At 45.1% G+C, this 61,951-nt stretch overlaps 2 protein-coding genes across 2 annotated transcripts; both read right to left on the bottom strand.

Annotated features, from left to right (window-relative positions):
• Nucleotides 1–3,167: 3,167 nt before the first annotated feature.
• MEI1 (meiotic double-stranded break formation protein 1) lies at nucleotides 3,168–50,016 on the bottom strand. Its single transcript, XM_028491471.1, has 22 exons — nucleotides 49,846–50,016; nucleotides 46,402–46,525; nucleotides 45,512–45,562; nucleotides 43,161–43,234; nucleotides 41,765–41,870; nucleotides 41,037–41,240; nucleotides 39,701–39,831; nucleotides 38,743–38,857; nucleotides 37,805–37,921; nucleotides 36,721–36,820; nucleotides 36,459–36,593; nucleotides 32,166–32,280; nucleotides 30,988–31,079; nucleotides 30,044–30,185; nucleotides 28,341–28,452; nucleotides 24,087–24,147; nucleotides 22,674–22,771; nucleotides 19,946–20,114; nucleotides 14,956–15,103; nucleotides 8,865–9,140; nucleotides 4,417–4,582; nucleotides 3,168–3,301 (listed from the first exon to the last, which is right to left on the bottom strand). The coding sequence occupies exons 1-22, from the start codon at nucleotides 50,014–50,016 to the stop codon at nucleotides 3,168–3,170; spliced, it is 2,841 nt and encodes a 946-aa protein (XP_028347272.1).
• Nucleotides 50,017–53,799: 3,783 nt separating this feature from the next.
• On the bottom strand, nucleotides 53,800–57,671 carry LOC114486442 (uncharacterized). The gene has a single exon (XM_028490685.1). It carries the CDS (start codon nucleotides 57,618–57,620, stop codon nucleotides 53,826–53,828), a length of 3,795 nt encoding a protein of 1,264 aa, XP_028346486.1. The 5' UTR covers nucleotides 57,621–57,671; the 3' UTR covers nucleotides 53,800–53,825.
• Nucleotides 57,672–61,951: the final 4,280 nt, after the last annotated feature.

Genomic DNA, 61,951 nt, shown 5'->3' with positions numbered 1-61,951 from the left:
ATCCTGGACTTTATGGTATGAACGTAAAAAAGGAGATGGCCTTTGGCCAGATCGCTCCAGGGACCTGCTCAGATACTGAGAGTCCCTGGTTGTTCCCTAAAGCTAGGATAAGCAACCCTGGAGGGGAAGTTGGTGCCTTTGTGGAATAAGCAATAAACCCCGTTCCGCGCAGGCGAGCAGCAGGATGTTCGCGGCGCTGCGCCCCCCGGGCGGGCGCTGAGACCAAGCGGAGCCCGAGAGACAGTGGCATTCCTTTCTTTTAGGGCACAATGACTATGCAAAGTCCCTGCAGATATGGTGGCGACTAAGCCGAGATAAAAGACCAGTTCTACAGAACAATGTTTATACAAGGTTTCTGCTTTAGGGCGCAATGGCTGTTAAGAGTCCCTGCTTTAGGGGTATATATATGACTATGCTTTGTTATTAAACTTGCCTTGCAACCATCAGTTGTTTGTGCCCTTCTGATCCCATACCTTGGTGCTCTCAGTTCCCTTCCCCCTCTCGTCGATTGTTGCTGCACTTTGAGGACCCACCGCGGCTGGCGGCATCCACTTCATTTAGTTGTTTTTCTGGGGTTTTATCTTGTTCCTTCATCTGGTACATAGCCCTCTGCCTTTTCATCTTGTCTATCTTTCTGTGAATGTGGTTTTTGATCCACAGGCTGCAGGACTGTAGTTCTTGCTTCTGCTGTCTGCCCCACCATTCACTTTTTTGGCAGCCACAGCACACTTGACTTTACTTGGCTTGTGGTCAACCAGACAAGCAGGCCCCCCAACCATACCCTCACCCGTGAACTACAGTCCTCTACCCTCAATGCTCTCAAATAAAAGTACTCAAGGGTTATACGTAAATGTATATTCATTTCACGTGTATGTTTCAGCCTGTTTTTTCTCCCTGTTAGAGGCCCTTTCTATTTATTTATTTATTTATTTGGCTACACTGTATGGCTTGTGGGATCTTAGTTCCCCAAGCAGGGATCAAACCCATGCCCCCTGCAGTGGAAGTGTGGAGCCCTAACCACTGGACAACCAGGGAATTCCCTAGAGGCCCTTTTTTTTTTTTTAGTAGATTACTGCCTTTTTTTTTTTTAACATCTTTACTGGAGTATAATTCTCTTTTTTTTTTTTTTTTTTTTGCGGTACATGGGTCTCTCTCTGTTTGTTTGTTCTTTAATTCTTCTAGGTCTTTGTTAAACATTTCTTGCATCTTCTCTACCTTTGCCTCCTTTCTTTTTCTGAGGTCCTGGATCATCTTCACTCTCATTATTATGAATTCTTTTTCTGGAAGGTTGCCGATCTCCACTTCCTTTAGTTGTTTTTCTGGGGTTTTATCTTGTTCCTTCATCTGGTACATAGCCCTCTGCCTTTTCATCTTGTCTAGCTTTCTGTGAATGTGGTTTTTGATCCACAGGCTGCAGGACTGTAGTTCTTGCTTCTGCTGTCTGCCCCACCATTCACTTTTTTGGCAGCCACAGCACACTTGACTTTACTTGGCTTGTGGTCAACCAGACAAGCAGGCCCCCCAACCATACCCTCACCCGTGAACTACAGTCCTCTACCCTCAATGCTCTCAAATAAAAGTACTCAAGGGTTATACGTAAATGTATATTCATTTCACGTGTATGTTTCAGCCTGTTTTTTCTCCCTGTTAGAGGCCCTTTCTATTTATTTATTTATTTATTTGGCTACACTGTATGGCTTGTGGGATCTTAGTTCCCCAAGCAGGGATCAAACCCATGCCCCCTGCAGTGGAAGTGTGGAGCCCTAACCACTGGACAACCAGGGAATTCCCTAGAGGCCCTTTTTTTTTTTTTTAGTAGATTACTGCCTTTTCTGGAGTATAATTCTTTACAATGGTGTGTTAGTTTCTGCTTTATAACAAAGTGAATCAGCTATACGTATACATATATCCCCATATCTCCTCCCTCTTGCGTCTTCCTCCCACCCTCCCTATCCCACCCCTCTAGGTGGTCACAAAGCACCGAGTTGATCTCCCTGTGCTATGTGGCTGCTTCCCACTAGCTATCTATTTTACATTTGGTAGTGTATGTATGTCCATGCCACTCTCTCACTTCGTTCCAGCTTACCCTTCCACCTCCTCGTGTCCTCAAGTCCATTCCCTAGAGGCCCTTTTGATGGCTGTTTTTGTCACACACAGACCTCCCTCCCAGCTGAGCATCACCCTTAACCTGATAAGATAGGCAGGCGATGACCAGCTCCAGGTCAGGCCTGGAGGCTCTTTTTGAGCTGGACACTGATCTCGTGAGAAGCCTTGGGCTCCAGGCAGGGAAAAAAACCATCCTCACCTGTGGCCAGAGGACCTGACAGTACACAGGTACTGAATACACACCATTTCTCCTATTAATTTCAACCTTGCCTCAACAAATCTTCCTGAGGGTACTGCCTATGAACTAGTGACCACATTAATGAGCAATAAAAGGTCCTGAGAGGTTTGAAGTATGGGTAGAAAAGAGGCCTAGAGAACTGTGACTGGATCATCAGATCCTGCGTCAGCTGTGGGGTGAGGTGGAAAACTGAGCTTGTGCCAGGAAAAATGAAGATACATGGATTGTACTCAATGAAGGCCTACTCTGTGCCAAGCATCCTGTGGCATTCTACATCTACGGTTATTTTTGTATCAACCCTAAATCAAGTACGCACTATTATTTTACCTATGAGGAACCAAAGGCTCATAGAGGCTAGGTGACTGCCCAAGGTTGCATAATTAGTGACTAAGCTGAGAACAAACCCAGGCATTCCTGATACTGGAGCTTGTCACAATAATTTTTTTTTTTTGATTTTCCAAACATTCCCAGAGAATGAGCAGAGAAAGATCTGGAAGGTCCTTTATCAAGAAGCCCACAGGAGATCAACCAATCAGGGAACTGTGCACGAGCTGACTGCATACCCTGCAACCTTCCTCCCTCACCCTGCCTTTAAAAATGCTTTGCTGAAACCCTTCGGGGAGTTCGGGGTTTGGGGCATGAGTCCCCGTTCTCCTTGCACGGCCCTGCAATAAACCTCTCTCTCCTCCAAAAAGAAAAAAAAAAAGAAGCCCACAGGAGTAGATTGACCCACTAGCTTCTTCCAAAAAGATGAAAGGGTGGAAGAAAGGAACAAGGCCAGCACTACTGAGAGCACACCCACAGCACGCCCAGCCCCAGGCCCTCAGGCACCGTCCCAAGCAGCCAGAGCACCTTGGTGAAGGAGCTTCATGGCCATGCTGTCCAGTTCTTGCTCTGACTCGTTCCTCAGCTGCACTAAGGAAAGGAGGCTCAGCAGCAAAGGCAGGTTCCCTGAGGCTGTGAGAAACAAGGAGAGCTGGTAAGGGGGATTGACCATCAGATCACCCTAAGGTCAGACAGGCACCCACGACCCACCAGCGGTAAATAGTTTGTTGGTATTTACCCCTATTTCCTGTCTTTTTCCTTCCTCATTTAGAAGAGGGGCAACTGACGTACTGAGTGCCAGCTCTGGGTTGGGTACCAGGAATTCATTATTTCACTTAATCATCTTAAAAATCATGTGAAGTAGGGAATGTTATTCCTATTTTGCAGTTAAGAAAACTGAGGCCCAGAGAGGCTGGGTGACATCTCCAAGGCCCCACAGCGGCAGGGCCAGGGCCAGGACTTGAACCCAAATCTCAATCCAGTGCTCACAGTCATTCTACTATGTGTTTCCAAGAAATCTCATGGCTCTTAAACACTATTATCAGTTAGTTGTGGCTTGTCCTTCCCTGAAAAAGAAGGACTCAGCTCTTCTAGATACCCTTAAACATACCTCCAAACCACCGTCCTCAATCAGAACTGGACCAAGTGAGCCACAGCTCTCTACCTACTTTCTCTTAATTGCTTTGAAATTTAAAAATTCAACTTTCTAAGAGTAAACAGACCAATTCCAGCCTTTCAGTGTCTTCATACTGTACCAAATATCAAGCTTCCTTGACTCCAGGGAGTCCCATTCCAGATTTAGAAACCATCCTTTTGGATCTCACCAGGAGCTTCCAATACATCACAGATCCACCCCCTCCCCAGCCCCTGCTGACTGCTGCTGCCTCCCTGACCTCCCCAATATTTACCCCTTTTTTCTTCCCAACTGGAGGCTGCCACTCCTGTGACAAACAGCTCTGAGCACATGCTGGGCAGGGTGGGGACATGCATGCATACCTCAAACACTCTCATCCATGCAGACATTAAACATAAGCACACTCAAACCACACACACAAACCAAATATGTTGAGCACCCACTCTCCAATGAGAGGAAGGAGATAAAGTTTAGTTTGATGCCCCACTGGTCTGACTTTTCTTTTGCATGGAAAACTCTGATTCTCTCTCCTAGAGCAGGCCTCATCAGGGCAGAGATGCCACTTCTGTCTGACCTTCAGGTCAATACATGCCCCCAGCAGCTACAGACTGACCTTCTGATGGGGAGGACCCATGTTCCACCAGCAGATGCTGTAGGATCAGCAGGAAGTGGCCTCGGATGAGACCGCCCACTTGGACATCCTCATTCCTCCTCAAAAAGGTCCTCAGGACGATCAGTACCTTGCGGGCTGTGTCCACTGGACTGGAATAGATGAGGTCCTGAGCAGGAGAGAAGGAAGCCAGAGCTCAGAGGGCATTATGGTTAGGGACAGGTTAACAGTGAATAAGAGAGGAGCTGGGGAAGGGCCCCAAATAATGGTGTCACAGAACCTGGGGAAAGAAGCACTCACTCAGCACCTACCATGCATCATCCTGTCAAATAAGTCTATCCTAAATAGGAGAAAATGGAGGCCCAGAGAGATTATGTGATGTGCCAAAGTTCATGTAAGCTAGTAAGTGGCACAATTAGGAATTGAATACGGGTCTCCTAACTCCAAGCCCAAAGCTCTTTCTACTTTCCAGGATGCCTCTCTTGTAAATGGAATTACAGGGTAAAGAAGAGGTTATTTCAGAACAGGGGACCTGAGTGTGCCTTAAGGGAGAAGGGGGCGGGGGATGGAGATGTCACAGGGCAGGCAGAGAATGGGTTAGGACAGATTCAGGGTACAGGAAGGGAAGCAAGGACCAGATCAGGCCCTGTCTCTGCCATGGCATCTGGCTATTTCTGCCCCAAGGTGTAAAGGCCTTGGTTTCCGAAGGTGGGAAAGAACATTGCTTTTTATTTGCTTTCAGAGTTATTTTAATGAGCATATGTTAAAGGCAAAGCCAGCAGAAGCCACACCAGAGGGTATCCTACTGATAGCTCCTGGCACCTTCCAGCTCAAACAAGCCAATTCCGTTGGACAGGCCAGTTAGGGCTGGGTGTCATGAAACCAAGGTTACACACAGACTCCCTTTCCAGGGAAGACAGCTTCTGACACACAGAGACACATGATTACAGGGCAACTGGCCAGACAAATCCAGATGGGCTGATCACTGGGTAGCACATGGGTGTCTGGGCTTGGCTCTTTAAAAACCTCCACAGCTGCCAGAGAAACAACTATAATATTGATGAAATAATTCATATTTTATGTCAAGATGAGAAAAATTAACAAAAATTTTTTTCTACTCGTTTGGGCCTCCTCCCTCCCCTTTGGCGTATACTGCGCATCTGCATTAACCAGACCTCCTTAGGAGACAACATTCTTTCTTAATCTCATCAAGGGTCACAACCACAACTCCTTAGGGGATAATTTCCTTCTTAATCTTGTAAGGAGCCACGATGACCTGTGACCCACTACTTGCTTTGTACATGTAGATCTGGATTGTGTAAACTGTCAATAACACATCATTTAACCATTTGTCTCAAAAACTTATATCACTGTTCTTTGACCTCTTACAGGCAGAACAGTCCTCAGAACTTTCCTTTTTCTTTTTGCCACACCACGTGGCTTGCAGGACCTTAGTTCCCCAACTAGGGATCGAACCCTTTGCCCCTGCAGTGGAAGCACAGAGTCCTAACCACTGGACCGCCAGGGAATTTCCCTCAGAGCTTTCTGAAAGACTGTCTCCTGGGTTATAATCCTCAGGTTGGCTCAAATAAAATTTTCTATTTCTTTCTTAGATTGACTATTGATTAATTTTTGTTGACATTATCAATAGCAATCGCTCAATTAGGGCCTGATAATGTCAGGTACTGTGCTGTGTTTAAACTGTAGTTATATGTTTGTTTATACATTATCTGTGTCTTCATGATAACTCTTCCAGGTACGTGCACCCCGATTTTTCAAATGAGCAAAATGGGACAGATTAAGTAGTTTGCCTATCAAGAAAGCAGTGGCATTGTAAATTCTACTACACTATGATTTAATGAAGGGCAGGGATGAGATTGGCTTCATTTTTGTTACCTTGTAGGGATTCAGAAAACATCTCTGGAAGGAGAGAATCTCAGAATGAGAGGGCTAGAGGTTCATTTCCACCAACCTTTTTTACTTTACAGAGTATGAGGCTAAAGCCCAGATGAGGTGTGATTTGCCCAAGGTCACAGGGCCCAAGGCCAAACCAGTTTCCCACTCCTGCTCCTTCACTGGCACATGGCTGCCTGACTGCCAGAGCTGGTCCCTTAGAAACCTGAGTTAGTAAATGTTAACAGTGCAAAAGGAAGGGGGCTACTTAGCATTTGGCAGCCATGGTGAATGCCAGGGGAAGGCGTGCACCCCACCATATGGGTCAGTGGGAAGGCTCTGGGTGGAGCATGGCTCACTCCGAAGTCTCTCCTGTCCAGAGCTGTCCAGAACTCTCTGGGACTGGACCGACCAGAGGGATGTGGCCAAGCAGGGAACAAACAGAGCTGCTGCTTTTTACATATAAGCAACCTACATGAAAGACCACCCGTTGATAAGAGTGGCAATTAACAGCTTTGTTTTCACCTGTTAATTACACATATCAAAAACAGAAATTGGTACCAACACATATTTTTAGACTCTTTCCTCTCCTGCGGCTAGAAGCTGGGGAGAAATGGTAGGAATCATATCTATATGAACAAACAACAAAGCTTTTCCTTGCTATTTTTTCTTACCACTGATGTTTCTAGGATCTAATTTAGTGAAAAACTCATTAATTTAGGCTCCAGTCATGGTCATGATCTTTATTAGCTATATGACCTTGGCAATTCAATAAGCCTCTGTGAGATTAACATTCTTTACCTGGTTCAGAGTCAGTCAATAATCAGTGAATGATAGTCTACCGTGTACAGCATATCACAAGTGTTCCTATATATTCTTTCATTTATCCCCATGTTATCTCATCTCCCTTATGCACGTGAGGAAACAGAAGCTCATAGAAGCCTCCATCTCCAGCTGTTAGCGGTGTGCCGTGTCTGAGCCCCTCGCTGGCCTGCAGGGCAGCGACGAGGTGAGATTCATCCCTATATCCCTAGTGCTCAAACAAACAGCTCTCCCATTAGATGAAACACGGAATTTAGCTGAGTTTACTGGAAAGAACATTAGGGAGTCAAAATCTGGGTTTTAATCTCAGCTCCTGTGACCTTGGACAAATCTCTCTAAACCTATTTCTTCATCTGTTTCAAAGAAAAAAATAAGATATCATGATTAGTATCTTTCTCAGAAGATCTGAATTTTTCTTTTTTGAGACACTTAGATCTGTCCAGACCCCTAACTCAACAGGTCAGCAAAGATTTGTAAGTACCTGTTATGTGTGAGGAATTGACCCTGAATACATTACCTGGCAAAGAAAATCCGGTATCTTAGCTCTGTCCATTGCTACTCTGCCTGGCATCCCATCTTTTCTTCTTTCTCTATGCACTACTGGTTTATTTTTAACCCGTTCCTTCTTCTCTTTTCTTCCTCCTCCAAGGAAGAATTTGAGCCAAAGCATGAATATGGCCCCTATCAAGCCAACACGTGTGTGATTTCACAAGACGACAGATCTCAGGGAAGAAGGTGAAGATTTAAGTCTGAGTGGGGAGTGTGTACATGAGAATGTGAATACAGACAGATGTAGGTACCTAAGGATGTGAGATATATAATATGCAGGTGTTATTTCCACCACAGTCACTCCAATAAAGTCAGGGAATCATGTTTGTTGATGATAAGAATATCAGAGAAACACCCACTCTTCTCTAAAGGGCTATGTCATTCTTCCAGAACTAAGGGGCGGGGGGCCAAGTACGTGAACTAGCATTGAAGGCAGGGGTTCTAAAAAGAGTGTCTCATATGCTAGTGTGCTCAGTTTGGGACCTAAAACTAGTAACTGGTCACTAAATTGTCAAATGTGTAAATAATTTCCTTTTTAAAAAATATATGTAAATTATAGCAGTCATCTCTATAATAATGAGGAAAAAAAGATGGAATTAAAGTCAGTGTGTTAGAAACTGCAGACAGCAGGCAGCCTACTTATCTAACTGATGTACCTGATAGAAATTACAGGAATGTCTTACTTCATTAAAAAAAGCATTGGAATATGCAATAAACTCATGACAAAAAAATTCTGGATATGGCTAAGGGAGGGTGTTGCACATGTAACATTATCCTGAGAGTTATGGAAGAAAAGAGGCTGAGTCCCTCTGCTATCAGACATCTTTATCTACATGCCCCAGGGGTCCCCTATGACATCAAACCCTTGTTAACAGAATATGCTTAAGAGAAGACAAGGAGGCGAGAGGGAATGGTGACTGAGGTCAGCATTTCATAGGTATATCCCCTGGGGATTAGAGAGGCACATATCTCTCAGTGAGCAGACCTCCATCAGACTTAAGAAAGGGTATAGACTTACAGAAACCAGGCACCTGCCAGCCGAAAGGACCTCCTACTCACATGGAAACAGTGATAAGTCCAGATGCAGGCAGAAGCAGCTGCGGGTGCCTCCTGACCTCAATAAACCAGCTCCCAGAGAGAGAGGGCCCACCATCTCTGAATGTAGAAATGAGCAAGTGGTCACCTACTAGCAAAATGAGCAGGGTGCTGGGGCTGCTTCTGAGCACATGAAACAGGGCTGCTAAGCTGGCGGGAAGGGTGGGCTGCCCAGCAGAGGCGACATCATCCAGCTCCTCACAGATGCTCTCTTCCCAGGAGAACCAAAGTTCCAGGACACGGTGCCCAAACCTACTCATCAGCTCTGGATACAACAGGAATAACCTGAGCAGGAGGGGGTGGTGGGTGTAGACTAGGTGCAGGTCCGGGATGCCCTCTAGTAATTTTCTGATGGCGCCAACCACAGCCTGGAGGCAAAGAAGAAAGGGGCTAAATACACCTTGCAAAGGACTCAAGAGACCCCAATCCCCAACAAACACAGACAGCCAAGACATAACTGGGAAAAATGTACTGGCTTCTCAGTGCTCCAGGATATCTACACTGGCTCATCCCAGCACCCTCTAGTGAAAAGAAAACCTCACTGTGCTTACCTTGTAACAGTGGTCTTCAACTGGGGGTGATTTTTCTCCTCAGGAGACATTTTTAAATGTTTACAGACATTTTTGATTGTCTTGATTGGGAGAGTGCTACTGGCATCTAGTAGGAGAGAGCAGGATCCCACTAAATATCCTTCAATGCTCAGGACAGCCTCCCACAGAAAAGAGTTATACTGTGCAAAATGTTAATAGTGCCATGGCTGAGAAACCCAGCTCTATAATGATACCACAGTGTATCATAATTGTCAGCGTGTACTTGTCCACCTCCCACACTAGACTTGAGATGCTTGAGGGCAGGGACTGCGGCAGATTAATCTGTGCACTTGGCATAGGGCCTGGCACAAAGAAAGCAAAGGGCAGGTGTTTTGAATCATTTATTAACCCTCAAAAACCTATCTCTTCCCATTGTACATATTACAAAGCTCAAATTCCTTAACATGTTATTCTAAGAATTTTATAGTGTATAGTTTTCACTCTTCATTTGGGTCTTTGATCTATTTTGATTTATTTTTTGCGTACGGTATGAGGTAAGGGTCCAACTTCTTTCTGTTGCTTGTGGATATCCAGCTGTCCCAACACCATTTATTAAAAAGACTATTCATTCCCCACTGAATTGTCTTGGCATCCTTTTAAAAATATATGGGTTTATTTTTGGACTCTTAGTTCTATTCCACTGATCTGGTTGTCTATGCTAGACATATACCAGAACCACACTGTCTTGATTACTCTATTTTTGTAGTAAGTTTAAATTAAGAAGTGTGAGTCCTCCAACCTTGTGCTTTTTTTTTTAATTTATTAACTTTTTTGGCTGTGTTGGGTCTTCATGCTCTTCTCATTGCGGTGGCTTCTCTTGTTGCGGAGCACGGCCTCTCGGCGTGCGGGCTTCAGTAGTTCTGGCACGCAGGCTCAGTAGTTGTGGTGCACAGGCTTAGTTGCTCTGTGGCATGTGGGATCTTCCCGGACCAGGGCTCGAACCCGTGTCCCCTGCATTGGCAGGTGGATTCTTAACCACTGCGCCACCAGGAAAGCCCTTGTGCTTCTTTTTCAAGATTGTTTTGGCTATTTTGGGTCCCTTGCATTTCCATATAAATTTTAGGATCAACTTGTCCATTTCTGGACAAAAAAAGAGAAGGCAGGGACTCTCCTGGTGGCGCAGTGGATAAGAATCCGCCTGCCAATGCAAGGGACACGGGTTCGATCCCTGGTCCGGGAAGATCCCACATGCCACAGAGCAACTAAGCCTGTGCACCACAACTACTGAGCCTGCGTGCCAGAACTACTGAAGCCCGCACGCCGAGAGGCCGTGCTCCGCAACAAGAGAAGCCACCGCAATGAGAAGAGCCCCCGCGCACCGTAACAGAGAGTATGCCTGCTGCAACTAGAAAAGTCCTGTGCGCAGCAAAGAAGACCCAAAGCAGCCAAAAATTAATAAAATTAAATCTTAAAAAAAAGAGAAGGAAACAGGGATTCTGATCAAGACTATGTTGAAACTATAGATCAATTTGGGGAGTACTGCCATTTGAACACTATTGTCTTCTTTTTTCCTAATTTTATTGAGATATAATTGATGTATAACATTGTATACGTTTAAGGAGTATAACATAATGATCTGATAAATGTATATATTGTGAAATGATTGCCACAATAAGTTTAGTCAACATCCATCACCTCACATAATTACAAAAGTTTCTTCCTTGTGATGAAAACTTTTAAGATCTACTTTCTTAGCAACTATCAGATATACAAAACAACATTGTTAGCTGTAGTCATCATGCTGTACATTACATCCCCAGCACTTATTTATCTTATAACTGGCTATTAAGTCTTCTGATTCATGAACACAGGTTGTCTTTCTATTTAGTTATGTATTCTTTAAATTCTTTCAATAATGTTTTGTGATTTTCAGTGATCAAGTCCTTGCACTTCTTTTGTTAAATTTATTCCTATATATTTAATTTCTTAATGCTATTGTAAATGGAATTGTTTTCTTAATTTCCTTTTCGAGCCTGTTATTAAAGACTTAGGTCTACCTCCCAGCTTCTTTCCATTCTTTCTCCCACATGACCTAGCCAAGCCACACTAAACTAGGCTTCCTTCCTTGAATGGATAGAGTGGGTAACTCCCCACCTCTGTATCTTAAATCTTGCTCTACTCTCAGCCTGAAAGTTCTCCCTTCACTACCTCCATCTCCTCCACGAAACCTCTCTGATGCCACAATCAGACACAACCTCTTGCCCCTTGTGCTTTCGTAGCTCTCAATGGTCCTCCAGCTCCAGGAAGCACTGCAGCTGTTCCCTGCCTTGTAGGAGATCTTTTTGTCTCTCTTGCCAAACTGGTGCTCCCTGAGGGCAGGGAGTTTGTTTGATTCACCTCAACCCTGACAGGGACCCACATGGCACCTGGCACCTGATAAGTGGTCAATGCACATAAGGGAGTTATTGTTTAATGGGTATAGAGTTTCAGTTTTGCAAGATGAAAAGATTTCTGGAGATAGATGGTGGTGAGATGGTTGCACAACAATATTAATGTACATAATACCATTACTGTACATTAAAAATGGTTAAGATAGTAAATTTTATGTTTGTGTATCTTACCACAATTTTTTTAAAAAACCTGAATAAATAAAAATAGAAAAACAAAAATGAAGTAAAAAAAAACAAGTTGTGACTGTATATTGCCATTTATATATTTATATAAGAATTTTTAAAATGCAAAACAATGTTATATAGCATTTATGGATTCACACCTAAGAGGGGAAATCTGGAGCTCCTCCATAAACTACCCTCTAAGTCTCCACACCCACTGGTAGATGGGAAGAGAGGGCCCCCAAGAACCAATCTTGCCACGATTATTAGTCTTGAAGCCATCAGGACTATTCCTATTGTGTCCTTTTCCCCCGTTTACATCAGTCACCTCAGAAAGCCCAGAAATTTCAGGTCACCCCCATATGGCTCAGGACATGCCCTCCTTAAATCCCGTCTCCCACTCTTACACAGCTCCACAACCCTTCCACGTGCCCTCTAGAACTCACTCACAGTTATCAGCAAATTCCCTATGTCCTGTACCTCTTTGAATATTCCCTTCGCCTTGCTGCTTTGATTCTCTGCCAAAAACCTCTTTTACCTACAGTCTCTCAAGGGAGGCTGTTTTCACTCCACTTCCTTAGTTCGGAAACCTTGGCCTCTAAATTCTCTTACTTCCTCCTTCTAATCTCTACCTGCCTCAGCCATTCAGTCCCACAGTCATGTATCTGTACCTTGTCATTACGAAGAACTGCACCCTCCCAAATAACCCCAATTTCAAGCATCCCATTTTACCACCACCCCTCCTGTCTTTCCAGCTCACTCCCTCTAGTATTTCAATCCAATTCTTTGACCCTCATGAGAACCAAAATCTTTGAAAACATCCTTTTATTTTCTCTTATTCTCATACTTCACACTGGTCCATCAAGAGATCCTATGGCACCAACTTCAAAATATATCCAAAAGCTGACGATTTTCACCACCTACTCCACTATCTCTTGCCTACATTATTGCTGTAGCCTAACTGGTTTCTGCACCCTCACCCTCTGTTATATTGTCCTAGTGGCCAGAGTGATCTTGTTTAATCCAGCCATGAATTAAACCATGAGACTGTATGAGATCATCAAAGCAGTAAGTTTAGAGAAAAAAGAAAAGCAGTCACAGACAGGGCCCTGAGGTACTACAACATTTAGAGGTCAAGGCGATAAAAGAGAATCAGCAAAAGACACTGAGACATAACTGCCAGAGAAGTAGGAGGAAAACTAGGAATACCCGGTATTCTAGATGCCAAGTAAAAGCAGTGTTTCAAAGAAAAGAGATGTTGTTGATAGGTCAAGTAAGATGATGACTAAAATGCTGACTACTGGCTTTAGCCATGTATCTGTTATTGGTGACTTTGACAAGTGCATTTTCAGTGATATGGTAAGAGTGAAAGCCTAACTGGGTAGGATCAAGACAGGATGGGAGAGCAGGAACGCCTGAAGCATCTTGTGATACTAGAAAACTCAAACTCAGGCTTCCCTGGTGATGCAGCGGTTAAGAATCCGCCTGCCAATGCAGGGGACACGGGTTCGAGCCCTGGTCCGGGAAGATCCCACATGCCGTGGAGCAACTAAGCCTGTGAACCACAACTACTGAGCCTGCACTCCAGAGCCCGCGTGCCACAACTACTGAAGCCAGCGCACCTAGAGGCCATGCTTGGCAACAAGAGAAGCACCGCAACGAGAAGCCCGCGCACCGCAACAAGAAGCCCACGAACCGTAACGAAGAGCAGCCCCCGCTCGCCGCAACTAGAGAAAGTCCGCGTGCAGCAGCCAAAAATAAACATAATAAATAAATAAATAAATTTATTTTTAAAAAAAGAAAAGAAAACTCAAACTCTGTCAAAGATTACTAAGGTTGTGTCAAAAGGACTTAGGAGCAACCTTGAATAGGCTCCCACTGGCCAAAGATAGGACGATTTGATCCTCAAAAGGATAATATAGTGGACTGAAACCATCAAATATTTTTAAATCGATGAGCTCATAATGATACTAAAAAAATCTCTTTGGTCACTTTTAGAGTGCTAGGCAACCAACTCATTTTTTTTGAAAACTGGTAATTAAAGGGAAAGAATCAAACATTCACCCTATGCTTCCTATACAATCTACCATTCAGAGTAACTGAATAGTTGGTGAGAGAAGTTTCTTTTCATACAAATAGTCCAGTTAATAAACAAAGAGAGAATGACAGAATTAGGATATTATATTTTGCAATCCCTAATGAATTAAAGGATCTAGGGAATGATCACCAATGGCTGCTAATACCACAAAAAGAGAGACAATGGGACATTATATACCTACATCTGTCTTACTTGAGAACACTTGCACTTCTACTATACCTTCCTGATTCCATTCAAATTAAACCAGGTCTGCTCAAGTCACATTTGCCCCAATAGTAATTTTTAAAAAGGCAAAATTAATAGTCAATGAAGGAAGAGAATCCTTAACTTGAGGTTGAAGAGTCCACATCTAAGGAATGAAATCAATTTTCAGTGGAAAAGGTGACAGATCCAGTGATGAATCAGACATAGTCCTCCACCCCTGACAGTTTATAAAGAAGCTAGAGAGAGAAAACTTGTAACATATAACCACCTTCAAAGCAATCCAAGACCAGCCTGGTTAACAATGATCTGGGTGCTGGCAACACACTTTGTTCGATAAACTGTGACCTGGAGACACCTCACACCTCTTTCCTCCTGCATAAACCAGAGGTGGTACTAAGAAAAGAGCCTTGGGAGTTGGTCAAGTCTGAGCTGGAGTCCTGGTTATGCCATCAATTAACTGTGTGACCTAGCAAAAGTTATCGATACTTTAACCTAAGTCTTGATTTTCTTATCTATAAAATGGAAATAATAATCTCTGCCTCCCAGTACTGTTGAGAGAATTGGCTAAGTTACAAGGGCTATGTATATATCAGCACGCTATCTTCCCCCACTCCCTCAACACACACTCTCTCTCTGCCACCCACCTTCTCTATATATACATCATCATAGTCTCCCAAGGAACCGTGATGTAAAGAGGTGCAGGAGGAGGAAGAAAAGCCCTAGGCACTTTGGTCCATACCTCATCTAGCGCACCGTCTTTGTCCTGGCAGATTGCAAGTAGATAGATGGAAGCTCTGAAGACCACCAGTGGAGGGCATTCACCCTGGTCCTGCAGAGACAAGAGGAAGCTTCGCACAGCCACGAATAACTCCGCCTCTGAGACAAACCTGTCAAGCAAGGAGAGTCTGAGTGAAAAAGGCAGAGATGGCTGTCCTGCCCTGCCATATCCTCCCTCAGCCACTGTCCTTCTGTCCCAGCATGTCCACAATCTAATGACACCTTGCACAAAGAGTGTGCTGTATATATTTAACAAAGCATCGTCACACATGCATAGCACATAGTTCTATGCTTTGTGCAAGGCTCTATTAGAGGCCAGAGACTCCTCACTCACACCTACAAGGTAAAGCATCAGGCAGCTGGACCGGCAGTGTTAAAGAGAAGGATGCTGCTTCTGGGGTTCAGGAGGCCCTGCTTTGGCAGCCAGTTCACCCTTCTCGTATTTATCATTAAACATTTGTGTGTTCAATGGGCTACTTTCTGGGGGAGGGAGACATCTATACTTGTACATGCAAGGGAGATGGGGATGAGGAGGAAACTGACTTCACTATATACCCTTTTATATCTTTTAAATTTTCTACCCGATGTCTCACCTATCAGATTAAGAGCCCCCCAAATTAAACATTTTTAAATAGGTAATACTAAATGCAATGCAGTATCCTGGATTGTGTCCTAGAACAGAAAAGGGACAATAGAGGAAAAATTGGTGAAATCTGAATAAAGCTTAGTTAATAGTATTGTACCTTCACATATATCATCAAATGATTTTCAACAAGGATGCCAAGACCATTCAATGGGGAAAGGACAGTCTTTTGAACAAATGGTGCTGGGAAAACCAGATTTCCACATGCAACAGAATGAAGTTAGACTCTTACCTAACACGATATTAAAAAAAATTAACCCCAAATGGATCCACACTTAAGACCTAAAACTATAAAATTTTTAGAAAAAAACATAAGGCAAAACTTCCTTGACATTGAATTTGGCAATGAATTCTTGGTTATGACAACAACGGCATAGGCAATAAAAGAAAAAATAAACAAACTGGACTTTATGAAAGTTTAAAAATTTTGTGCATCAAAAGACTATCAACAGAGTAAAAAGGCAACCCACAGAATGGGATAAATTATTTGCAAATCATATATCTAATAAGGAATTAATATCCAGAATACATAGAGAACTCCTAAAACTCAACAACAAAAAAGTTCAAACAATCTGATTAAAAAATGGGCAAAAGATTTGAATAGACATTTCTCCCAAGAAGATATACAAATGGCCAATAAGCACATGAAAAGATGCTCAACATCACTAATCATTAGGGAAACACAAATCAAAACTATGAGATAACAACCTCACATCCATTAGTATGGCTACTATCAAAACAAAAACAAAAATAAGTATTGGAGAGGATGTGGAGAAATTAGAACCCTTGTGCACTGCTGGTGGGACTGTAAAATGGTATAGCCACTGTGGAAACCAGTATGACATCTCCTTAAAAAAATTAAAAATAGAACGACCAGATGATCTAGCAATTCCACTTCTGGGTATATACTCAAAATAATCGAAAGCAGGGACTCAGGGAGATATTTGTATACCTATGTTCAAAGCAGCATTATTGACAATATATAATAAAAGGAAGCAACCCAAATCTCTATCGACAGATGAACAGATAAGCAAAATGTGATATATACACATACAATGGAATATTATTCGGTGCAAAAAAGGAGGGAAATTTGAGATATACTACAGCTTGGATGAACCTTAAGACATTATGCTAAGTGAAATAAGCCAGTCACAAAAAGACAAATACTGTTTGATTCCACTATAATTAGTACTTAGCATAGTCAAAATCATAGGAACAGAAAGTAAAATGGTGGTGCAGGGGCTGGGGGCAGGGGGGAATGGACTGTTTAATGAGTATAGTCTCAGTTTTTCAAGATGAAAAGAATGCTGGAGACGGATAGTGGTAATGGTAGCACAACATTATGAATATACTTAATACTACTGAACTGTACAGTAAAAATAGTTAAGATGATAAATTTTATGTTTGTATATTTTACAATTTAAAAAATTGGAAAAAATAGCAATGTGCCAATGTTACTTAGTTTGATAAATGTACCACAGTTATGTATTAGGAGAAAATGGGTGAAGAGTAACTTTTCTGTAAATCTAAAATAACTTCAAAATAAAATGCTTATTTAAAAACTAAAAGGAAAATGGATAATAGCCATAATATAAATATTATGCTACCAAAAAAATAAGGTAGACCTATTAATACATGTAGTAGCATGAAAAGATGTCCAAGATATACTGTTAAGTTAAAAAGCAAGTTGAAGACCTTGTATTATATCCCATTCTGTATATTAAAAAAAAAAGTATATTTGTGTGTTTTTTGTTTTGTTTTGGTTTGTTTTATTATCATTTTTGGCTCCGTTGGGTCTTCAGTGCTTTCTCTAGTTGTGGTGAGCAGGGGCTACTCTTTGTTGCCGTGCGCGGGCTTCTCATTGCGGTGGCTTCTCTTGTTGCAGGGCACGAGCTCTAGGCACGCGGGCTTCAGTAGTTGTGGCTCGCGGGCTCTAGAACACAGGCTCGGTAGCTGTGTGTGGCACACGGGCTCGGTTGTCCGTGGCACACGGGCTCGGTTGTCCGCGGCACGTGGGATCTTCCCAGACCGGGGCTTGAACCCGCGTCCCCTGCACTGGCAGGCGGATTCTTACCACTGCGCCACCAGGGAAGTCCCTATATTTGTGTTTTTTAACACACAGAAGAGTTCATGAAGGGTACCTAATAGTAGTTAACTCTGGCAGGTGTATGGGGAAGTATTTTAACGTTATAGCCAATCATTTTTCTTGAGTTTTTACAATAAGCACGAGTTTTAAAATAAGAAAAAAACTTTTTATATATATATAAATTTATTTATTTATTTTTGGCTGCGTTGGGTCTTCGTTGCTGTGCAGGGGCTTTCTCTAGTCGTGGAGAGTGGAGGTTACTCTTCGTCGCAGTGCATGGGCATCTCATTGCGGTGGCTTCTCTTGTTGCGGAGCAGGGGCTCTAGGTGCACGGGCTTCAGTAGTTGTGGCGCGCAGGCTCAGTAGTTGTGGCTCACGGGCTCTAGAGCGCAGACTCAGTAGTTGTGGCGCATGGGCTTAGTTGCTCTCCGGACCAGGGCTCGAACCCGTGTCCCCTGCATTGGCAGGCAGGTTCTTAACCACTGTGCTACCAGGGAAGTCCAGAAAAAACCTTTTAAACTATCACATGGGTCAAGTGATGTTCAATGAGGGTGTCAAGACAATTCAAAGGGGGAAAAATAATCTTTTCAACAAGTGGCGCTGGAACATCTGTATAAGCCACATGCAAAAAAAAGAAGTTGGACCCCTACCTCACACCATCATAAAAGTTAACTCAAAATGGATCATAAACCTATATGTAAGAGCTAAAATTGTGAAAGAAAATAACTACAGAAGAAAATATAGGAGTAAATCTTCATGACTTTGGGTTAGAAAATGGTTTCTTAGAATCAACACCAAAAGCAGAAATGACAACAGAAAAAACAGACATATTTCACCCCCCCTAAATTTTTTAAATTAGATTTAATAAAAATTTAAAACTCTGTGCTTCAAAGGATACCATCAAGAAAGTTAAAAGACAACAAACAGAACGGGAGAAAAAAATTGCAAATCATACATCTAATAAGGGACTTGTATCTAGAACATATAAAGAACTCTTACAACTCAGTTAAAAAAATGGGTCAAAGGTCTGAATTTCTCCAAAGAAGGCGTACAAATGGCCAAGAAGCACATGAAAAGATGTTCAAAATCATTAGTCATTAGGGAAATGCTCATCAAAACCACAATGCAAAAACCACTTCATAACCGCTAGGATGGCTATAACCAAAAAGATGGACAAGTGTTAACAAGGATATGGAGAAACTGGAACCCTCAAATATTGCTGGTAGGATTGCAGCTACTCTGGAAAACAATTTGGAAGTTCCTCAAAACGTTAAACATTGTATTGCCATATGACTCCTCAATTCTACACCTAGTATATTCAGAAAAGGAAGAGAAAAACAAGTACTCAAACAAATACATGTATACACATATTCACAGCATTACTATTCACAATAGCCAAAAGGTGGAAACAGCCCAAATGTCCAGCCATGGATGAAGGAATAAACAAATTGTGGTATATATATACAACGGTATATTATTCAGCCATAAAAAAAGAATAAAGTACCAATCAATGCATGCTACAAACATTATGCTCACTGGACGAATCTTGAAAACACTGTGCTAAGTGGAAGAAGCCAGGTGCAAAAGGTCACATACTGTATGACCACATCTATAGGAAATGTTCAGAAAAGATAAATCCATAGAGACAGAACACAGACTGTTGGTTGCCAGGAGCTGAGCAGAAAAAGGAATTGGTAGTGACTGCTTAATGGATAAGAGGTTTTACTTTGGAGTGATGGAAATATTTTGGAACTAGATAGAGATGGTGGTTGCACAACACTGTGAATATATTAAATGCCACTGAATTGTTCACTTTAAAATGGTTAATTTAATTATGTAAATTTTACCTCAATAAATTATTTTTTAAAAGCTTAACAGAAAATAGTCTTTTGATTTTAAATTTTAATAAACTGTATAGTAATTTTTAAAACCAAAGTAAGCCACTGACATTTTTTTTGGTGCATGAACAACACCCTCAGGGATATCAAGGAACTCTCATTAGCATTCTAGGCCTCTGTCTCTAGACAGACTACCCACCTGTCTTAACCCCCTCTCCAAAATGTGAGCCCCTGAGGAATATAAGCCATTTCTCACTTATCTCTGTGTCCCCAGTGCGCAGCACCAGGCTTGGAGAGGATGCCTCTGTAAACATTTATTGAACTGAACTTGGCTAAAGATGTAGGTTCCAGAACCAACTGTCAGCCACCAGCTCTGAGCACTGACCTGTCCTCGTGAATGTAGGCCAGGTAGAAGAGGAGCAGGATGCAGTACTGTCTCTGGCGAGTGGCTCCCTCCACATACTGGCGATCCGACAGGAAAGCAAGGCTTTCAGGGCTCCTGCTGCTTATACGGGGCAGCCCATGCTGCAGAAGCTCAGACACTGCAGAGAGTTCTGGGGAGGGAACAAGCAGGAGAAAAATCACACAAAGGACACAGGAGAACAGGTAATGAGCACATGGGTGTCTACTACATACAGAGTACTGCACAGGGTAGCAAGGATACACGCCGGATAAAAGGAAATCAGTCTCTTCTTCCCCTCTACCAGGAGAGACTAAAGGTAGCATGTGGAAGGACATAGATACATTCGTTCACTTGACAATGTCTACTGATTGGCTACTCTAGGCCAGGCTGTGAGACATGGGCCCTACCTCCAGTAGCTGGCAGCTGGTGGGAAAAAACAGATAACGAGACAGTTAATTACAGGACATGTGATCAGTGCCATGTTCAAGAGTGGAAGAGAGAGTGACTCACACCACCTGTGATGGGGAGGGCAAGCTCAAAGAGGAGGGAACTGTGGAGGGTGAAGAGAAAACAGGCAGAGAAAGGAGGGAAGAGACTCCCTGAGCCAGGAAGCAAGGAGTTCAGCAGCCTGGAGGCATAAGAGGAAGTCATGTATAAGGGGCAGCAAGGAGTTCAGTGTGACTGGCCCATCAGTGAATAGATGTGGAGTGTTGGGGTTTGGGACTGTGTGATGTAATTTGTAGCTAGATTGTGAAGGACCTTGAATGATGAGTAGAGAATATGGATTTTATCCTGAGAATAGATTCCTAAATTTCTTATGAAACTTCTGTTTCTTAGAAGAAAGAACATTTGGATACCAAAAGAATATAAAAGAAAAGGACCTCAGAGCTTAAATTTTGAATCAAGTCACCTTTATGGAAAATTCACTACATTACCCTTATTTTCCAAATTTCACCATAGACCAGAGAAAACTCCATCACTGTCGGACAGTGCCCCACAGACTGATGTTTGGAGACAATGGCTGAAGGCCAGGGTAGTTGAGATGTTAAGGATAGATCCTCTAGCAGTCGGTGAAGACTCGTTGGAGGATGAGAGACTGAAAGCAGGGGGCCAAGTTAGAGGTCAAATGAGAGGGTCCAGCCTGCCAGTGCAATGGGCCTACGGCCAAGTGGAAGGTGAGATGGAGAATGTCCCACTGCGATGTGCTAGCAGAGTCAGGTCAGGTTTCCTAATTCTAAGCTTAGGGCTTTTTCCACCAAAGCACACTATGACCATTGTGATAATAACAAAACTAATATCCTTGAGCCTCACACATCCATATATAAAAGAAAGAAGCAGTCTGCATGTAAGTAAGGTCGGCTGCTCTTCCTGGTGCTCTGAGATATGACAAGATCTCAGGGTCTGAGGGGGCAGACATGTGGGGCCCCTCCTATTCCAACAAGAGAGGGAGCTGCCTGCAGCAGGGGCTGGTGCTGGTGAACACTAGAGGCTGTTATGATGCGGCTGCCACCATGGCGGAAGTCATCATGTCATTCTCTGTGCAGGCCAGACCACACCTGAATAGGAGGCAGAGAGCTGGACGCTGAGCAGAGAGGAGTGGCTGGTACAGTGAGAGAACTAGGAGCCAAGCCGTGTTGGAAGGAATGAAAATGCTCACCTGTGCTTCTGTCTCTCTCAGCATAGTGGCTGAGAAAGACAAAGGAAAAAGAGCGGTTTGGGAAGTCTGTAGGGAGAAGACAACATCTTCAAAATGTAAAAAAAGGAAACACAGCCAGCAGCAAATGTCACCCACAAAGAAGGCACGATATTTGCTGAATGAATGAATAAAACAATGATTAAATTGTTTTATGTTATAGCAAGAGGGAGAGGTCTAGGATAGAGGAACTCCTTAAGGCAGAGAACATATCATAATTATCACTGTATCCGCAGCTGCACTTAGGCCTCCCCTGACATGCTGCAGAAGCTCAACTAATACTCAGCAAAAGGGAAAACCTCCAGCTCTCAGCCCTGCATCTGCTGCTCCCCCTCCTAGATGGTGCATGGGACTCCTTGACCTCACTCAGACCTCCGCCAACATGCCACCTCCTCACCTCCTCATGAAAACCCTATCTAACGTGTACCTCCTCCTTCCATCACCCCCTATCCCTTCACCTAGCTTTATTTTTTTTCATAGCACCCATCCACCCCTGACATTCTATCTATGTGTTTATTGTCTGCCTCTCCCACTCCATTAGAACAGGACTTTGTATCCCTATTACCAGCTCCTTGAATAGAGTCTGGCACATAGTAGATACTCAAGAAATATTTCTTGAATGAAGGAACGAAGAAATGAAACAGGCTGCTCAAGATATTTTGAGCAAAGGTCTCTGGAGGTAACAGGCAGAGAGCAAGAGGCATGGTGTGAGGGACGATGCAGAGAAGTTGGTCACGGGGAGGAACTGGACTTGTTGAGCTTTACGGTCCTTCTCAACCCTTACGGGCTAAAGGTCCCAGAGGCTTGGATTCCACTGTTTTCTGATTTATTTATTATCTCACCTCCCTAGGAAGCAGCCTACACTTCCATCATTCCATGATTCCATGGCTCCTCTGGGTAGCTTCAAGCAAAGGTTTCTTATTACTGTACTGACTCACTACCCAGCCAATCAGCAAGGCATCCAGACTCTAAATGACCACCACAGACCTCATGAGTGGTCAAACTACAGCATCTTACCTTCTTGGGAAGGTGGTCCTGTCTTCTCTGGAGCTGAGAGGAGGTTGATGCACACGTAGTAGAGGAAACTGGAACACACCTGGTTTAGGGCTGAGTGACTTCGTGGGAGAAGAGGAAGATAGAACAAGAGAGGACATTGCTACTTTGGCTGGGACAGCATTATCCCTGCAGTGTACTGGGGCACCACTGCTTTGTGCCAGAGCCCAATGAAATTCTAACCATGGCCCTGGTAGAGAAGGTCTGGAGGTAGCTGTGAAAAGTAAATATGGAACCTGCTGCCCACAGATGTAACTTAGGCACTTGGCCCATATAGACATTCACTAAAAATTTCCTGAAAAAAATAAATCAAGGAGGGCTACTAAGCTCCAATTTAATAAAACATATAGGGCTTCCCTGGTGGCACAGTGGTTAAGAATCCGCCTGCCAATGCAGGCGACCAGGTTTGAGTCCTGGTCCGGGAAGATCGCACATGCCATGGAGCAACTAAGCCCATGCGCCACAACTAGTGAAGCCCACGCACCTAGAGCCCGTGCTCCGCAACAAGAGAAGCCACCGCATGTGAAGCCCACGCACCGCAACGAAGAGCAGCCCCCACTCGCCGCAACTAGAGAAAGCCCGTGCGCAGCAACGAAGACCCAATGCAGCCAAAAATAAAATAAATAAATTTATTTTAAAAATAAAATAAAATAAAACATATAAACAAAAAAGTCCTCCTGGGTCAGGAAAGGGCTGAGGAGCACTAGAAAAAGAGGAAGCTGTTGAATCCAAAATGGGTAGCTGAGGAGAACTACAAACATCTAAAATTGTGACTTTGAATCCAGGTGGATCCCTGTATTCCCTCCTGAATGTTGCTGTTCTATTCAGAGATATGGAAGGAGAGCTAGACGCTGCACTGAGGTCACTTTGAGGACTGCAGGCAGTAACAAGTGGAATCTGCTGAGTAAATGCAGACAGGTGGCAAATCAAAAATGGGAAGGCACGGAAGGCTGTCCTAGAAACCTAAAGAGACAGACTGAGGCAGCAACCTCTCTACTTTGAACAAGAGACTCTCTCCTCTGGAATTGCTGGGCTGGCAGCAACTAGAACACGACTCTCTCTTGATGGACACAGCATCGATACCCTGTGAGGGCCTTGGTTTCCTTGTTTGTAAAATGAGGGGTTAGACAAATGATCTCTAAGAGCCCTTCCAGTTTTGATGTTACAGGTGCCCATCCAAGTATCACATGGAATGAAAGTCTTATCAGAACCAGACAAGTAAAAGCTACAGGAGCCCATCCAGCTCATACCATCAGCTGCTGAGCAATTCCCACACTGTGTCAATCCCCCCCAAGGTCCTATGACTAAACCACACCAATCAGAAATTTCCACTTGTCCAGTCAAGAAGGACACTTGTCCCCTTGGGACCATACATACCTCAGGCCGCTGCAGAACCTGGCCTTCAGTTCCAGGGTCAGTGGTATGAAGGATGAGGCAGCTTGCGAGAATTGAGAAGAAAGCAGAGAGCAATTTAAACTAGACTTGTTACAGAGACTCCCAAGTCTGGGTGGTACTAGTTCTGGAGTCACACAGACCCGGGTTTGAAATTTGCTCCATCACTATCTAGAAATGTGACTCTGGAACACTTATTTAACTTCTCTGAGACTCAATTTTGATATCTATACCTCAAAGGTTGTTGTGAAACTAAGTAAAATAAATGAATATAGAAGATCTAACAAATACTTAGCTCAGAGTAGGTACTGAATAAAAGCTCATCTTCCTTTCTGATGAACAGTTTGCATTAGCTGGTGACCCTGGCCCAGGCCCCTGCACTGCCTGACTCTCCTAGTCTCCCTGCTCCCACCCCACCCTGCCATGCAGCTCTCTGTCAAAACTGACCTCTGTCCTGTCCATCCTTGGTCCCTGTAAAAGCAGGATTCTTGACAAGAGCTCCCACTACACCAGCTCCAGGGCTGGGGATAATCTTATTCTATCGCAGGGCTTCTGGTAGGGAATTAATCTCTCAGAGTTTCATAGCAACGTTCCAGGACAGCAGTTTAACCCATGGCTCCCTCAGCAGGGGAACACCCAGTTTGCCTTCTGGAAGGGTTCCTCGTGGTACAGACTCTCAGGGATCCAGAGTTTCTCCACCTCCGACTTCAGGTCTCTGCCCCCTCTTGGCTGGCAGTGACTGCTTCCCTCTTTTCTCTTGCAGTTTGGGCCCTGACCCTGTCCTACCTGGCTTCAGGCTACATAGATCTCCCTGTAATCACACTTTCTCTACATGCCTTGCGCTCTGCACCACTGCCCCGCCGGAGATCTACTTCTGAAGCTGCACCCATTCAGCACCCCAAGACTGGATTCTCTTGGCTCTTGAAGTATGGCAAGCAGAAAGAGCAGATGAAGGGAAGGAAAGGAGTATATGTCCGTTGTCACAATGACTAAGAGGTACACTCATTCAGGAAATCTACATATGTTGACTCATTTCACTCCCATTATTATCACCATGTTCTAGTTGAGGACATTGCAGATAAAAAAATTAATTTGCCCAATGTCAATAAACAAGGGATGTTTATTGCACAACCCATATGTGCTAATCACAAAAGTCCTACTTTTTCCCCTCTTCCACACAGCCTCCTACCCTCTCCTAGAAGCTCCTCCCACTTCCTACATGGAATAGCTTCCTAAGGGTTTCCTGTACTCTGTTCTTTTCCTAGAGAGAACAAAGATACCTCTGAACAGCGACAAGGGACCTCTCCAGGATGACCCAGACCATCAATCAAAAACTCCCTCAAAATCCCACATCAAATATACAGACAACTGCAAAAGGTATGCCCCTCAACTCCCCAGCTCTGGATCCTGGCCCCTCTCCTTTCCAAGGACCTTGCTCTGCTGAGTACCCCTGGATCTCTCTACTGCTCCTTCGTATACACTGCTAACAGAGTAAGTGCTTCCAGTCTTAGGGGGTAGTAAAATCCTTCCTAACTCCATGTCCCCTTCCAATTACACCCCCAGTTCTCACCTCCCCCCTTACACCAAACTTACGGAAAGATTTGCCTATTTTGTCTTTACTGCCTCACCTTGCACTTACTCTTCAACTCACTACAGTCTGGCTTACACCCCAACCACTCACCGCAACTGCTCTGGCCAAGGTCACCAACAGTCTACATGATGCCAAGTCCAATGTACATTTTTCAGTCCTTGTCTTACTTGACCTCTGGGATGCATCTGACACTCATGACCACTCCCTCATCTACAAAACTGTCTTCACTTGGCTTCCCTAATGTCATCCCCTTCTGGGTTTCTTCCTACCTCTCCAACCATTCATTACCAGTGGACTCTGGAGTAATCTGTTCCTCCTGACCACTAAATATTGTACTTTATTTTGTCTTGGTCCTTTGATCATCTCATTTTACACACTCACCATGAGGAATCTCACTTGCTCACCACTAGAGACTCAGCCCCACAAGGACAGGGGTCTGTTTTGTTCACTGCTACATCCTCTGCCCTAGGACAGTGCCTTTCATGTAGTAGGTACCCAATAAATGTGTGCTGAATGATTGAAAGGCTGGATGCTGAAAACTTCTATATTTATTGTAAAGAAAAAAATGCTGCCTGCTATTCCAATTCTACAAGGATCAAGCCATTAGCCAATGCAGTTGCTCAGCCCACCAACAGTGTACCCTAAGAGGAAATCAGGACGGGGAAAAACAGGAAACATTCTATGCTTTGGATATACTGGCCCCTAGATAGTTAAGATGGCTATCTAAGGAAAAATTTCAAATGACCCCAGATTCTTGTATCTTCCCATACACAAAAAAAGGCACTAAAATCATTAACTTGAGATGTCCGTTTTTTGTGACTAGCAGTAATCTTTTTATGATTGACTACGTGTTTTCCAAGCAAAAAAGTTCCTCTATATCGTGGCTTCCCACTTACCTCTTTGGAGCAGGTCCTCAGAGCCGTCTGAGAGGCTGTCTCCCGGGCTATAGTCCTCAGCAAGGTCCCCAAATAAAACTTAACTTACAACTCTTACATTGTACGTTTTTCTTTCAAGTGACACTACATTTAAGACCAGATGTTTCCCATGACCTCAGACATAGTCAATTACCTACCTAAAATTTCCACTGGGACATCTCACAGGCATCTCAGAGGTACCCTGATCCAAACTGATCACATCCTCTACTGCCTTCCCAAACTGATCACATCCTCTACTGCCTTCCCAAACCAGATCCTCCTCTAGGGAGCCTCCTCTCAATAAAAAACACCACCACCCACCTAGACGGCAGCCAGAAGCCAAGGCATTACCCTAAACTATTCCCTCTCCCTCATGCCCTACATCCAATCATTCTACCACAGCCCACCCCCCCACCCACATACTACCTTAGTTCCTAACACCAACCTGAGTTAATGCAAGAGGCTGAACTTCTTGCCTCCAATCTTGCCTCCCTCTAACTAATGGTCCGCACTGTTCCAAGAAGGATCTTTCTGAAACAGCAATCTGAGCCTGTCACTCTCCTTCTTTAAGACTCAATGCTCCCAAGATAAAGTCCAAATTCCCAACAGGGTCAACAAGGCCCATGCATGACTGAGCCCTGGCTACCTCTCCACGGCAGACTTCCCACTGCATGCTATGTGACAGGAATACAAGAAAAGACAGTAAATGACAATGATAAGGGGCAGGCATAGCATAAAGATTAAGAAAGCAGGCTCTAGAGCCAGATTAGATTCCCTGAGTTTGAATCCTGGGCACACCACTTCCCGTGACCTTGGGCAAGTTGTCCAACCTGAGTTTCAATGTGCTCATCAGCAGAATGAGTATAATCACAGTACATACTCCTTAGAGTTTTTCTGAGAATTAAATGAATGAATACATGTAAAGCACTTAAAACAGTATCTAGCACATAGTAAGAGTTTAATATTATAAATGTTAGTTATCATTAGTTATTAATTATTACTACCATTCTCTCTACTCCCTTTTCTGCTTTTGGCTATCTCTCCTTCCCATTCTCACCATCACTACCACTTTCTGAAGAGGATAAAGGAGACTCTGACTCTGATTCCTGGGCTTACTCTGCAAATTGAGGTATTTATAGGATGAAAACTGGAGACGTGGGAAAGGAAGGTTTATATTTTGAAGAGTAAAAATGACTAGTGAGGGAAGAAAATAAATACATGCAAGAAGACCTGGAGAAGGCTGAAGGAGTCAAGAGCCACTTGGGTTCAATTTTAGGAAGGCATTTCAATATAGTATAGTTCGACAGCACTTTGACACAGAGTGCTACCACTCTTCTATAAGGCACTTGCAAGTACATAGGACATTTTTCAGTTGTCACAATGACTGGGGATACTTCTGTCATTCAGTGCTCAGGAGCCAGAGACACTAAACATCTTGTGAGGTCGGAGGGAATGTGGAGTATGAGAGTAATTAGGGGAAGGAGGTCTGTTGTGGGCTCTGAACTGGAACCTTCCTGACATTCTCAGAGAAGTGTTAATTAATTTGAGAGCTGCCTTTAAGGACTTTTGATTGATGGATGATATACTCTTCCACTCAACACTTGGCAGAGTGTGTGTTGATTCTGAATGAATGCGTAAGCCTCCCATCCACAGGTTATGCACTCTTTAAGTACCCTGAGCAGCTGCCTGAGGTGCCTGCCTCCCTCCCAACTCCCACACTTGCCTGCTGCCTACCAAGCTTCTTGGAGAATTTCTCCTTCATATGGGGGACGATGACAAAAAGGCTGTGCAGAACTGAGAGGAAAACCTCCATCAAGGCTGGATGAGTGGCCTGTTCCGAGTACCTCTGCAAAGAACCAAGAGGGAGAGCACAGTCCTCCAGGACTGAGCCTCTGAAGAAGAAACAGCATCAGCAAAAATTGCATCATCTAGCAATGGGAGACTAAATTCATTTCAAGGGCACAAAAAATGCTAGGCGACCTGAAGTCACAAGCCTGCATCCAAGGCTTACATCTTCTGCCACTTAATAAATTGTTCAAGATTCGTTACCTCTCTGGGCCTCTACCAAAGAGTAAAACAGAAATAACAAGTCCTACCTCCCAGAAACAAATGATATCTCATGTGTAAAAGGCACTTTCTAAACTGTAATGCAGAGTGACACTCACGCTTCTAACATATAATAATTTAGTTTACAAACCTCCTTCACGTTTATTTTTCATGTGATCATTGAACAGAATCATGAGGCAGCCTGATTTGGTAGACAGAGCTCTGGATTAAGAGTAGAGAAACTTGAGTTCTATTTCAAGCTCTGTACGAAGTCGCTGTGTGCCCTTGGGTCAGTCACTCCCTCCCTTCTCGCTGTTTCAGTTCCCTGTGTGTAAATAGGCAGGGCCTCAGGGACATGGTTCTTACAGATACTTTTCATTTGGTTTTCAAACCAAGTTTTTTTCAACTAGAAAAGTAATACAAGCCATTAAAGAAAATGTGTAAAATACAGAAAAGTAGAAAGCAAGAATAATACAATAATTCTATGATCTAGCTCTAGGTCTAGCTCTAACGCTTCATAAATCTAGGAGGAAGGCAGAGCAGGTGAGGAAGGGTTACTGCTAGTGTGAGCCAATCAAGGCTGCAATCCCTGGCTCCTGAGAGTTACCCACCTGAAGACCCTGGCATGCTGCCTCAGAGGCTTCTTCAAGGAAAAGAGGCTCTCCCCTGTCAGAACCAGAGGATGCTCCCCTGCTGCCACCTACTGTTCCCAGTGGGTATTTTGGAGGTGTCCTTTCCCAACTAACAGTGGCTCCTCACAGACTCACAGGATGTCCAAACCTCAAAGAGGACAAGACTCACCCAAGGTCATCTGGGCAGTCAACAGCTCTGGACCCCGCTCTTCCTACTATCTCCATCTCAAGTCAGCTCAAACCCAGGGCTCTCTTCATGTCTCTCACCTGTCATTTTACAGAACTCACATATGTGCTCCTTAGTGAAGCCTAGATCAGACATTGACTGCTACTCTTTACTAAGCAGAAAAACACATAGGTTCAAACCTCAGCACTGTCATATACTTGCTTTACAACCATAGAAAAATGACAACTTCATCTTTAAATTGGGGGAAATGATAGGACCTATTTCACAGGGTCACTGGGAGGGTTAAATTATGAATATAAGGCATTTATCACTTCATAAACATTACCTATTTATTATTTTATTATTACTGCTTTCTACATTTTAAGAGGCATCTATTAATCTAATATTTACAACAAAACACTGTACTGTGATTTTAAAACCAAAGGAAAAGTGGCTGCAAGAACAACACTGCTACGACTCTCAGAAGGTCCAGTTGAGTAGTCGAGTCACTGTCTTGTGCCTCTCAGCCCGGCTTGCTCTCACATTCTTCTCCTCCCCAAGCTTCATGCTGTCCAAGGCTCAGGAAAACCCACCATCACCATGGGGATACACAAGGAGTCACAGGCACTGAGAAGAAATTCTGAGAAGGCCTCCAAGGTGTCTTCTTTCTCAGCACTGGGAGCTGTGAATGGATTCTCCTGGGCCGAAGGCTCGTTCTGGAATTCCACAGCCAACCTGAGAAATCAATGTGTGGGTATATCTACAATTACCTACGCAACATAAAGGTTAGAAGCATCCTCCTAGAGGGATACCTGAGCTCAGGGCTCAGGAAAAGTATCCCGACCAGCAGATCTGGAGAAAATTCCAGATGCCTCAGTGAGGGAGAACCTGGTCTTTGGTCACCTCTTCAGCTTCGTGCTCCCTACCCTCTCTCCCGTAACACATGACTCATCCACCCTACTACATGTATTTCCCTGAACATACCATGCTGTTTGCTGTTTCACATCTCTTTGCCTTTACATATGCTGCTCTCTCTGCTTGGAATGCCTTCCCCAGGTTTGTGACAACGTAATGAATTCCACACATATAAACAAAACTGTCTCTTCCCCAAGAGACTGTGAGCTCCTTGTGGGTAGGAGCTAATCTGACTTACCTTTCTACTCCCACTATCTAGCACCAGGCCTGGCACACAGTAGATACAACAAATATTTGTTAATGTGAACTGAACTAATCCAACAAGCATTCAGTGAACACCTATAGCACCAGGTTACTTGGGAAGAGGAACAAAGCTGAGTGAGATACAACCTCATTGCACAGTAACAAAAACTTCGCCAGGAGGGAATCTTTAGAAACCTCCTCCACATACCCATTCCACGCCCCACACGCATCCCCAACCTCCATCCCAGCCAAAGTCCTCTCACTACGCAGCAAAGCATCAGAAATCGAGTGTTGCTTCTAGAGCTTCATCCTTTGTCCGATTCCTTTCTACACCCACCCTCCATACTACTACCTCATCAGACCACAGAGGGCCCCTCACCTGCAGGCATTTCTAAATCCCTCCAGAGTGATCAGGAGGAACCTTCCTCTTCGAAGAATGGCCTTCTCCAAATCTCTACTGGAGGCATGGCCCTGAGGTGAGAAGGAAAGAGGGGAACCTATTGGTCAAGTACCTACTCCGTGTTCTGGTCTTTGCTTAGAGGACTACAGACTTCTTCCTCTCACACTGGAGTCTGGCATTCCCATACACCTAACAATTTCCAGGGGATCTTAGGTACATCCTCACAAATCCAGCCATCTAATAGCTCCTTTAAAAAATGGTAGAAGAGGGCTTCCCTTGTGGCGCAGTGGTTGAGAGTCCGCCTGCCGATGCAGGGGACACGGGTTCGTGCCCCGGTCCGGGAAGATCCCACATGCCGCAGAGCGGCTAGGCCCTTGAGTCATGGCTGCTGAGCCTGCAGGTCAGGAGCCTGTGCTCCGCAACGGGAGAGGCCACAACAGTGAGAGGCCCGCGTACCGGAAAAAAAAAAAAAAAGTGGTAGAAGAGGAAACCTTAACCACTTGTCTCCCTGTGAAGCACAGGACTGGTTCTTGTTCTATTATATGCGGAAAACTGTCACAGGCTAGTGGACATTAGCATAACTGGCTATAATGCCCATATTATTGCTCCAAAACACACAAAAATCCCCACCGCATCAGGTGTGAAGAGCTTAGTTTCCAAAGTTAATCCTGAAAGACATAATCAGCACTCACATTAATAGTATTTCTTCTGATATTTTAAGTCCATGGACCATTAAAAGCCAACAATTATGACACACTGCACATTGGTCAGATTCTTTCTAAGATTAGAGCGAATCCAGCCTTAAATAATTTTGTGAGCATGTTTACCATACCTGCTTGGATGATATAAAAGACAAAGTGTGTAGTAGGTTTGGGTACAAACACCCTGGGATTTACTATCCAAACTCAGGTCCTTGCTAGCTTTGGACCTGAGAGAAAAACTATTTAACCCCTGCGACTTCAGTTTCATAATGAGGATAACAATTATTAAGCCCCACAGTTCCACAGTTAGGAAAAAAAATAACATCTCATTGTAGGTGTGTGTGCATGAGAAAAACCTATAAAGTGGCATAAAAAGGTAATGCAATGTACTAATTATCTTCCGAAAACGCATTACAGCATGATCTCCAGAAGAAGCAGGCTGCAGTGCACACTGACCAGGGGCCTCCAGTTCAGCGGGGTCTGGGAAAAATCCGCACACCGACTCAGCATGGCTTTGAGCAAGGCCTGCAGCTCCTTGTACAGCACAGGTAGAGCACTCTGATGATCCTTCCTGCACCCAGAGAGACAAAGGTAGGCCTATGGTGAGGTAAGGGTACTCCAAGGTACCCTCAGGTTCTCAGGCAATGGGGGACAGGTGGTAGATCAGAACACGGGTCCAGGATCTGATCTGATAAAAACCCTTGCTCCAACACTTATCTGCTGCATGACTTCGTGCACATTCCTCATCCTCTCTAGCCCTCAGTTTCCTCATCTAGTCAATGAAAGTTAATAGTACTCTCCTCATAGAATTATTCTAAGGATCAAATTGGATAATGTATGCCAAGCACTCAGCACGACGTTTGCTAGATAGTAAGTCCTTATAATTTTTTTTTTTTTTTTTTTTTGTGGTACGTGGGCCTCTCACTGTTGTGGCCTCTCCCATTGCGGAGCACAGGCTCCGAACGCGGACGCGCAGGCCCAGCGGCCATGGCTCACGGGCCCAGCCGCTCCGCGGCATGTGGGATCCTCCCAGACCGGGGCGCGAACCCGGTGCGGGCCTCCGTCTGCTGTGGCCTCTCCCGTTGCGGAGCACAGGCTCCGGGCGCGCAGGCCCAGCGGCCATGGCTCACGGGCCCAGCCGCTCCGCGGCATGTGGGATCCTCCCAGACCGGGGCGCGAACCCGGTTCCCCTGCATCGGCAGGCGGACGCGCAACCACTGCGCCACCAGGGAAGCCCAGTTAAGTCCTTATAAATGACAGCTAAGACTATTATTATTGTTATTAAAGATACAGAAGGTTTTCTCACTGAGAAGGGCCTCCCAGTGAAAAAAGTACTATCTAGAACAGAAGGTGGTCACTGTTCTCAAATAAGTGATAAACTGTCTTGGGGACGAGAGATCAAATTTGCTTTCTGTTTCCTTGATGAGGAAAATCAGGATCAATAGGTAAACATTATGAAAGACCCAGATCTTATTTAAGGAATATAAGGAAGAACTTTCTAAGAGTCGAAACTCTATAAAGGGGGCTTCCCTGGTGGCACAGTGGTTAAGAATTCGCCTGCCAATGCAGGGGACACGGGTTTGAGCCCTGGTCCGGGAAGATCCCACATGCCACAGAGCAACTAAGCCTGTGCGTCACAACTAGTGAGCCTGCGCTCTAGAGCCTGCAAGCCACAACTACTGAAGCCCGCACGCCTAGAGCCTGTGCTCCACAACAAGAGAAGCCACCACAATGAGAAGCCCGTGCACTGCAACGAAGACTAGCCTCTGCTTGTCACAACTAGAGAAAGCCCGCGCACAGCAACAAAGACCCAACGCAGCCAAAAATAAATAAATAAAATAAATAAATTTTTTAAAAAAGAAGAATGAAATAATGCCATTTGTAGCAGCATGGGTAGACCTGGAGATTATCATACTAAGTGAAGTAAGTCAGACAGAGAAAAACAAATATCATATGATATCGCTTATATGTGGAATCTAAAAAAAATGATACAAATGAACTTATTTACAAAACAGAAAAACAGACTCACAGAGAACAATCTTACGGTTACCAGGGGGAAGGGTCGGGGGAGGGATAGATTGGGAATTTGGGATTGACATGTGAACACTGAGAGCAATCTGCTGGGCCTTCTAACAGGCACTCCGTTAATTGTATACAGAGAAGGCTTGATTTCCCCTTTCCCTCCTCATTTCTGGAAGCTCTAACTTTCTATCCTACATTGATTGTCAAGCCCTGGTTCTGCCATCTTTAAATTCTTTCAGCAGTTCTCACTCTTCATTCCTCCTTCCGGTTGTGCTTCCCAGAGACCCTCTGAACCACTCCACCTCAGAGGGACCACCTCAGTAAAAATTCTGAAAAATTAAAGTCAAAAGTAAAATTATCTAAGGATGAATAACCAGTCCCCTACCCACAGCTCTCCACAATTCTGACCCAACCAGCTTTCTGGCTTCTTCATGTACTACTCCCCTTCACACAACCTGCTGGCCAGACTGGCTACCGTACCCTCAGTAATCCCTAAATTTTCCTACCTACATGTTTTGGCCAACCCTGGTCCTTCCACAAATCTAAATCTCTCTCATCCCTCATAGCACAGCTCAAATACTACCTCCTGCCTGAAAGGTGCTAAAGGTGCTACCAGTCCCCCATAACCCTGACCTCCTGGGAGATTTCCAGCTCTGCATGGGAACTTCTGATTGACTCTGGTTCTTACTCTATGCCTTTGTTACCCTGTTGGTTTACTCATCTCACCCTTGTTGGGATTCATGCCCCAGATTTAGAGATTCAAATCCAGGAAAGGACAAAAAGGGGAAAAGAGACAAACTGAAGCCATTATAATGTAAATGCCATTCTTTTATTCAATTCTTAGAAGCAACCTAGAGTCAAGTGATGAAGACTTAATATAGTTACAGAAGAGACTATAAATGTTAACAAACTTTACAATATAAAATTAAAGGTATAGGGACTTTCCTGGTGGCGCAGTGGTTAAGAATCCACCTGCCAATGCAGGGGACACGGGTTCCAACCCTGGTCCGGGAATATCCCACGTGCCGCAGAGCAACTAAGCCCATGCGCCACAACTACTGAGCCTGCACTCTAGAGCCCGCGAGCCACAACTACTGAGTCCATGTGCCACACTACTGAGCCCGCATGCCACAACCACTGAAGCCCACGCACCTAAAGCCCATGCTCTGCAACAAGAGAAACCACCGCCACGAGAAGCCTGCACACTGCAACTAGAGAAAGCCCGCGCGCAGCAACGAAGACCCAATGCAGCCAAAAATAAAGAAATTTATAAATTTTTTAAAAATTATAAAATAAAATAAAGTCCCCAGTAGACATTTCACTCCCCAGATCTTCCTTTTAAAATAAATAAATAAATAAAATTAAAGGTACAGCTGACATTGAGAAGTAGACGGTAAGGAGGAGAAGGGAAAGAAAGAGCTGGGGTGCTAATAGACTCAGCTAACCAAGTAGGGCATCAAGCGATACTGCTTCAAGTTGAGGGAACAAGAAACACAAGTTTTAAGTATATTATTTAAAAGTCTGAAAACATAACATAAATTAACATAAAATAGTAACTAGCAAAAATGCCAAGGAAGTGTAGAGAAGACAAAATAATGTGACCTAAGTCTTGTTTTTCTTATTGGCAAGTCAATGAATAATGTTCTAAATTGACAAATAAAGAAATAGCATTACAAGCATATTGTTTAGATTTAGGGAGATAAATCACCAGAACTAAAACCAAAATGAGTTAAAATTAGTTTCCTTTAGGAAGTGGGGACAGGGGGCTGTTCCTTTTCATTATAAACCTTGTGCGTATTTTATTTTTTATCGCTTAAATATATTACTTCGTTAGATTTTTAAAAGGGAGGACGTGAAAACAAAGTAAAATTTTCAATATAAATAAATATGGGTTTCCTCCATTAGTTTTTTCAAGATATCAAGCATCCTACTAAGGAATGATTTCCCATCATGACCCTAGGATCGCTTAGTGTCACCATCCATTTTAACATCATTCATATACTGAGTATCTATTAGGAGTGAGGCATATAGCAGTGAAAAAAATGACATGGTCCCTTATCTCTTGGAGATTATCTTATATAGTGGAGGAGACAGAACAAATGAATAAACAAGAACTGTCAAGTGGCTGGTAGGTGCTGTAATAGCCAAATGGGTCAGTTAGGGAAGGACACTCTGAATGGGACCTGAATGATGGGAAGAGGCCAGTCATGCAAAGATTTAAGGGAAGAGTATTTTAGGCAGAAGGAAAAATTAGTAGAAAGGAAGTGGGGGCAAGGTCTGGACTAAAACAAATGACTGAGTTTTAAAAAGTTACATCCGCAAAATAAATACAGAATAAAATCCTATTTAAAAAAACATGCAGAGAATTGGAAAGAACTCTTCCAAATTAAAAATATGAAAGCAGAAATAAAACACTCAATAGTAGGGTTGAAGATAAAGTCAAGAAAATGTCCTGGAAACTAGCACATAATGACAAAAAGATAAAAAAAACTGTCAGACAAAGAAAAGAAAGAAACAAAACAAAGAAAATCAGATGACCAATCCAGGATGCCCAACATCCAATGGCAGTTCCAGGAAGACAGAACAGAGTAAACAGAGCAGCGGAAGAAATAATTCAATGAAATTCCCACGACCTAAAGGACAAGTATCCCCTGGAAGCTGCTCTGGCCTTGACAGGCCCTCGGGTACATGCAGGGGTGGAAAGTTCAGCCTGTCTGGGTCTCTCACCTCAGAAAGGCAGAAATGGCCTTCACTGCCTCAGCAGCCACCTCCAGCACAGGGCTGTTCACTGCCTCTTGGAGGGCACGGCCAGCATCTCTGCACATGGCTGAGCTTGTGAACAGCTTGATCTCCTCTGGCTGCCTGAGAAATTGTAAATGAGAAATGAGTGTGTGAACTCCTATCACTGACCCCACCAGGAATAAATACCTCACTTCTTTCCTTCTCCAGTCTGGCCCCTACAGGCCTGATGCTCCACTACTTTGCTCACCGAGTCAGGATCTGAGCAAAGAGCAGCAGGCCCTGCTTGTGCAGCTCCGTGTTGTTCATCCTCAGGACTCCCTGTAGGCTCCTCACCACTGACTCGATCCCTACCACAAAATGACATGGCAGAGGCCAGGGTTCAGGGTTTGTTGGTTTCTTTACTGCCTTCCCAGGAGAGATGAGAGGCCCTGGACAGCACATATTTGCTAGCAGCTCTCATGGAGCAGCCCTAACAAGTTGAGCTGATGGGACGGGACTGTGAGATCTTTGAGGGCAGGCCCTTATCTGATTCATCTCTGTCTCCCCAAACCCAGCACAACCCATAGCACGACCCTGGCATTCGAGGTATTTAGTCAATACCTACTGGCTGAGCTTCACCTTCTCTACTACACACACTCCTATTTCTCCTCAAAGAATAAGGTAGGACATCCACTCCTCCAGGAAGCCTTCCCTGGTCCACTCAGGCAGAGCTATGGGCCTCCCCTGAGCTCCTACACGTCTTGTACCTCCCCTCTAGCACAGTCCTAATAAGCTTGTTTATATCTCCCTCCCCTTCCAGAAGACAGGGACCACATTATATGTATCTCTAAATCTCTAGGTTCCAGCCTGGTGCCTGGCATAGAATAAGAACACGGAATAGAAAATGAGTAACTAAATGTGCCCAGTCTAAAAATCTAGATGTGATATAAAAAGTCCCAGACAAGGAAGGTATCACCAGGAAAGAAGGACAGTCTCAAAAAACTTTGAAAGGATAAATCAACAAAACTTGGGGACTAACTAGATGGATAGATATCTGGGGCACAGGAAAAGACTGAATCCAAGGCTGAGTAAAGTTGCTCTTAAGGTACAACAGGAATTCATTTAGTGGTCCTTCTCTTGCTAAACATATATACTGCCAATCAGCGAAGAGCAGAACTGTTTGGATATCACTGCTTGCATGTGGAATCTGGTAATGAGTTTGGGCTGATGGAAATGACCAGACCAGCACCCCCGTCCAAGGTGTAGGCTGGCCCCCCATCACTGATGTTGCCACCTAACTTCAAAGTGCTGTCCACCTGAGCCAGAGCTAGTACAGGAACCACAATACCAACCGTACACCGTGTGGCACTTGGAAAAGAAGAGTGGCTCTTCTGCCAGAAGTATCAAGCAGTTGTAGCTGGACCAGACAAGCACTTCACTGGAAGAGGAAAGATGCTCAAAGAGGAACTCTGGCCAGGGAGAGAGGGAGAAAACAATCAATGACAACTGTGTAATCATGATCCCTTAACTGATGCTAGGGCCTTGGATTTTTTCAGCATCTCACACCTGTCACTTCATCTGTTCACATACCCTCTTGATGAGACATGATCATTCATTCACAGATAAACCTGGAAAATGCCCTCAGACTTATGGTCTAACCTTATCTTTTTAATAGATGGGGAAACTGAAACCTAGAGAGAAACAGTTGGTGGTAGAGGCGGGACTGGAACTCAGGTCCCCTAATTCTCAGGATGGGCAGCAGCATGATACAGAGAAAAGAGGTTTGAGAGCCAGACAGTCTTGATTTTGTATCCCTTCTCTGCCAATGCCAAGTCTTGCTGATTGAAACCAGTTATTTCCCTTCTCTAGTTCAATTTCCTTATTCATAAAATAGCAAAGATGAGGACCTAAATGTGGCAACATTTGCAATGCACCTCAGGGCATATTTCCTGGCTCATAACAAACCTTCAAGACACATTAGTTCCTTTTGCCTCCCTGGTCCACAGGTCCTTCCACCACCCCACACTAGGTGTTTATTCCTAGATGGTCAAATTAATGACAAAGTTCAGTAACAAACTGCTCAAGGTCACATTAGAAATCTGTAGCAAGAGGATTCAGACTTCATGAGGCCTATTTCCTAGAGTCTGTCATATACAATGAACATGGCACCAACCATCCCTCCAGTATGCATATCAAAGAACTCCCAACAAGACTGCTGCTGCTGCCACTCAAGGGTCTCCAGTCACAACTCCGGGGTCCTCAGAGGAGAAAGTTAGAAGGGGCCTCCTACCTGGGATGTCAGCATGGATGAAGGCTGGGGCGTGCTTCGCTGGCGAGTGGACCAGTACTGCAGTTATACAGTGGGCACTGGCCACCTGCAGAGTCTCATCTCTGGAAAGGAGAAGCTGGAGAAACAGGCAGCAAAATGTGTCACAGTCACATCACTGACAGGGCCAGAGGGAAGCAGCCTGAATGCCTCAGGGCAGGAGGAGCCTGATTTGTCTCTGAACCCCTCACACACTACTGGTGCCAGGCATAAGGATGGTGCTCAGGGAGAGTAGTTATAGATTATGGAAAGGAGTCTCTCTCAACAGCAGCAGGAGAGAAACAGAACAAAAGAACACAATGGCACTCAAAGAACACTAACATCGTCCCCAAGAAGGGCTCAGGCCTTCATTGACAAAAGTACTTTCACAGCCTTCATCTGGTTTTGATGTTTCAACAAGCCTGGGACATAACAAGGGAAGGTTCTACTATGAGCCTTGCTTCAAAGAATGTGCAGAAAAGAGTTAACATTGCAGGCCTGAGACTGTTATCCTTAGAAAGTCCTGCCTGCAAGGTTGGCCACTCGCTGGGTTTGGGAAGTTGAATTTCAGGAGGGTTGCCAACCCTCCAAGAACTGGTAAAAGTGGCTCACTGTGACTAAACTATTTGCACAAGCAATGCAGTTTATGCTGAACCCACTCCTACTTTCTTTCTGGGAATCTAGAATTTTGGTATGTGCTAGGCAGAGGGTGCCTCTATAACCAGCCAGCTCCCAATTAAAACCTTGGGCACAGGTTTTAACTTATCCTTTCATGACTGAAAGAAAACCAACTTTGAGCCTTCTAATAGCATATTGTTTTGGCCAGTAAGCAAATACTTAGGAAATCCTGGATAGAAGGAGTGGTAGATAAGGAAAAAGGCCCAGGAAGCATTCAGGTTCCCTTGTTATTGAACCCAGAGACCATGAATCACAAGACAACTACCTTTTTGAGCACCAAAGGCAGTGAGGTCTCTCCTGGTGGCCCTTCAACGCTCTCAGTACTTTCTACCAGTGAAGATTTGTTCATGATCATGGACACAAAGAGGTCATACTTCAACAGCTGCCTCAGCAAACCTAGAAAACAAAGGGGTTGGGAAGCGAGGCAAGAGGAGCATAGGCACCAGAATACACCCAAGGCAGCTCCTCCGACATCCCTTAGAAACTTCTTCATGTCTCCATAGATATTCCTAAGTATTTTATTCTTTTTAATGCTATTGTAAATGGGACTGTTTTCTTAGTTTCTTTTTCATATTGTTTGTTGCTAGTGTATAGAAACACAAGTGATTTTGTATCCTACAATTTTACTGAATTCATTTACTAGTCTTAACAGTTTTTAGTGTAGTTTTTAGGGGTTTCTATATATAAGGTAATGTCGTCTGAAAACAGAGGCAATTTTACTTCTTCCTTCCTTTATTTCTGTCTCATTTCTTTTTCTTGCCTAACTGTTCTGGCTAGGACTTCAAGTACTATGCTGAATAGAATCACACCTTTTTCTTTGCAATCTCCATGAAAGCACATACCACAATGGACCCTGTCCACATCTGTCCTCCACATTGGGCTATGAACTCCCAGATCAGAGCCTGGGTTTGATCATCTTTATGACCCCAGAGCCCAGAACAGGGCCTGACTCACAATGAACATTCTCTATGTGTGGCTGAACTAGTCATAACAGAGCTCTTGGCCCAAACTGTGAAAAGAAATTGTTGTTACCCACAGACTACGCTTTTCCCTGTAGCTCCTGCTCTGAAACAGGTCCTCACCCAGTCACCAATCACAGTGCCCATTTGCTCTATCCAAAATATGAAAGCTCCCTGCTCAAAAGCATTTGATAGATCTCGTGTATTTACGTAAGGAAGTAACAGGAGAGGCTGAAAGGGTACACTGAGCCTCAAATAACAAGCAGAGAAACTTGGACTTCACTCTGGAGGCCAGAGGGAGCCATAGATGATTTTCCAAATAGGAAACTGACAGGATGCAAGCTATGCAGTGTGAAGATTAATTTGGCAGCAAGTACAGGATGCACCAGGGCATGCAGTAAAGACCAGAGGCAAAAAAATTGCTGTCCCACTTTTCTTCCTCTTCTCCTTCCAAAGATGACGTTCTTAGGATACCACACCCAACATTAGGCATCTTTCACAGTCTGTGCCTCTTATCTCCCAAACCCACAGCTTCTATCCTTTGCAAAGCAGCAAACCTCCCCACCACTAGTGAGCCAATATCTCAAATCCTCAAGCAAAACCTCAAAAGCTTTCTCTTTTCTCTCCAGTCCCATGTCTTACCCAAGCAGTTGATCTTTAGCTCCTTTGTCTGGGCACCATCCATGGTGGAAAGGAAGAGAGGACACAGTTTCTCCCGGAAATGGCCCAAAAGCATCTCGGCTGCAACTGGTGAGGAGTACAGCTTCCCATAAAGGTAGCAGACAGAAGCTTGCACCCCCTCGCTGGGGTATACTAAACCTCTCAACAGATGTTCCATCAGGTCACCTATCCAGAAAACAACCAAGGGGCCAGGGGAACCTCACAATGTCAACTGCTAGATGACACTCCAAACTATTGCCCTGAATGGAATAGTGATGGTAATCCCCTACAATGACCCACAATACATGATTTCTGGGAACTTAATCAAAAGGGAAAACCAGGGCTTAGAGATGTTAAGTGATTTACCCTTGGATAAATACTCTGTGAGATATTTATTTGCTTTTACTGATGGAAAACAAGTGCTTCTATATTCCAGAATTAATTCTTCCTCCCACCTGAAAGGAAGGCTCATAGTAGGTACTTAATTCTTTTGTGTTAAAAAAATGAATTGAAGGAGCCCAAGACCAGAGTTGAGAAACACTTTTTTTCCAATTGGCCAACATAGAGCAGATTTTGCAGACGGGGAAACTAAAGCCTAGAGAAGGAAAGTAATGACTTCCCAGATGTACACAGTGAATGGACCACCCAGATGGAAGTGTGATCAAAACAGGTGAAAGGGTAGTGGTAGCTCTTCCCCAGAGGTCACTCACTGTGCTCCATCACAAGCTTGTCTGCCAGAGCAGGGATCGCGTCCACCAACTTGCCGAGAAGGGTCAGGGTGGCCAGGCTGCCTCGCATGGAGGGCATGTTACACAGCTACAGAGAGTGAACGTACTCTGCTCTATAAATTAGGATCAGGACAGATCTCCCACCAAAATTCATCTTGCCCTATCCACACCAAACCCTGTACTGCATGTGTCTCTCACCACAGTCAGTAATCAGCCTCTTTAGCTAAGTGTCTATATCCCCTATTGGACTGGGAAGCCCCGAAGGAAAGGCACTGAGTCAGATTCCTCTCGGTGTCCTCAGTACCTAGCTCAGTACATGTTTGTTAAACTAATTAAAATTTTGCCTCCTATGGAGCCAGAAACTGGGAGGTGAAATTTGGGAATGTCATAAAGATGGAATTCTAGTTCATTGCAAAAAAAATTGATTATCATCATCATTATTATAGCTACTATTACTGAACATTCTATTTGTCAGGTACTATACTTGATGCTTTACAGGCAGAGTCAATAGTACATATTTCACCTTTTCTACTGACTAGCTGTAGTACCTTAAGTAAGATTCTTAACTCTTCTGGTGGGAATTAATAATAGGACCAACTTCATAGGGTTGTTGGGAGGACTAAATGAGATAGTGCATGTAAAGCACCAACATAGTGCCTAGCGTATAGAAAGTGCTCAAAATGTTAAGTGGCATAATCATAATGATAAATGTTGATATATATAATTATAAATTCAATCATATATTAACCACATGCAGAGTAATTATAATGACATGATTATTTAACATTATTTCTAATTAAATGTTGCTCTTGATGGTGTTAAATGAGCATTTGTCTTCCTTTTGCCAAAAAAAAAAAAAAAAAAAGTGACTGATATTATTCCTAAATCTTAAACACAATGTAGAAGCTGCTTGTTTAACTGATATCTATGACTACATTGAAGAAAGCAGGTTAAATATACCTTCTCAGTGTTTACCTTAGATGCTGATAAAAGCAAATGCGTTCAGCACAAAATAAACCAAACAAAAATACTAAGCCAAGACATAGTGAACATATTTCCTTAATAAATTCATCAAGGAAATCTGTATTATATTTAGGAGGATATAGGGAATGGCCATGGATGATTATACCAGAAAATGGACTTCAGCACACGGAGGCAGCATTTGGGAGATTGAAAAGGGAAGGAAAGAAGCTACAAAGAGTACTGGAGCAGAAGACCCAGGCCCTAGCTCTGGCTCTGCCACTGACTCAGTGACCTCAGGCAAGTCCCTTTTCTTCTCCGGATTTCAATCTCCCCATCTATCCAAAGAAGGGTTGACCCAGCTCTGATATCTGAGGATTCTGAGGGGTACTCAAGAACCAACAGCTACTTTACTGACCTCTTTGTGACACTCATACAGCAGGCAATGAATGGTCTGCTCTAACTTCAGCTGAGTTGTAAGCTGGATGAGGACTGAGCAGACACAATAACATTACTAATCAGAAGACAGCCCATGGCCCAGAGTTTACTTTTCATAGCCCTTCTAATCTAAGTCATTTGCTTGTGTTAATCGGCATTAGTCTTTTCTATCTCCCCCATTCTTCACTGTTTTTTATCAATGGTTGACAACTAGGCTATACATTAGAATCACCTAGTTAGCTTAAAAAACAAAAAACAAAAAACAAAACTTAACACCCAAGTCCCACCCCAGACCAATTAAATCAGAATCTCTAGATAAAGAGTTTAAGCATCTGGACACTTTTTTAGTTTCCCAGGTAAGTCTATTGTGAAGCCAAGGTTGAAAACTACTATGTTACTTCTACCTTTTTCCTTCCTCAGAATTTGCTACTTCATATATGAAAAAAACAGAATTATGAGTTAGATCCTGTGCCAATAATTGGCGATAATATTATTGCTCAACCCCAAACCCGCCCTTCTATACAATTGTTTGTGATGCTTCTGTTGGTGTCTTTGAGGAGGAGTAAAGAAGAGGCTGGCTCTACAAGTCTGGGGAAAGCTGCAAACTAGATTTGGCTGCTGCTGAGGGAAGGCTCTGCCACCTCCAGGTAAAGAGGCATTCTAGGACAACACTCACAGAAACAGAAAGGCAGGAAGAAAACAGGAAACAGTGAGGAAGGAGCAAGTCCTTCTCCCTCTAGCTTTGCAATCTCCATCTAGTATCCACCCCCTCAGTGAAGTTCCTGGGATCTGATGAGGGTTCTGCAAGCTATGCTGGTACCAACCAGGAGCAGATGGCTTTAGGATTATAGCCCCACTCAAGAGTGGCCTTGAGGAAAATGGTGAAGGGAAATCTCCCCACCCCTGCCAGTAGTCGGACCTTCGAGGGGTACATTTGTTTGTCCACATTCTCTACACTGAGAGATGGGCAAAAGTACATACAGATCATATTGACTTATCTGTCACAGCTGCCAGCAGTTACAGCTGCTAACTGCATGTCTGGATAGTCATGGACCCAGCAGCAGCCAAGCAGCATCCTCTCCTCAGAGGTCTGTGTTTCATGTATGGGGTCCTTCCTCCAAACTTGTAAGTCTTAATAATTCCAGCCTCTCTCTTTGTTTCCCTATCCGTAGGGGTGGAAGCTGTTTTCAAAAATTGCTACCTCGGTGAAACTTGGTTCCCTTTTGCCTTCAGTTACCTAGTCAATAATTCTTTAAAGTTTTTTTCTGTTAAAATAACTTGTGTGGTTTATGTTTCGTGACTATATCCTAACTGATACAGTTCTTGCTCTTTCGGCAAGAATCCTCTCATCCCAGGGACTTCCCTCGTGGTGCAGTGGTTGGGAGTCTGCCTGCCAATGCAGGGGACATAGGTTTGAACCCTGGTCCAGGAAGATCCCACAGGCTGTGGAGCAACTAAGCCCATAAGCCACGGCTACTAAGCCTGCGCTCTAGAGCCCACGTGCCACAACTGCTGATCCCGCGTGCCTCAACTGCTGAGGCCCGCGTGCCTGGAGCCCGTGCTCCCCAACGGGAGAGGCCACCACAATGAGAAGCCCGCGCGCAGTGGCGAAGACCCAACGCAGCCAAAAATAACATAAAATGAAATGGATGAGTTTATTTTAAAAAGGAAAAAAAGGGCTTCCCTGGTGGCACAGTGGTTGAGAGTCTGCCTGCCGATGCAGGGGACACGGGTTCGTGCCCCGGTCCGGGAAGATCCCACATGCCGCGGAGCGGCTGGGCCCGTGAGCCATGGCCGCTGAGCCTGTGCGTCCGGAGCCTGTGCTCCCCAACGGGAGAGGCCACAACAGTGAGAGGCCCGCGTACCGCCAAAAAAAAAAAAAAAAAGGAAAAAAAAGAAAAGAAGCCTCTCATCCCAATGCTCTTATCTTCCTTCTTCTTGAGTCCTTTAAAACCCAAGCACTTCCACAGCTTTAACCACCACCTATGTGCAGACAACTTCCAACCAACCAATACGAATGTAATAAAAACAGAATTTTGTACATGTCTCTGTAACAGCACTCATCAGCCCTTGTTATTTACCAGACAATCTCTCTTCCAGATTGTAAACTCTTAGAGGATAGGGACCAAGTCAGATACAACCCTAGTATCTGATACAGTATGTGGCACAGAGTAGGTGCCCAAGAAAGAAATGCAGAATTAATGATTGACAATTGAATTTTCTTTATCTGTCTCTAAAATGGAACATTTCATCAAGGTCTCAAATAATCAAAGCTGCAATTCAGGCTACATCCCCGGCTTCAAATTTTAGGTATACACAGTTTAATCTTACCTTCAATACAGAGGTCTGTTATACTCCCATCCTCCACATTGCATAACAGTCCTTGGAGTAGAAGGAGGTAAGAGGGGGATGGTTAACGGATAAAAGAGGAACAAATCCAGAAAGGCACACTGTGAATTCTAAGACTAACAGCAGCTTTAAGCAATGTCCCAGCTAAATTCTATCCTCAGCACCAAACCCAAGATTTTCAGTAACCCACCCTGGCTTTGAAAGGATAAAAATAGTCAGTATGGCACAGCACAAAAACTGTGTGTTCTGGAGTCTCTAACAGACCTGGGGTAAAATTCCAGTTCTGCCAGCTGTTAGCTAAGACCTCCCTGAGCCTTGGGGATCATCCTCTCTCCCTTAAAAGACTGTCCTGGCAGTTAAAAGCCTGAAAAGCCTCCAGCAGAAAAAAGCACCCAATTCGAGTTAGCTCCCTTCCTCCCTAAAAGGGCTCATTCCATAGGAAATTATAATTGTATTAAAAGAAGGGACCTTTTAATCCATCTCATTTTACACGTGAAGAAACTAAGGTACAGAAGAGAAGAAGTAACTCAATCAGGGTCACACTCAGATCAGCAGACTCCAGATCTGACTTCTAATCCTGTTCAAAGACCACAGAGACTGGACTTTTTGAAAGATCACACATTTCCTACATTCATCTTCACACTTTTACTAACCTCTGAGCTGTGGTAAAGCCAGTTACCATACAATGCATCGTGTATCTTAGAAAGGGGACAATTTCTTCATTATTATGACAAAACAATTTACTAGTAAGTTAAACTGTTACATCGCAAAAAGTCTAAACTGTGGTTCCAAGACCATTTCTCCAAGACCCCAAAAGCAAATGTACAAGGTATACATGCAAAATTCATGCCAAGTTTTCCTTTCAATCTCACCGAAAAGCATGCTTATGAAGTGGATACAGACTCTCTGATCCTGAGCCACCAGCTGCACGACCAGGGAGGCATGCCTCATGAGAGCATCTCGGAAGCCGGACAGCACGTGCTTCTTGCGTACCAACTTGGAGCAGATGAAGAAAAATATTCAATAGCAACCAAGTCTCAGCCATTCTGAACCCGAACAAGTGTAATTCCAAATATAATTACAAGATAATACTGGTAGAATCATCTAAACTATGGAGTATGAAAAAGGGCATCATTTACATACAGGAATCCATGTGTTCAAACAAAGGATTATACAAGAGCAAAGGTTCCTAATAAAGTATATTTACATAGCACTTTACTGTTCACAAATCACTCTTTTGTCGACTAGCTCATTTAAGCCTAATGAGCTGGTAAAGCAAGCAAAAACAGATATTATTATCGCCATTCTGGAGATGAGAAAACTGAGGCTCAGACACCTTCCCAAGGACTCAAATCTAAGTATCCAACCAGGTGTTGTCCAAGGTCAGTGCTCTTTCCACAGTCTGTGAGAGTGATACTGGGGACCATTCATGAGCCTCACTGAGGTAGGTAGAGAAAAATTCATTCTCCCATTCAACGTAGATATAAATCCTCACACTCAATTCACCTCCCTATACAGGGAACTGGGTAGCAGATGTGCAAAGTACTCAAGACAACAGCAAAACTTAGGTCAAAAAAGGGGTGTGCACCGATGATAGAACTGGAACATGGGTACAACTGACTACATCACCCCTTCAACTGGTGAAAACTGAAGCTAAAAAAAGTGTGTTCAATAAAAGGTGGAGAAGTTGCATCTCTTATTGCCTCTAAACTGTGTAAGTCTCCCGTTCTCCTTCACCAATTCCTCCCACATAATGCATTAAGCTAGTGATCTAAATGAGTTACTCTAAAAATTTCCATGACGTTCCTTCACCTGACAGATTAAATCCAAGCTCCTTAGCTAGGATTCAAACTCTTAAAGGAACTGATCTCAACCCTGGCTCTCCAATCTCACCTCCCTCAACTGCCCTTCAAACACATTCTGATTACCTCCCCAAACTCATCCTTGCTAATCCTTGCCTCCTGGAAAAAGCTCCCCCATTTCCTCTAGCCCAAATCTCACCCATCTTCTCAAGCGTAATTCAAATGCTTCCTCCTCTGAAGAACCTTTCCTAATTTCACTCCTTATCCCACACAGCACTTGACCACAAATATGTCCACCTTCTAAATTCCCAGGAATGCGTTCTCTTATTTTCTTCCCTACCTCATTGTCTTATTCATCTCTGTCTCTCACTGTCCAACAATGGCAGCCTCAGAACTCTAGCCTCAGTGATATTGCAGATGTTACCAGCTAGCCCAGCGGTTCTCAGAATATAGTCTTTGGACCCCTGAAGGTGCCCAAAACACTTTCAGGGTATCCACAAGATCAAAATTATTTCTGTATAATACTAAGATGCTATTTGCCTTTTCCACTTATTCTCTTACAAGTGTACAGTATTTTTCAAAGGGGGCATGTCACAACAGATAAAATGCAGAAATATATGAGAACCCAGCTGTCCTCTATTAAGCCAGACATTAAAAAGATTTGCAAAAATGTAAAACAAAGACATTCCTTGCACCCTTTTTGTTTTGAAAATAGTTATTTTTATTTTTTAAATCATTTATGCCACAGAACTGTACACTAAAAATAGTAAATTTTATGTTATCAATACCTATATTTTGCCAAAATAAAAAGAATTATATTAATATGTAATGGACTATTATTTTTATAAATTTATTTATTTATTTTTGGCTGTGTTGGGTCTTCGTTGCGGTGCACGGGCTTCTCATTGCAGTGGCTTCTCTTGTTGTGGAGCACGGGCTCTAGGCATGTGGGCTTCAGTAGTAGTGACACAGGGGCTCACTAGTTGTGGCGCACAGGCTTAGTTACTTCACAGCATATGGGATCTTCCCGGACCAGGGATCGAACCCGTGTTCCCTGCATTGGCAGGTGGATTCTCAACCACTGCACCACCAGGGAAGCCCTACTATTATTTTTAAATGAATACTTTACACTTTTGTTATTTTTAATACAGTAAATAAACAAAAGCTCTTTGGGGGTCCTCAACACTTTAAAAAAGTGTAAAGCCAGACTTCCCTGGTGGCACAGTGGTTGAAAATCTGCCTGCCAATGCAGGGGACGTAGGTTCGATCCCTGGTCGGGGAAGATCCCACATGTCACAGAGCAACTAAGCCCCTGCGCCACAACGACTGAGCCTGCGATCTGGAGACCGCGAGCCACTACTGAGCCCGCGTGCCTAGAGCCCGTGCTCCCAACAAGAGAGTGGTTTTGAACTTTGTAGTCTCAGGATCTTTACAGTTAAAATTATTGGGGGTGGGGGGGTGGGGGGAGCTTCCCTGATGGCACAGTGGTTAAGAATCCGCCTGCCAATGCAGGGAACAGGGGTTCGACCCCTGGTCAGGGAAGATCCCACATGCCGCAGAGCAACTAAGCCCATGTGCCACAACTGAGCCTGCGTGCCACAACTACTGAAGCCCGCGTGCCTAGAGCCCGTGCTCCCAACAAGAGAAGCCGCCGCAATGAGAAGCCCGCGCTCTGCAACGAAGAGTAGCCCCCGCTGGCCGCCACTAGAGAAAGCCCGGTAGCAACGAAGACCCAACACAGCCAAAAATAAATAAATTTTTTTTTAAGGGTAAAGCCATTCCTAGAGCAAAAATTTGAGAACCGCTGATCTAGCTCATCCCCCACCCACCCACGGCAACAATTCCAGCCCTGTGACTCTGAGAGAACAGTCACCTCCCAAACTCTTCTTGGAGGTCTCCACGGACAAAAAACTCACTGCGAAGGTGGGTAGGCATTGAAGGAACAAGCAGCCCACGCTTCAGCCAGCTCTGCCTCTCAGAAAGCTCTTCCCCTCACCCCACTCCTGCTCGGCCGTAACTTCCACTCGTCCTGCCGCCACGGAGCCCAAGGAGCCCCCTCCTCCCATTCGCACAGTCAGAAAGCTAAGGAATAAGCCCCCAGGGTGCGGGAGCCTTGCCCTCAGGCTAAGCGGGGACTCAAATGGGAGGGAGCCTGAGCGAAGGCTAAACCTTGGAGAAGTGGAGAGAGGGTCAGCAAAGGGCAGGGCAGCTGGGAGAAGGGCTTACGGGAAGGTGGGAACGCGTGCCAGTGAGTCTAGGCTGGTGGCCCTGGGAGCCCCGGGTTTAGTGCGGACAGGGTAGGCCCACTTGAGGCGCAGAGCCAGGGTCTGGGCCTCCTTTGGAAAGGGGATGTTGAGCGGTCTGCGGGGTAGGCCGCCGTGGCCGGTAAGGGGGTGGGCCTGTTTAGGGACTAGATTTAACGAGGCGGGTGGGCCCGGCTTAGTTTCAGGGAAGGTGCGTCCGGTTGAAGGGAGTTGCTCCCGCCCGGTTGGTGAGGGAAATACCAGTTCGCACCGATACGCTAGGCTCCGGCAGCAGCTCCAGCGCGCAGGCCAGGCAGAGGCGTGGGGACATGGGCAGCAGCCAGCGCGGGTCGTGCCGGTAATGGGCCCTCTCGAAGAGCAGTGCCGCCTCTTCGTCCCTCCCGGGCCCGGGAAGGCCTGCCGCTTGCTCCCTCACAGCCATCTCTCCGCTTGCGTTCTACCACAGCAGCACCTTTTCCCGCGTAGTTTATGCGCAAGCGCACTTGGCAGAGCTCGACGCGGGCGCGTGGGGAGAAGGGTAATGCGCCTGCGCAAACCGAGTGCCTGCCAGTCTCAGGAGAGCAGCGGCCCTTGTGGGCTGGTGACGCGCCGCAGGAGTCGAAAGAGCGTACCTCTAAGCCCCAAGCTTTTTGCTCTTGGAGCCTGCAGAAATTCGTCTTTACCACGCCGAAGGTTGAAAAGCATTTATAAAAACTCTGTTATTAGCCTTGAAAAAGTAAGAAAAGGAAACAGTCTATTTGTGGTGTTCAAAAAGTAAACGATCTCAGGGACTCTTATCGAAAAACTATCAGCACTATTATTTTAAATTTACGTGGCACCTTTCAAACAATCTAAGGTGACCCCTTTCTTTCAGAGATTCTAAGATGGTCCCCTTAAAATATCGTCTCACAGAGGGCTGCACAGTACTTGTGATTTTGTGAGCGCAGAAGGTATACTGAAGAAGAAAAAAAAGATTGTTGTTAAGTGTATTAATAAAACCCGTCAATCTACAAGGATTTAATTAGCGCCAAAGTGCAACCGGTAAGTGTTAAAGGAGATAAGTTCAAGAGATGTTTTCTACATTCAGAAGCAGTGTGACGGAGTAGAAAAAGTGCTTTCCATGGCAAAATAATTTGGAAAACAATGGTTTATTTTTAATGGAGTATTATGAACTGATCTTGAGAAAAGTAGACATTAACATGGAAAAATCCTCGTTAAAATGCTAAGTGTACAAAAGATGCAGAATTATATACATAAGTATGTAAAATAAATAAGCAAACATTTATTCAACACCATTACATTATATTATAGCAGTAATATATGTTCAGTGAAGAAAATAGAAGAAAAAATAACATTTTGATATATTTTCTTCTAGTCTTTTTCTATACCTTTTTACAACAGCAACATACAAAGGTGTGTAAACTTTTCTCAGAAAAAATATATCATGTACATCTTCCATATAATTAAACATTATTCTATGTTTATTTTTTTAATGTCAACAAATTATGTATTCTTTTCGACAAAATTTGGAGCCAGGAACTCTGCTAGGATCTAGAGGATTCAAAAGTGAGCAAGAGACAGTCCCTGTCCTCAAGGAACTAGAACTAGTCAAGGAGAAAGAGAAGCAAATTATTACATTTGGGTACATTTGTATTAGTTATCTATTGCTGCACAACAATCCATGTAATGGATTGAATGGTGACCCTCAAAAAGACATCTCCATGTCTGCTGTGGACTGAATTGTGTCCCCCAGATTCAGATGTTGAAGTCCTAACCCCTAATGTGACTGTATTTGAAGATAGGGCCTTTAAAGGGGGTACCTAAGTTTAAATGAAGTCATAAGGGTGACACCCTAATCCAATAGGATTGGAGGCCTTATAAAAAGAGGAAGAGAGGGCTTCCCTGGTGGCGCAGTGGTTGGGGGTCCGCCTGCCGATGCGGGGGACGCGGGTTCGTGCCCTGGTCCAGGAGGGTCCCGCGTGCCGCGGAGCGGCTGGGCCCGTGAGCCGTGGCCGCTGAGCCTGCGCGTCCGGAGCCTGTGCTCTGTGGTGGGAGAGGCCACGGCAGTGAGAGGCCCGCGTACCGCAAAAAAATAAATAAATTAAAATAAAATAAAAATAAAAAGAGGAAGAGAGGAAGATCTATCTCTCTGTTTATGTATAGGCATTGAGGAAAGGCCATGTGAGGACATAGTGAAAAGGTGACCATCTCTAAGCCAGGAAGAGAGCTCTCACCAGAAACCAAATTAGCCAACACCTTGATCTTGAACTTCTAGCCTATAGACCTGTGAGAAAATAAACTTCTGTTGTTTAAGCCACCCATGCTGTATTATTTTGTTATAGCAGCTGGAGCAAACTAATGTAACGTCCGAAATCCCCACAACCTGTAAATTACCTTTTTTCCAAAGGATCTTTACAGTTGTAATTAAGGATCTTGAAATGAAGATATCATCCAGAGTATCCAGTGGGCCCTAAATTCAATGATAACTATCTTGAGAAGAGACACACAGAGTAAAGGAGGAGGCACTGTAACCACGGAGGCAGAGATTGGAGTGATGGTGCCACAAGCCAACAAATGCCTGCAGCCACCAGAAGCTGGAAGAGACAAGGAACGGATTGCCCTCTAGAGCCTTTGGTATTAGTGTAGCCCTGCTGACATCTTGATTTCATTCAGACTTCTGGCCTCCAGAACAGAGAGAATAAATTTCAGTTGTTTTAAGCCACCAAGTTTGTGGTAATTTGCTACAGTAGCCATAGAAAACTAACACCCCAATATTTCGCAGCTTAAAACAACAAACATTTATTATCTCATAGTTTCTGTGGATCAGGAATCCAGGCACAGCTTAGCAAGGTGACCCTGGCTCAAAGTCTCTCATGAGGTTGTACTCATCTCAAGGCTCACTAGGGCCAAAGGATCTGCTTCCAGGTTCACTCAAATGATTGGTGGCAGGATTTGTTTCCTCAAAGGCTGCCGGACTGAGGGCCTCACTTTCTTGAGGGCTGTTATCCAATGGCCGCCTCAGTTCCTTGCCACGTGTGCCTTTCCATAAGGCAGTGCACAAAATAGAGGACAGCTTCCCTCAGGGAACAAGCAAGAGAATCGAGAGAGGGTGCCCAAGATGGAAGCTACAGCCTTTGAAACCTGTTCTCAGAAGTGACATTCCATCATTTCTGCTGTATCCTATTCGTTGGAAGTGAGTCACTGGATCCAGTCCACACTCGAGGAGAGGAGCATACACAGGGCAAGAATACCAGAAGGTAGTGAGCATTGGGAGCCTTCTTAGGGCCTGCCAACCCCAGTATAAGTGCCGTAGTAGTGGTAGACAACACATAGGAAGAAAAGCATCAAAACATTAACTGGGTGATGGGATTATGGATTGTTTTTCCCTTTTTTGAATTTTCTAAACTCTCTTTAATGAGCATGTATGGGTTTGACAATGAATTTAAAAATAGGAAAGCTAAATGAAAGGGAAGAAAGGAAGGGAGAAAGTAAAGAAGTGGGGGAGGATAAAGGAGAGAGGAGGAGAAAACCTGAATTGAATTTTCTGAATTAAATTTGAGTTCTGTGAGTCTGCTTCAACCTGCTGAAGCTGTCTACAGAAGTATCACAAGACATAATGCCTTTTAGCTAAGAAGTTTCAGACTTGATTGAAAAAAACAATTAGCTCCAGGATGTCCTGGAGGGTGAGGTGAGGGAAAACAACAAGGAATTAAGGTTGCCAGTGCTTGAGAATTGAAGAGTTCAGAAATGGTTTTTCCGTGAAATCTGTTCACAGGCAGCAGAATCCCAGCAGGGCAGATGCTCAGTGATCAGCTCCCTTCCTTGTGACTGAAAGGACCTGAATAGTAGTGTCCGGTGCAGAGCACCACCCCTCCCACAAGCAGCTGAGGTTATTTGAGCATCCTACCTCAACCAGAATTAGCTTGGAATAGGACAGGACTGAACTATGATAGAAACTTCAGTAAACCCTCCTCTGAGGAACTGGAGAGGGGAGGTATTAGGAGATGGCATTGGGCTGACCCACATTCCCCGAAACTTGAAAACCATAGAGTAGAAGTAGCTTCTATGCCACCCACAGAGTATCCCAAACCCCAAAAGGGGGGCACTCATAAAACGTGTACCAAAGAAATCAGAACCCCACAGGGCCCAAATAACCAATTTTATTAGAGGTTATTTTATCATCCCCTTTGGGAGTGAGCAGACCACTCTCCTGCCTTCTCTGACGTGTTTTGAGGATTCTGGACCCACCGCCTATTTCCTAAAGCCATGCTGGAGCAGGAAACCCCTCAAATGCTTCATAAGACCAAACTTTTGGGGGGCTGGTGGATTCCTTGGGGCCCCATGTGGGTTCTCAATTTCCTCAAGTTCTTCTGTTTTGGGAAGAGCAACCGCAGCAGCGCAGTGACCTGGTGGCTGAAGGTCCCTCTTCAAAGAAGCGTGGTCTCTGATGCTGTCCTCCCTTGCATGTGGGTCACCCACTTTGGGAAGCAGGATAGGATCAGGATCCCTCGCACTCAGGTTGGGGGCTAAGTGCTGGGGCTTGGCCACGTGTGGGGACCAGGAAATCCTGTTCAAAAAGCTCATGCTCAGCCTTGCTGCAGCAGAGTGCAGACTCCTTTTGGAGCTGAAGGTGTCTGTGGAACAGGAGGAAGGCTGCTGCCCAGCCCCTCTGCCTTCCTCCGGCTCCAGGCTTCCTCTTCTCCTGTGTGTGGGCTGCTGACATTTGAATCTGGGCGGCTCCTGAGGTGCGTGCCCCTTCCTCCAGTGGTCTGCCCTGAAGTATGAGATCCTCACTCTGCCGGGAGCCCTCTCTGCCATCTGGGAGACCCCTGGCCTGACCATTTTCCTGCCCCCGCTGTTCTCACTGGAGGCTTCTTGGACACTTTCTTGGCCACACCAGTTACTAGATTCTGCTGCAGGCCTCGGGTTCCTGGGAGCAGTGAGCTTGGCCCTAGGAGGAGCCTCTTTCTGGACGTCCTGTCGTTCTCTGAGGCCCCCTGGTGGTCTGACTCTCTTGGGCTTTTCAGGATGGATAGAAATGCCCATTGGCTCTGTCTGGTGTGGTCTATGCTTCTCCAGAGCCCTGGCCTGTGTAGGAGGTTTTGAGCTTTTCCTTTCTGGGGGCTGAACGCTCTGGGACCTCTCTGGGGACTTAAGGCCTGGCCTGGAGCCCTGGGCCCCACAATGCCTTTCCTGCTGCCCCTGCAGCTCACAGGCCTTGTGTAACCCAGGGAGCCTCACCCCCGCAAGGGGCAGTGGGCATGGTGCTAAGAAGTTAAAGCACAAGTAAGACTCTAGGATCTGCTGGGGGAGGCCCCACTTCAGGTGTGCAATCTTCTGCTGCACAAGGGACTCCAGGAGCAGTAGCTGGCTCTTCTTGAGGACTGGCCACTTCGGCAGGATGGTGAGGGCAGTGGGAAAATCCACCAGAGCTGTGGCAGCTTGTGGGGCTTGGCCACATGAGACAGAGGGGCAGGCAGAGGGCAGGCCCAGGGGAGCAGCCAAAGACTGTGGGTTCCGGAGCTGTCGAGTCAGGCCAGAGGTCTTCCCTGGAACCACTCCTTTGTCCCTTTGTCGGCTTTTCTGCAGTTTAGGGTGGGCCTGCCAGGAAGCTGGAATGACACTGTGCTTCCTGGCAGTGGCCGTGCTCTGGCTGGCCAAATGCTCTCCCTCCCCACTGGCAAGCAGGAAGAGTTCATTCTGGTGGGGGAGAGGCTTCATCTCAGGACAGGGAGCAGAGGCCACAGCCTGTTCCTGGTCCATGGCCCCATATCCAGAGCCAGTGAGGGCTGGGGGCCCCTCACCGCCAGAACAGTCAACTCGGAGATTGCCTTTAGCAGCACCCTTTCCTCTGACTTGGCCCTTGTTTCTTCCCCTTAGTTCTCGAAGCCTGCCAGCATCCTCAGCTCTGCACTTTCCCTGGCTCCCTACATCCTGGATTTCTGCAGCGTCCTCATCTTCACCCTTATTCTGGCTTCCTTGCCCTTGTATCTGGATCTCTCCATAGATTTCACTTCTTAACTCTCCCTGATCATCTCCTCCAGGAGCCTGGGTCTCTTTATCATCATCACCTGTGGTCCCTCTCAGGTTTCTCTTCTCTTGGATTTGAAATTCTACACCATTCTCACCTCCAATCTGTTCCTGGCTCTTCCACTCTGATGTACAGACATTTCCATTAATCTTATTTTTTAACAGTCTTTGCTTCCCTCCCCTAAGTCTCTGGACCTTTCTACCATCCTCGCTTCCAAACCCTCTCTGGCTTTTCTTCTCCAGTGTTGGATTTTCTGCATTGTTCATTTCTCTAGTCTGCTCCCAGCTCCTTCTCCCTGGTGAGTGGCTCTCTCCAATTTCACCAACTAACTGTCCCTCATTCTGTCTCTCAGGTCTCTGGGTCTCTGTACCATCCTCACCTCCAGCTTCTCTCTGGGGTCTCTTCTCTGGTGCCTGAATTTCTGTTTCATTCTCACCTCCCATCTGCTCCCGGTTCTTCCCATCTGACAAATGAGTCTTTCCATCAGTGTCACCTCTTAACTGACTCTGGTTTTCTTCCCCAGGTGCCCAGGTCTCTGTACCATTCTCAGCTCCAGCCTCTCTCTGGTTTCTCTTCTCTGGAGCTGGAATTTCTGCACCATTCTCACCTCCCATCTGCTCCTCTTTCTTCCATTCTGCTGAATGAGTTTCTACATCAATTTTACTTGCTAATTCTCCCCAATTCTCTGCCTCAGATGCCTGGGTATTTGCACCATCCTTGCCTCTAATGTGTTCCTGATTTTTCCACTTTGGTATGTGAATCCTTCCATTAATTTCACTGTTTAACTGATGCTGGTTTTCTTCCCCAAGTTTCTGAGTCTCTTTACCATGTTCACCTTTAACGCCTCTCAGGTTTCTCTTCCCTGTTGCCTGGATGTCTGTACTATTCACATCAACAAACTGCTCCTGGTTCCTCCTTCCTGGTAGATGGGTCTCTACATGAGTTACACCTCTTAATTGTCTCTGGTTCTCTGCCTCGGGTGCCAGGATATCTGTACCATCTTCATCTCCGTTCTTTCTCTGGTCTCTCTTCTCCAGTGCCTGAATTTCTGCTCTATGTTCACCTCCAATCTGGTCCTGATTCCCCCAACATGGTATCTTGAATTCTCTCCCAATTTCACTTGCTACTGGTTTCTGGTCTCCCCAGAATCGTGCCTGGATCACCACCCAATCCTCCGCTCTTATCTCCCTGAGGTTCTTCCTTCTAGATATCTGGCTTTGCCCAGCATCCTCACCTGTTTTCAGGGCTTGATTTCCCCACCCCACTTGAAGTTCATGTCTTAGTTGTTTCTGGATCTCTATCCTATATAATTGGACCTTCCCAGCTTTCTCACTTCCGTTTTGATCCTGCATTTCCCACCCTGGTGTCTGGATCTCTGTAACATTCTCACTTTGAACGCATTCCTGTTTTCCCCACACCAGGGCTTGGGTCTCTAGGCCATCCTCTTTTTTCACTTCCCCCAAGTTCCCCCTCCCAGATATCTGGATTTGCACAGCATTCTCACCTCCAACCTGGCCCTTTCTTCTCCTCTCTTCTGCCTGAATTTCTATACTAGTATCACCTTTAATCTGGTCTTGTTTTCCCCACCCTGGCAGCTGGGTCTCCCCACCATTCTCAGTTCCAGTCTGGCCCTGCTTCCTCAACCCTTGGGCCCGGGTCTCTCCTTCATCCTCTCCTCTGGCTTCTTTCTTATTCTTCTCAAAAGACTGGGTCTCTGTAGCATCCTTATTCCTACTCCTATCCTGCGTCTCCCACATTGGCGTTTGGGTCTCTGCATCAATTTTACATCTTAACTGTTCCTGTTTCTCTCCTCTTCGTGCCTGGGTTTCAGAAAGATTCTCACCTCCAGCATCCCTCTGATTTCTCTTCCGTAGTTTCTGACTTTCAGCTCTGTTCTCAACTCCCACCTGGTCTTGATTCTCCCACCATGGTGTCAAGATCTCTCCAACAGCTTTACTTATTACTAGTCTCTGTCTTCCCCGCTCCAGGACCTTAGGCTCTGCCTTGTCCTCCATCCCAAAGTTTATTGGGAGTTGCCTTCCAGATGCCTGAATTTCCCAAGCATCCTCTCCTCTGCTCTCTCTCCGGTTCACCCACCCTGGAGCCTGGGTCTCTCTACTATCCTCTCTGCCTAGTGTCCGGTTTTCCCTCCCTGGTGCCCAGGCCTCTCGTGGGCAGCGCCAGGACTTCCAGATGGGCATTCCCACTTGTTGGTTGGAAGGAACAGGTAGGAACTCTCTGGAACAGAACTGCAACCTCTGGGCTGATGGGAGGTTTGGGAGAGAGGCCATGGAGGTGGGGTGGCATCTCATGCCGACAATATGCTCCAGTGGTACCAGTTCTTCCGGGGAGTGGACCAACAGCTGCTCCATCCTTTGGCACATGTCCAGGGCAGGGGGCAGTGGCTTGCAAATCAGGTGAGTCTGGTCATCACTACGACACCAGGGTACCTGCCACGCTTCCCAAGAACTGTCCTGAGGTAGCATACAGGTGCTTGAAAAGGAGGTGGTGCAAAAGATGTGTTCCAAAGGTGTGTAGGCATCCCAAGGTAAACCTTGACCTGGCTGCTGACAAGAAAGCAGATATTGAGTCCATGAATCCTGGAGGCTCCTCCGGTATTCCCCTCTCTTATTTGGGGCCCATTGTTGGGCATCCAGGCCCCTGAACTTGCCAGGACTGAAGAGGAATTCAGGGGTCAGCCCGAAACAAGTGTCATGTCTCATGGAGGGCACTGCCCACTTCTGCGGTGGCACCTGTAGGTGAGAACAGAGAAGTAAAATCTTTGCATTCACATTATCTCATCTAATCCTCAGATCAGGATTCTAATCCCCATTATCCAGATGAGGATGCTGGGGCTCAGGAATGGGGAGTCAGTTCTCTTAGGGAAAACAGTATTCATTCAAGAAAGAAAGATATGGGGCTTCCCTGGTGGCGCAGTGGTTGAGAGTCCGCCTGCCGATGCAGGGGACGCGGGTTCGTGCCCCGGTCCAGGAAGATCCCACATGCCGCGGAGCGGCTGGGCCCGTGAGCCATGGCCGCTGAGCCTGCGCGTCCGGAGCCTGTGCTCCAAAACGGGAGAGGCCACAACAGTGAGAGGCCCGCGTACCGCAAAAAAAAAAAAAAAAAAAAAGAAAGAAAGAAAAAGAGTTTACTCCAGGCCAGGCACTGTTCTAGGTGCTGGCGGTACCAGCATGAACAAGACAGACAAAGTCTTTGTTGGGAGCTGTCTTTTAGACATGGAAGACACAATAACTAAGTATACAACATAATGTTAGGTGTTGAAAAGTCTTTTGTTGGTGTTTTTTTTTTTTTTCCTTTGGCCACGCTGCATGGCATGAGGGATCTTAGTTCCCCAACCAGGGATCAGACCCATGCCCCCTGCAGTGGAAGCGTGGAGTCTTAATCACTGGACTGCCAGGGAAGTCCCCTTGAAAACTGTTCTAACGGAAATAAAAGCAGAGTGGGAATGGGGTTAGCTCCTTTAGACATATTGGTCAGAGAAGGCCTCTCAGAGGAGGTGACATTTGAATGGACACCTGAATGAAGCAAGGGACAAACCAAGTGACATATGAGGAAAGAGCATTGTAGGCAGAGGAGACATTAGTGCAAAGGCCCTGAGGATGGAGCTGGGTCATCTGTATAAGAACAGCTAGGGGGCCTGTGTGGCCAGAATGGAATGAGTGAGTGATGAAGAGAGCACTAGGAGATGAGGTCAGAGAGGAATGCAGGGCAGATTATTCTGAGCCTTGGAGTTGTGGTTAGAAGTTGGAATTTTTTTTGTTTTTTTTTTAGGAGTTGGATTTTATTCTGAGTTTGACTGGAAGTGTATCCATCAGAGCCATTGCAGAGTCTTGAGTGGCAAAGTCCTGTGATCTGTTTTTTTTTTTAAAGTTTGTTCTTGCTCATGAGCATAATGTTAGGCTTAAGCCAGGTGCAAAAAAATACTTACTGTATGATTCCATACAGACAAAACTAGTCTATGCTATTAGAAATCAGCACAGTTGTGTCTGCAAGCTTCTGGGCTGCTGGTAGTGGTCTGTTTCTTTTTTTTTTTAACTTTTTATTTTGTTTTTAAATTTAAATTTAAATTTATTTATTTTTGGCTGTGTTGGGTCTTTGTTGCTGCGTGCAGGCTTTCTCTAGTTGCGGCAAGCGGGGGCTGCTCTTCGTTGCAGGTTGCAGTGCGTGGGCTTCTCATTGTTGTGGCTTCTCTTGTTGTGGAACACGGGCTCTAGGCGCACAGGCTTCAGTGGTTGCAGCACGCGGGCTCAGTAGTTGTGGCTCGCGGGCTCTAGAGTGCAGGCTCAGTAGTTGTGGCGCACGGGCTTCGTTGCTCCGCGGCATGTGGGATCTTCCTGGACCAGGGCTCGAAGCCGTGTCCCCTGCCTTGGCAGGCAGATTCTTAAGCACTGCGCCACCAGGGAAGTCCAGTGGTCTGTTTCTTAATCAAGTGCTGCACCTGGATGTGTTCAGTTTGCAAAAATTCATTGATCTATACACTTATAATCTGTATATTCCCTTGGATTAACATTTTTTAAATATATATTTATCTATTTATTTTTGGCTGCGTTGGGTCTTCGTTGCTGCACGCAGGCTTTCTCTAGTTGCATCGAGTGGGGGCTACTCTTTGTTGCAGTGCGTGGGCTTCTCATTGTTGTGGCTTCTCTTGTTGTGGAACACGGGCTCTAGGCGCACAGGCTTCAGTGGTTGCAGCACGCGGGCTCAGTAGTTGTGGCTCGCGGGCTCTAGAGTGCAGGCTCAGTAGTTGTGGTGCATAGGCTTAGTTGCTCCATGGCATGTGGGATCTTCCCGGACCAGGGCTCGAACCCGTGTCCCCTGCATTGGCAGGCGGATTCTTAACCACTGTGCCACCAGGGAAGTCTGGATTAACATTTTTTAAAAAGAGAAAGAAGTTCATTCTGTTGGCTGCGTGGAGCACTGACGATGGTTGGGTGAGAGAGAAGGCAGGAACCAGGCAGAAGGCAGTACCTACAGTCCAGGTGAGCCCTGAGGGTGGCTTTGCCCAGGAGGGTGAGGTGAAGTTTTAAGAAGTGATCAGATTCGAGATATGGGTTGCAAGTAGAGCCCATAGGACTTGAAGGTGGATTGATCCTGAGGAGTGAGGGAGAGAGAAGTCCAGGGTGACCGCTGGGTTTGGGGCAAGATAATGCTCTTCCTGACCAGTCTGAGTTCATCTCTGATACACAGGACATAGAACAGGGTCCTTATAACAAATGACTGAGACAATCATGGTGTTGAGGGAAGGAGGTGTGTGGGATCCCCTCACCTTGATGACCTTCCTCATTCTGGAGTGGGTCCTGGTGACCTGGTGCCAGTAGTGCTGGACTTGCTAGATCAGAAAGAGGCAGAGGACAAGCAGGTTGCTGCAGCAGCGAGGGTCCCTGCAGCTGCGATCCTCGGAGAGCAGGCCCCGCACCGGCTCCCACTCAGAGCCCTGGAACGGCCCCACCACGACACAGGCGCCCAGGAGGGGCAGCAACATGACACAGCTTAGGTCAGGCAGGTGGTGTTCAGGAGTTGTAGGGCAGGACTGGTATGGCTGACCCAGCCACTTTGGGGCGGGGTAGCCCCTGCCTCATAGCACCCCCGTCACTAAGGCCACCTCACAAAGGCTCCCGATGCTGCAGCCTCAGCTCCAGCTGCTGAACCTAGCACCAGAGCTGGATAACAGGCCCTCCGTACAGGTGAGGACAACATCAGGGAACTGCCCAAAAGGAATTAAGAGGAAGAAGAACTTGTTTTAAACATCCTGACCTCTGGAATGGAGAGATTAAGTTCCCCCGTGTATGATGGAGGGATGGAAACTGCAGTCTGCTTGATTTCTTTCTTCCTGTTTGATACTTTCATCCATTTGTCCATCAGGCTATCCAATATCAAACATTTAATGAACACTGTATTGAATGTGTGTTCTTGTTTAACCACCCAGCATATCCTGATTTTTTGTTGGAGGATTACTTTCCCATCCCAGGATCACTGTTTGTAGGAGTATAAATGCTACCCTGGAGACTTTCACCCAAAGGTTATATTCAAAATATTGAATTACAGAGCAGGCAGGGTCATCAGCCAATCAGAATGGGCCACACCTTAACCCTTTAATACCTGTGTTGTAAGTGGCCCCTGGGGTCCCGGTAGAAGGGCATCACCTATTTACCAACCAGTTGGGAAGTATTTCTCTATTTTAAAAACCCAGGGACTTCCCTGGTGGCGTAGTGGTTAAGAATCTGCCTGCCAGTGCAGGGGACACAGGTTCGAGCCCTGGTCCGGGAAGATCCACATGCCGCGGAGCAAATAAGCCTGCGTGCCACAACTACTGAGACCTTGTGCC

The sequence above is a fragment of the Physeter macrocephalus genome, chromosome 6 (assembly GCF_002837175.3).
Source record: "Physeter macrocephalus isolate SW-GA chromosome 6, ASM283717v5, whole genome shotgun sequence".
In the NCBI taxonomy this organism is placed as follows: domain Eukaryota; kingdom Metazoa; phylum Chordata; class Mammalia; order Artiodactyla; family Physeteridae; genus Physeter; species Physeter macrocephalus.
Note: the sequence above shows the minus strand (reverse complement) of the source record. Positions and strands in the feature narration are given on the sequence as shown.

Coding starts and splice junctions, on each gene's coding strand:
- MEI1 (XM_028491471.1), bottom strand. CDS start 50,016: ATGGCTGTGAGGGAGCAAGCGGCAGGCCTTCCCGGGCCCGGGAGGGAC. Junction 20,115..22,673: donor AGGACCACCTTCCCAAGAAG/GTAAGATGCTGT, acceptor TTCCCTCCCCAG/AACTCTCTGCAGTGTCTGAG. Junction 3,302..4,416: donor TGGGTCCTCCCCATCAGAAG/GTCAGTCTGTAG, acceptor TGTTTCTCACAG/CCTCAGGGAACCTGCCTTTG.
- LOC114486442 (XM_028490685.1), bottom strand. CDS start 57,620: ATGGAGGACAAGGCAGAGCCTAAGGTCCTGGAGCGGGGAAGACAGAGA.